The 60,368-nt window shown below is 49.8% G+C and overlaps 1 protein-coding gene across 1 annotated transcript; it reads right to left on the reverse strand.

Annotated features, from left to right (window-relative positions):
* Positions 1-4,379: 4,379 nt before the first annotated feature.
* Positions 4,380-59,910, reverse strand: Crispld2 (cysteine rich secretory protein LCCL domain containing 2). The gene is made up of 15 exons (XM_051201585.1): positions 59,871-59,910; positions 44,887-45,210; positions 41,625-41,743; positions 39,827-39,959; positions 39,358-39,473; positions 36,989-37,089; positions 32,215-32,343; positions 31,176-31,236; positions 28,349-28,415; positions 27,817-27,947; positions 26,741-26,784; positions 25,903-25,975; positions 23,659-23,734; positions 17,406-17,539; positions 4,380-6,879 (listed from the first exon to the last, which is right to left on the reverse strand). The coding sequence occupies exons 2-15, from the start codon at positions 45,133-45,135 to the stop codon at positions 6,825-6,827; spliced, it is 1,488 nt and encodes a 495-aa protein (XP_051057542.1). The 5' UTR covers positions 45,136-45,210; positions 59,871-59,910; the 3' UTR covers positions 4,380-6,824.
* Positions 59,911-60,368: the final 458 nt, after the last annotated feature.

Raw genomic sequence — 60,368 nt, forward strand, 5'->3', positions numbered from 1 at the left:
ATAGTCACCATTGCTTCTTTCTTGGAAAAATACAGATGAAGGGGTGGGGTGGGAGAATCCTGGGGGACCTGGGGCTCAGGACTGGGAGGCTATGTATGGTCTCTGGGACCATGGGGCTCCTGGAGACAAAGGCAAGGAGTGAAACACTATCACTCAGCTGGGCTGCCTGCTCAAGGACAAGTCCCTTGAGGAGCTCTGCCCCTCCCCTACTCATCAGAGTCTAAAATGACTGACTTTTCTGGGGGTGCCCTTTAGGGGTGAGGTGTGGTCATGCCTGAGCAGAAGCAGACTCAGGCTGGTCAGTTGACTGTGTTAAAGATTTTTGTCACTACTGGGACAAGGGTCATGTTGGTCTGGGTGTTGAGTGCTGTAAGGAGGTAGCTCCTGCTGTCTGAAGGGCCATCACTTGCCAAGCTTTTCCTGTCAATGTGCATGCAGTAAGGCTACTGGGAGGAGCATGATCAGCGAGCCCCACACCATCCTGTGCATGGTGATAGTCCCTGTGCTGCACTGCCCCAGAGGCCTCCACACGGAGTCTGTTCCTGTGTCCCAGAGGCTGCTGTTGTTGCTGACCTGTATTGATAACTGCTACATATCAGTGATCTTGGGCAACTTTACCAAAACTATCTTAGGTGTTTTCTTAGCCTCTGTTCTGTTGCTGAGAAGAGACACCATGACCATGCAACTTTTATAAAAGAAAACATTTAACTGGGGCTCATTCTCAGTTTAATAGAGTTAGTTCATTAACACCCTGGCAGGGGACATGATGGGGAACCCAGCAGGCATGGTGCTGGAGAAGTAGCTGAGAGCTACATCCAGACCCACAGGCAGAGGCAGAGAAAGACTAGGTCTAGCATGGGCTTCTGAAAGCCTACCCACAGTGACACACTTCCTTCAATAAGGCCACACCTCCTAATCCTTCTAATCCTTTCAAAGAGTTCCACTGGTGACTAAGCATTCAAATATATGAGCCTTAGAGGGCCAGAGTCATTCAAACCACCACAGATACCAATGAGACCAGCATCTACCTGACCCCTGGCCCCTGGATAGAGACCACATCCACTAAGTTTCCCTATCACAAATTCACCAGCCATCTTATGAAAACTCAAACCAGAGTGTCCAAACAGAGGACCCAGGCTCCAGGTATGGCTACCACACAGGAATTTTTTTAAAAAGTATTATTAATAGTTATTTATTTGACACAAGGTCTTACAATGTAAACCGACTGGCCTCAAACTCACAGCAATCTTCCTACCTCCTCTTCCCATGTGCTGGGACTAAACCCTCTGAGCCACTGAGGATTTCTTTTATACAACAACAATAACAAAATGTGAACTAAAATGACCTGCTTTTATAAAAAGGCCACTGTTCTGTAGCTGTGCCCCAATGCTCACCTCAGGAAAGAGATAAAAGAAGCTAAAACCCATAAGCGACAGTTTTCTAGGACCAGGATGCCCAGTCTCAAGCTTTCTGTGGTGGTTTGAAGAAAAACAGGCTCCCAAAGGGAAGGGCACTTTTAGAAGATGTGGTCTTGTTGGAGGAAGTATGTCACTGGTCACTGTGGAGGTGGGCTTTGAGTCTCAAAAAAAAAAAAAAAAAAAAAAAAAAAAAAAAAAGCAACCAGCCGTGCCCAATGAGACAGACTACTTCCTGTGGCCTGTGAGTCAAGATGTGGGGATCTGAGCTCCTCCAGCACCATGTCTGCCTGCATACCTCCATACTCTCAGCCATCATGCACCCCACCATGATGATAATGGACTAAATTTCTGAAACTGTAAGCTGATACCTCAATTAAATTTTTCCCTGTGTAAGAGTTGCTATGGTTGTGGTGTCTCTTCACAGCAATAGAAACCCTAACTGAGACACTTTCTCTATATAAAAGAATTATTTATTTGTTCGTTTTGTTTCAATTTTGCTTTTTTTGTGATAGGGTCTCATATTCTCCAGGCTGGGCTCAAACTTACTATATGACCCAGCCGGGCAGAACTAAGAGTTCCAGGCCAGCCTGAGCTACACAGCAAGTTGGAGGCCAGCCTAGGCTACAGAGTGTGTTACTGTCAAAATAAAAACAAACAAAAAACACCAAGAAATAGAGTTTCACATCTGGGATCTCTTAGCAAGTGAATAGAATGGATACCAACTGGGCCTCCAGTGTGACAAACAAGGACGCAGCGTCCCTTCCATAATGCCCCTGCCCAGCATCCACACCCTGTATCTTACTGTGACCTAACACTGGCAGTCTCTCAGTAGAGGCACATTTCTGCAAGCCATCTGCCAGCATTCTGTACCACATCAACAGCATCAATGGCAAAGCAAAGCACACTCCTCCAGATGTGAGGATGCCCAAGACATGTGAGCCACATGCAACTCCCTGCAGAGGCTCTTGGCATTCATGACACGGTGCTGACAAATGTGATGGAGCAGGGCAGAGAGGGAGAAGAGGAGTCACAGGGAGGACTTGGGCCCAGGCCCAGGCTCTTCTGGCTACTGCCTGTTCTCTGATAAGGACAGGGACTCATGGTGGTTCTGCACACTAGCTGTTCCTTTCCTATGCTTGGTGAATTGTCTTCCTGGAACACACACTCACTGAAAGCAGCCACTCACAGCAAAAAGACATCAGCACTTGTGTGTGACAGCTGTCATGTGCTCGGTGCCACTCATGTCAGCCTCATTGTACCCATAACCACACAGGACACTATTGTTGAGGCCTCTGAGTGGCATGACAACAGATGCTCAGAGAGGTACAGCTGCTTGACTAGTGTCCCACAGTGGTCACCAACTAATGTCAGACCTTCAAAGTGGGACATTTGATTCTCATTAACTGGTGCCTGAAGTAAGTCTTTCCAAGTATGTAGAGGTGACCTTCATGGCCCTGAGCCCTCCTCTGACCTCTGACCCCTTACTTTTGGTTCTAGGAACATGTGTGTGGCACATTTGTAAGGGGACATAAAAGCTGAGGACTGGGATGTAACCCAGAGGGAAAGTGTTATGTGGCATGCACAGAGTCCTGAGCTGATCACCAATACTGCAGACCAACCAACCAACCAGCCAACCAACTAGCCAATCAGCCAAACCCACCACACAACTAGCCAATCAGCCAACCAAACAACTAACCAACTAGCCAATCAGCCAAACCCACCACACACCAACCAACCAAGCAAGTTACCAACCAACCAATCAATTAACTAACCAACTAGTCAGTCATCCAAACCCACCAACCAACCAAGTTACAACCAACCAGATAATTAATCAACTAACCAATTAACCAGTCATCCAAACCCACCAACCATCAACTAAGTTACCAACCAACCAATCAACCAATTAACCAACCAAATAACTAACCAATCAATCCAGCAACCAAGTAACCAATCAACCAAACCCACCAAACAACCAAATAACCAAGCAATTAATCAGTGACTTACCAAACAACTAATCTAATTATGTACAAACAACAACAGACCCCTAAAGTAGGCTCACATCCCTCTCTTTACTAAGAAAGATGACACAGGTAGGGCAGGGTGGTCCTTCCACACCCTTCCTCTTATTTCTGACTCAGGTGATCTGGCCAGTGTCCTCTGATAGAGGGCAGAAGGTGAGAGGTAGCAGGCATCCTGGCCCCTAGCTGATCCTTCCAGCATCACCCCAGCTTTCTGATGCTATGTGTGTGGGTGTCTACAGCAGTAAACACAGTCTATATGTGACAGTTCTCAGCATGGGTGTCTAGGAAGAGTTCCAGGTGGTAGGGTCCCTGGATGAGAAGCCCACCCCCTCCAAGTTTGCAGCCCCAGAGCTCGTGCTGTGAAGAACAGGCCAGTTTGGGGTGCATTGCTTCCTATCCTAGATTCCTACGTCGGATTTCTAACCCCTGAAGTGGACATATCGGGATGTGGGGTCATGATGTGACTTATAGAAGTGAAGGAGATACCAGGTGGACACACAGAGGCCCTGCCATGAAAGGCACATCAAGAGGATGCAAACTATGGACAAAGGTATCTTGTGGGTAAGTAGGAAGCCAGCCCTACCCACACCTTGACTTTGGATGCCCACGCCCTCTTCTGTAATTAAAGCCACCCACCCAGTCTTCAGTCTTGTCATTATAGCTCTCACTGACATGTCCTTGACAAAAGACCCAGTGATCAACACTTGCTCAAAGTGCAATCTTGGAGCTTATGGGAAACACAGCATCCTGACTCCCATCTTTGCTTTGCATGCCAAAACCTACATTTTGTTAAGTCACTGGTCTCTTGACCATACTTCCCAGGAATGTGTCTGAGGTCTTCCACAATGCCATCTGGGCCTCACCAGCTGCTTAGGGCTTGTGGGAACAAGACAAATGAGTTTATAAATCATGTGTCTAGAAAAGATGCAGTACAGGGATGTGACAGAAATCAAATCAATTTTATTGAAACCATAGCAACAACCATTGTGGCCCTATTCACGCGAAGCACAAAAACTTACAATAAACTTTTGTACATAGGAAGTTGTAAAATATATCATTTTTCATAGAAAAAAGCACACAGTAAACTGCGGGCCAAGAGAGCCTACAGATCATTGAGAGTCAACACACCCCTCAGAACAGACCGGCACAACCTGGAAGCAAATGGAAACTATCACAGGGCAGAGTGGGGAATGCAGCTGGCATGGGTGTGGTCACTTTAAATTTGGAAGAACTGAAGAACACGGGTTGGGGGGGCAGAATAGCTGTGACATCAAGGTCTTGTCACTCAAAGTTTCATTTCCATTTTTTTCCTGAATAAAGGGGCTTCCAGTTTCAAACTATTGGTGAAGATGGGCGAGACCCCTATGCCTGGTGGAAGGGCCAGCTGGGTGCACTCAGGACCCCAGTGTAGGCTCACACAGCAAGTTCCCCTGGAGATAGGATTGTAACGAGTATTGGTTACTCATTCTAGAAACCCAGGAGGAGAGCAATTTTCCTTACCATCTCAACCCTGCCCCACAGGCTGAGTGGAGCCAGAGTCCCACAGTACTCCTTGCATCTGGAAGATTTTCAGGTGTTTGGTAGCAACCACGAGTCGCCCTCCACAGGCTGAGCAGCTGTCTGCTCTAACATCTGGGACGGAAGAGTTTATGCCTACAAAATGCCACACTCACACACATGAGGTGGAAAAAGTCCAGTGAAGGCTAGCTGGGGCTGGCTCAAGGTTGTGTGCTTTTTATAAACTCCCCAGAAGGGATGGATTTGGGGAAAGCTATCTCAGCACTCAGGAGGCCAGCCTGGGCTATGTGATGAGTCAAGGCCAAACTGAACTACAAAGTGAAACTCTGTCTCAAACAAATAAACATTTAACCCAACTAGTTCCACATGGCTCTCTAGGGGGAGGGTTTTGTTTAGACTCCCTTAGGGTTTAAAAAAAGAAAGCTATTTGTACTTTTATTCATGTGTATGTGTGTGGTACCTGTGGAGATCATTGATTGCTTGGAGTTACAGGTGGGTGTGAACAGCCTGTGAGTGAGAGGTGGGCATTGAACTCTGGTCTTCTGGAAGCCACAAGAGCCATTAACCACCAAGCCAACTCCCCAGCCTGTCCCCTTAGGGGTGATGTTTTGTTTTATTTTCTACTCCCCCCGCCCCCGTAGGAAATAGTTGGCTGGATCATGAAACCCCATTTGAGGCCAGCACTCACGGGCTATCTTCAACATCCCCAGGGCTGGGGTGGGATTTCACCTTCTCTAGAGTAAGCTGTTTACAAGAACATGTTTCATTTTACAGTGGGTTTGGGCCAGGTTCCTAAGTGATGGAAGCCAGGGCTCACCACACTCTTGGAGCCCAGGAACGCTGGCAGGAGTCGAGCTGCACCAATAGGAATAGGAGTCCTTCCTGTGTGTCCCGGCCCCTCTCCCTGGTGGCTGGTGTGTCATGGGTGGTTTTACAACCACAAGCCACGCCATTAACCTCCATGAGGAATGTGCCAGGAATCCATTCTTCCCACAGCTAGAAACTAGGTCACCCAAACGAAGGGGAAGGTGACATTGAGCTGTCACTCAAACAGCGGCAGTGAGACAGCCCTTGTTCTAAGGAGTGAGCAGACATCTAAGACCTGGAGCCTTGTGCAAAGAAAGCCCCAGAAGAGAACACCTAGACCAGCCTGGGGTGGGGTGGAAGCCACAGGAACATAGAATGGGGTGGAAGGCTCCTGATGCTCGGTCCTCCATGAGACCAAAGGTCATGTGAAAACAGGCCACACGGACAAGGACAAAGACAAGATAAATCTCTGGAGTGCTGCCAACTTTAAATAGACCAGCTCTGCTGGATACATAAGCATGTGACTGCCAAGAGGGCTGGGGACACAAGCAAGGACACTACCAGGGCAGAGCCCAAGTCTTGCCCTGGGCCTCTCCTTGCAGCCCATCTGTCTGACCAGCAAACATAGAACCTATTTCCCTGTTGGTAGGACTTACTGTGACTTTAGGGCTGTCATCCCTATTTGGACAAGAGTCCCATTCACAACACATCTCAAACCTGTATCCTCAAAGGTTTGAACGCCTCCCCCTCCACCCACCAAAGCAAACGTTGTAAGGAGTCCCTCAGTGAGCAGCTCCTGAGTGACCAGATGACAACCGCAGCCTGGCCAGTCTGGGCACTCATTGGTTGTCCACCCGAGACTCCATGGCATGCTACTCATGAGCTGATGATGCTGTGTGACCCTCGCCAAAGGCCACAAAGGGGCAGGGCATTCAATGACACTGAAAGAAAGATTCCTGACTCTCTGTAACACCACCCCACTCCCAAAGGACAAAGTACAGGTAAAAAGCAGGACCCCAAACCCAGTAGATGACATCCCCTTTTCCCCAGCTCTCCACATTCACTGTCTGACAGCGAAGATCCGGAAGGCGTTTCCATTCTGAGGAGCACTCAGGCTGCAAGAGAAGAAGGAGTGGGAGGTTACAAGAGCTGTGGGCAGGGGAATGGCTGCTAGGGCCAGTGCGATGAGGACAGAGCCCACAGAAGTCACACCCGGCTGGACAAGCCCACTAGTACTAACAGGAAACTGTGGTGTGAGTGCAGGCCGAGGCTTCGAAGGGACATTCTGACTCAGGGGTTTCTGGGCCTAGGGCCCTGGATCTGAGCATCCCCTCCTGCCCTGCCCATGGGATTTGCTGTCATCTATCTCAGATCAGATATCTTGCTGACAGATGATTTAAAGGATTGTATAAGAGTAACTCACATCAAATGCCACCCGAATCTGCTGTCCTGGGTCCACTATACTTTCCAAGGCAGGGCTATCATTACTATCTGTACATGCAGGTGAGAAACCCAGACAGCAAGGAATCAAGAGACCAACCAGAGTCGTGCAGTTAATCAAAGCCATGCTGTACTGATGGGAGTTAAGTTCTTCAGGGGTTTTTGTGTGTTTTATTGAGACAGGGTCTTATGCAACCTAGACTGATATCAAACTTATTATACAAATAAGGATGACCCTAAACTCTTGATCCTGCTGCCTCCCCCTCCCAAGTGTTATCACATCCAGATTATGCAATTCTGGGGAACCAGCACTGAACTCAGGGCTTTGTGCATGCTAGGCAAGCACTCTGCCATTGGACTGCAACCCTGACCCTCGACCAGATTTTAAAAACAGCTTTACAGCAACACATACTGTGAAATTCAGGCATGTTTTCTGACCACTATACCAGTGCTGTGGCATGTATGCATACGATGAATAAATGTTCACAAAGATCGCCCCACCCTCCCTTCCTTCCATGCTCCAACTCTTCTGCCTCTGTGGATTTGCCTGTTCTGGATAACAAACACTTTCTACCCACAGAGTCATATGCTTGGAAGGGAGGTTGCTGTTAAACGACATCTACCTTTTGAAAACCTCAAACCCAGCTTCTTCTAAAATGACCACTTTGTGCCTATGCCCATCCACAATGCACTGAGTATTTTGGAGGCTCCATAGCCACACTGACATCTGCTGTGGTCTTTGGCCATCTTATGGGTGGACCGGGACCGTGCCCTGAATCTGCTTCCCACTAGTGTATCAGGTGCTGAGTGGCTCTGCATGGCTCAGCAGCTGCCCCTGGAACACGGCTAGACAGATAGATCTCCAAGCACTGGCAATTCTTTTTAACATGGCGGTGGAGCTGGAACCCGAGGCCTTGTGCATGTTGGGCAAGTGCTTTGACACAGTTGCAGCCCTGCCCATCTTCCAGGTCCTCAAATGGATTATCTCAAAGTTGAGTTGTAAGAGTTTATGCACAGGCGTGCCTACGTGCAGACATACCCATGCTCACACACACAAACATGCACACTTGTGGTATGAAATCCTTTAGTACATATACAATTTACAAACTTTTTCTCTCATTCTGTAGCTAGCTGTCCTGCCTTCCTAACTCTAACTCTACCTCTCCTTCCCTCCCTTGAAGAGAAATTTTTCTTGTCACAGTGCAAACAGCGTACTCCTGTGAGGCCATTCTCTTTGGCAGCAAACAGCTAGGATGTTTTGTTTTCTGAGACAGGGTTTCTCTGAGTCAGGATAGCCCTGGCTGCTCTAGAAACTCTCTCTATGGACCAGGAGAGTTTACAGCTCAGAGGTCTGCTGGTCTCTGCCTCCAGAGTTCTGAGATTAAAGGTGTGCAGATCCTAGCCAGGCTTCTTGCTGGCTGTCAGGCAGCTTACTCTCTGAACGCGCACACACACTTGGTGTCTATTTTTCTTTCTTTGTTTTACGACTTCCTTGCTTTTATTTTATGTGTGTTCATGAGTGTTTATGTGTGCGGCCTGTACCCACAGTGCCCATGGAGGACAGGAGAGTCAGAACCTCTGTAGCTGGAGTTACAGACAGTCGTGAGCCACTCAACTGGGTGCTGGGAACCAAGCACAGTCTTCTTCAAGAGCAGTGAGTGCTCTTAGCCACCTAACCATCTCCCCACTCCCCTTCTCTTCATTGCCTTAATGATGTCACTTAAGATGGGAAAGTTTAAAATCGCTAATTCATCAGTTCTTCACAGCTGTACTTTTGGTGTTGTATTTAAGAAAGCAATACCTAGTTCATAATCACACACGCTCTTTCTGAGAGCTTTTCAAGTTTTAGGCCTTCCATCCATTTGAGTCTGTTTTCATACATGGTAGGAGACCTGGCCCAATTTCACAATTTTGCCTGTCAATTTTTAGCTAAGTGGCCCTCTTTTTACAGCAAAATTAAAATGGAAAATAAAGGCCAGGGAGGTGATTCAGTGGGTGAAAGTCCTGACTGCCAAGCCCGATGATGGCCTGAGTGTGATCTCTGAGACCTTCTGAACACACACACACACACACACACACACACACCACACATACAACACACACATACAACAGAGAGAAAGAGAGAGAGAGAGAGAGAGAGAGAGAGAGAGAGAGAGAACACTATTTAATGGACAAGCAGAGTCCTAGCTATTGTGTGGAACACCCTGTACACAGCTATGCACTGTAAAGGAGGGAAACCCTTCCTTTTCAGCCCTCCTGCTCTACAGTGAGCTCTGCTTCCCTAAGTTCATACCCCACCCACTACTTTCTACACAGACATTTCATATTCTCATGTTTGTACACACACACACACACACACTGATCCAAATCTTGCTTTCTTCACTTAATAACATAACTCAAAATTTTATTTTTATTTGTTTTTGGAGATGGGTTCTGGCTATGTAGCCCAGGTTGGCCTCAAACTTGTGGCAATCCTCCTGCCTCAGGTACCCGTGTACTGGGATTACAAGCATGGGCTACCATACCTTGTTAGAATGTTCTTAGCCTGTTTTCTCAGCTGCAGAGTATTCTGACAGGTTTAAGTTGTATTTATCTGGGACTCTACAAATGAAGACTGAGTTCTTTTTAGTCATTTTATTGGCAGACAAGGCCATCACTGTCGAGGTTGCATGCATCCACTTGTGAGTCCTGAAACCCCTGGGAATGGAATCACTGGATCAAAGTATGGATGTGAGCCAAATGTGGCGGCACATGCCTATAACCTAGAACTCGGGAGGCTGAGGCAAAAGGATCATGGATTCTGGGGTAGCATGAGCAACAGAGCAAGATTCTGTCTCCAAAGGGTAAAGCAGGCATGAGTGCTGGGGTCATGGCAATATAGTTAGTGACATAGTGCTTACTTAGCACGTACAAGGCTTAGGCTCCGCCATCAGCACTACAAATAATCACAACAACAATAATAATAAAAGCATGGGTGCATCTGAGATCTTGATAGCTGCCAAAATGTTTCTCATAAACATTGCACTAATTGATACCTCCTGGAGGAGGCGTGCAGGGTGGCCCAGTTAACCTTTAAGGTTCCATTCTCAGTGGGGAAGGGTGTCCACAGTTGCAGCATACACACTGCAGATTAAGAAAATGCCTGAGCGTGATCTAAACAGCCCAGCCGTGATTTATCAATGCCATTTCCTGTAGGGTCTCTGCCGGGAGCAGGAGATCCCAGATTGGACCATACTCCTAGACCTGACAGCTGGCCAGGCCCTGGGCGGTCCACCAGGGAGCTACAGTCCTGTGGGAACAGCTGCTTGGAATTCCTGCTTGTTTTTCTGCCTTCCCCGTGGCAGCCTCATGCTCTTGGCTACCCCAGGGCTGAACCCTGGAAAAACGTATCAGATAGGCATGTTCAGTGACATGGTGCTGCATAGAGGTGTGAGACCAGGACATGGTGGGATGCTCCCTGGGGTTGCCAAGGCCAAGCTGAGAGAGACAAGCAGCTGCCCAGGGCCAGGTTTACCCAGCAGCTGGGCTGGTTTCTGTAAAGTGCCTTCTGCTCCTTGGATTTCAGGCTGAAGAGCTCCCAGGGCTCTGTCCACTGAGTAGTAGCTAGGAGAACCGCCCACTGCCACGTGCTCCCTGTCTGCCACACATGTGGACAAGCCACGTGGGGGAAAGAACAAGGGAGCTGGAAAAGGTTCTGGTAGGATGCTGATGCTGGCACGCTCAACCCTGTCAAGAGAGCCCTGAGGCTGCCAACCAGGCTGGAGCACCCGGCATCTTGCCTGGAGCTACAGGAGCACTTCAGAGTACTCTGCCCAGCTTGCAACAAGGAGCCAGCGGAGGGGTCCATGTGAATGCTGGCCCCCTCCACTCTCTCCCTGAAGCCATGACACTCATTAAGCAGGTCAGTCGCCTGCCTGCTGTGTATGTCCGAGGAAGGTGTGTAGAGAGTGATAAGTCAGAATCTTTCCCCAGCCCTGCCTTTCCCAACCTGGCCCTCAGATGCTCTTTATGGGTCAACTCATGACCCCCACATATGTCTGGGACAGTATAAAGTACTTTCAGGTTGTTTCTCTGAAATTGGCGTGGGGGGTCTCCCTCAATTGTTCTCTACCTTTTTTTTTGGAGGGGGGGCCTTTTTTTTCTTGTTTTGGTTTAGCTAAACAAGGTTTCTCTGTGTAGCTCTCACTGTCCTAAAACTTGCTCTGTAGACCAGGACTTGGATTCCCAGACATCCTCCTGCCTCTGCCTCCCCAGTGCTGGGATTAGAGGTGTGAACCACCACTCCCAGGTCCACCCTACTTTTTGAGATAGCGTCTCTCACTGAAGCTGGAGTTAGCCCTTTTGGCTGGGCGAGGTATCCAGCATCTGTCATCTGTCCCTGCTCCCTTTATAACATGACCACCACACCCAGCTTTATGTGAGCTCTGGGGATCTGAACTCAGTCCCTCATGCTTTCACACTTTAGCTGCCTAGCTGCTTCTCAGTCCTGGGGATTACTGCTTTCATAAAAATCAAATACAGCCAGGTGGCGGTGGCACACACCTTTAATCTCAACACTTGGGAGGTAGAGGCAGATGGATTTCTGTGAGTTCAAGGCCAGCCTAAGTTACAGATCATTTCCATGACAGCCAGAGCTACACAGAGAAATCCTATCTCAAAAAAAAAAAGAAAGAAAGAAAAGTCAAATATAAAGAATTTGATAAAAGGCACCAAAGATCTCTCAGCTAGTTCTAAATGACTTGCTAGACTCGACAGGTCATCTATCATTCAACTACTGTTTACTGTGGACCTAGTACATGCCAGGATCTGGGTTCAGTATGTTGCTGGTGGGGGTGGTAACAAAACAGATGGATGCTGCCCTTCAAGGAGCCTCCACCAGACAAACATGTACAAGGAAATTCCACAGAGGGATGACTTAGGAAAGAAACAAGCAGACTGGAGTTGGGGAAGGGCAACGTCAGGAGGGGGAAGGGTGCCCCCCAGGGAGACACACTTGTCTTCAGATCTGAATGGCAGGAAGGATCAGCCACAGGCACACAGGGAGATGAGAAGCTTCAGGGCCTGAAGACAGCAAGTGCAAAGGCCCTGGGGTAGAAATGGCCTCCACATGTTCCAGAAACAGAAAAGACCATGAGGGGGAAGTGTGGTGGTGGGGGGTGCTGCAGGTGGAGCAGGTGCTTCTGGGCACCTGCGGGGGGGGGGGGACTCTGTTCCCAGAAGAGCAGGAAGCCATTGGCGGGAAGGGCTCCACAGGCAGTGAGAGCAGACATAAGAAGGTGGCTGTGGCTGGATTACCCGAGGGACCTGTTGGGAGCATGTGCAATTGCACAAAGTCGTTCCTCCTCTGCTTAGTGTGGTAAGAACGAGGAAGGAAACAGCGGGATATGAGGCCATCCATGCTGGTAAATAAACAGCTATCCGTCCGCAGCGTGAGTGCCCTGTGCCACCCAGAAGGCAGTATGGTGACACACACCCATGGTGTGCTGGGCCATGCTGCCTGTATGGTGCCCTCTCGTGGCAGCATACCCTTTCAATCCTAGCACTGGGGAGGCAGAGGCAGGCAGATTTCTGCATGAGGCCACAGTGAGTTCTAGGTCAGTCAGGGCTACACAGTGAGACCCTGTCTAAAACATAAAAAAAAAAAAAAAAAAAAATATTTTCACTACTAGAGCACAGGAGATGGATACACGGATAATAGAGCTAGCCATGTGAGCCTGCTAACCTGTGTTTTATCCCTGGGACCCAAGTAAGAAGCCAATGTGCCAGAACTCATCTGTAACCACAGCACTCCTGCAGCTGTTAGACAGAAGGTAGAGACAGAGGAATTCTGGAAGCTCACAGGTCAGCTAATATGGAGTATGCTACTCAGCAGAAACAAGTGAGACCCTGGATCAACAAGGTAAAAGGAGAGAACTGAGTCCCTACATTTATCCTCTGAACACACACACACACACACACACCATACCACAACACACACTACACCACACACTTGCACACACACACACACACACTTGCACACACACAAACACACACACTCACTGTTTTTACTACCTCTTAAAAATTTCTTGGAGGCCCCCATGGAAGGCCAGGGCACAGCTGCTCTGTGGCACTGCAGAGATACTGGGAATCAGGCCTTCCTCAGGGCAGGCAGGGCAGCCCAGAACAGCTTCCTTTTGAGAGGAAAAGCTCTTGCTGGAACCTTCCAGTAGAGCCTGGAGTAAGAGAGGGAATAGCTGGTTCTGGAGCAGCATGACCTTTGTCTCTACAGGTTGGCGGCTAGCCCTGGGGAGTCAGAAAATCCTGGGACACAGAGGGGTCCATGACTCTGGCCATGGAAAAGTGTGGTTGTGCTCCTATTGCTAAGAGATACTGAAGTTGAGCATGGTAATACAGGCCTGTGTTCCCAGCTACTTTCGAGGTTGTGGCTGGAGGATCCTTGGTTCAAACCCTATCTGGGCTTCAGAGCGTGTTCAAGTTCAGCCTGTGAAACTTGGTGAGACCCTATCTCAAAATAAAATGCAAAAGAGACTGGTTGGAGATGAGGATCCATAATAAGAGTGCTGGCCTAGGATGGTGAGACCCTAGGTTCAATCCCAGTATAATAAGGAAGGGAGGGAAAAGGGGGTGGGAGAGAAAGCCATTGCTAGCTCTAGGCACATATATGCAGCTCTCCCCTGACAGACATGTGTGTCCAGCCCTGCTTTGCTACCAGAGTGTGCACTTGGGAGGCTGAGGCAAGAGGATCACAAGCTCAAGACTAGCCTGAGCTACATAGTGAATTTCTGCCTCAGGGGCCAGATTGTGTGTGTGTGTGGGGGGGGCAAAACAACTGAAGCAGACCCAGTCTCAGCCCCCATTTGTATCCCTTTCTCTGAGCCTCAGTTTCCACGTTTGCAAATCCAGATTTGCCCAATACTCACTCGTGAGGGACATTATAAACACTGGGCTTCAAATCAAATGCAAGCAAACATCTCTCTTCTTTATTTTTTACTGTGGCTACTAGGGTGACTGGGGTCCTGTGTGGCTCACATTATGTGTCTGCTGGCCCTTAGGATGGAGATTTTTATCTCTACTATCCATGCCTGTCCTCAGTCCCCAGGTCAGTGCTCAGAGTCGCTCATACTGTTGACTGAACAATTCCACAGCCAGATGAAAACGTGCCTGAATACCCCATTCTGCCCACGGTTTACTGTTCAAAACTGACTGGGAACTCATCTGTCACCCTGGTCAAAGAAGAGTGCTGGGCTGACAGGCATCTATCTGGGTGTCTGCTCTCTCTAAGGATGTGGCTTAGCCAGCCTAGGCCCCAAGTCTGAGAGAACAAGCTGTCCTGGAGAATCTCACTTCTACACACCCACCTTTCACAACTTCCAGGAAGCCTTCTCCGACACACCATTGTGAAATCAAAGCTGTCACACCAGCCAGTGTGAGCAGCACCCCATGCCACTCAGGATTTGAAATGACATTTGCCAAGCTAGGAGTGGGTGGCAAGGACCTATATAACCCCAGTACTTGGGAAGTAGGGGACAGGAAGATTCGAAATTCAAGGTCACCCTCATCTACACAGTGAGTGGGAGGCCAGCCTGGTTTCCATGAGATCCTATCTCAGATAAACAAAATAAAAATAACAGGGAGACTGAGATGGCTCAGCAGGTAAAGGCGCTTACGGCCAAGCCTGACAGGAATTCCATCCCTGGGACCCACGTGGTGGAGACTCTTGCAAGTCGCCCCCTGACCTCCACATGCTGCTGTGGTATATGTGAGTGTACACACATGCAGTAAACATAAAAATAAATAAATATTATTTTAATTAGACGTAAAATACTATTTGGAAAACACTGGCCATAGAATGTTCTATGTTTTAATGACTGTTAGGACTATCTGTGACCCCTCCAGGGTCTCAACAGCCACTGGGAACAGAGCCACCCTCTGGCTCTGAAACTGGTTCCTGCAGTTCACTGGGTTGAGTTATATAGAGAGTCTCCCCAGCCACGCCACTTCATATATCAAAGATGGCTGAGGCCCTTTAGATACGAGAGAGAGCCAGAGCAACCACACTCAAAGACAGTGTCTTTGCTGGAACCTCATTGCTCCGGGTCTCACTTCTATCTGTCCCTACCAGGTGGCCAGGCCTGCACCACAGGACATAGGTTCAGCTTCATGCTCCTGGCTGGATCCAGTGTCTGGGAATGTGAGGGCTTCCCATGTGAAGGAGGCCACATGGGTGAGTAGGGTCTAAAAAGCCCACTGGTAGCCAGGAGTTGGTGCCCATGCCTTTAATCCCAGCACTCAGGAGGCAGAGGCAGGCAGATCTCTTTGAAGTTGAGGCCAGCCTGGCCTACAGAGCAAGTTCCAGGACAGCCAGGGCTACACAGAGAAACTCTGTCTCAAAAAGACAAAGCTAACAAAAAAGAGCTCACTGGTATCAGGAGGAGGGACATGTGTAAGGGCTTTATGCCCCTCTGAGAGCCAATTCAGGTGGGTGTTTCCTGAACTAGAGCCACCTGGCCCTCTGAAAAGGGCTTGGAACAGACTGGAGAGTCATGAGAGTAGCCAGGGCCACTGGACCCCATTATCCACTTACTAGGGCCACCTTACTGTAGCTTTTGATTCCCAACCAGAACTTTCTCTCCTGGGAGGAAGGAGCCTCATTAGGCTTAGGAAGCTCCTGAGAGTCACAGGATTCATGAGGCCCCTCCCACAGCCTGGCAGAGAGACAGGCCTGGGACTTGTAGAAACACAAGAAGCAACTAACTGTCCACAGCCTCACAAGACGATGACTGCTCACATTGCTGTGGCCTCCAAAATCATGAGAAAGAAAGGCCATGGCAGCCAGAGTGTACTAGTATGAGCCAGGCCCTCAACTCTATCTGCCCCAGGGAGGGCTCTTTACAGTCGCTCCCACCTTGTAGGCCAAGACTGGGGTCAGGCAAGGCATTCTCTGAAGTTAGTGTCCTAAAGAGGAAACCACGGGAGAAATGGGTCTTCTCAATTCACTTCCACAGAATAGGGTCACACGAATAAAAAACATGGGACAGAGGCTGTTTTGGAGAATGTTCTAGAAAGCCATACGAAAGATCAGAGGTCAGTAGGTGATCTGAGAGTACACCTGGGGTATGTGCCAATGTCCCTCAAGAAGGATACTCATTGCTGTGGCTCAGGCCTCAAAGTGAAAACAGCCATATACCTCAGGGGTAAAATGCCCAGAGCCATGTGCACCCAACACTGGCCTATATTGCAGCCAACAGACACATCAGGGGCAGGAAGTCCGGCCTGTGATTGCATAAGAGAAAACCCAGAACTGTCAGCATGACCCTCACTTCCTGCCCATCACCACCAGGCCCTGTCTCAATGACTCTTGTCATCAATCCTATGAGGTCAGGGAAGCTGGCAGAACTACCAAACAGATGCATCTTCAGGGAGGAACAGGTGTCACAATCACTTGGTCCTGTTCTGCTTGCCTCACAGAGATAAAAAAAATAAAACAAACAAAAAACCAAAAACAAATAAACAAAAAACACTTAGCAAGACCAGCCTCCATGCTGAGGTGACAGGCCAGCCTCCAAGCTAAGGTGACAATCCAGCCTCCAGGCTGAGGACACAGCAGCCTTCAGGATTAGGTGACAGGCCAGCCTCCAGGCTAAGGACATACCAGCCTTCAGGATTAGGTGACAGGCCAGCCTACAGGCTTACATGATAGTCATCCAAAGCACAGGCAGGTGCCGGGTTCAGACAGTGCTGGAGATCATGACTGTCTGCATTCATATACAGCTTTCAGGACTGTTGGGAAATGAGACTCTGGTCCCCTATGTCTTATGGACTAAATACACGTATACACTCACTCACACACACACACACACACACACACACACACACAGGCCTACATACACATGCACATATACACACAGACACATATGCACATACAATGCACACATGAGGAGAAAGCTAGAAGCCTACACACCAAAACTAATGTACCGCAGTTCTCCCAGGTGACGGACAGCAGATGGATGCTGTGCTTTGGATATATATAAACTCTCTACACTTTCCACAAAGTATACATCAGAAATAGAAAAAGGAAACTTATTGGAAAACAAAAGGATCAAAAGAGAGAGAATCCCAGTCTCAACCTGGACACAGTGGTGACAAAGAACAAACCAGCTTCCCAAAGTAAGGCGCTGCCAGGCCCAAGGGCCACCCCTACCTTTCTGACTGCACCCCATTCCTGAGCGAGCCCACGTAATTCTTCTTCTTGTCCACTGGCATCACATCTGCATAGCCACCATTCTCATCACTGATGACACCGGCATGCACAGCTGCCTTGCAAATGCTGGAAGTCTGCAAGGACAGGAGGCTGGGGTTAGTGCCAGTACCCAGGTACCTGTTAGCTCTGATCACACTGACTCCAGGAAACAGCCCATTACCACCTTGGCTCCTGACTGCCCTCAGAGAACTGCCATTGTCACTCATCCACAAATCCTACTCTCATTCCACACACAGCTTTCTGAGTAGTCACTCTGCCTGACCCTGCAGGGTTTAGCAGGGACCAAGCAAAGACTCTGCCTCCACGGAGTCAAGGTGGCAAATAGGCAAATACACAAGCAAGGTTAACGATGAGGGAAATAAAATTAGATCATGAGAGGCGTCTGGCTGGAAGAGGCTGCTTTAGAGCAGCAGTGGGCAAACCAGTGACAGAGAAGTTCCAGTCACAGCCGTGTGGCTATCTGTAAGCAGAGTGTTCTGGGAAGAGAGGGCAGACTGTGCAAAGGTCCTGAGGCAGGAGTGAACAGATCATGTCCCAGGAGGAGAAAGGAGGCTAGGATGTCTGGGATACAGTGAGCCAGGTGGGCAGTGTGGACACAGATGGGCACTATCAGATGCCTAGTACGCACTAGGACTCAGGCTGGTGTGGGGTGTTTTGTTTTCTAGGCCTCAGGTTACTTGGGCCTGGGTGATGAGGCTCCAAGTGACTCATTAGGGTCTTAGCACACTAGATAGAAGATGGGCAGGACACATCCATTTACTTTCACCCAGAGACAGGACCATCCAGGGTGGTCCCAGACAAGGTCCATTTATGGCCAAGAACTGCCGAGTCACCTCCCCGGCCATGTTCATAGTGCTTTCTTCAGGTCGTGGCAGCCTTGTCTAGCGGAACTGCACCGCTAGACTATGGTTTCCGTCTTTGCTGTACCATGGGACCAACTGCTGTCCTGTTATGAAGATGATACTCAGCATCTCAACCTCCTTCCTAGAGGTCTCAGCTGCACACAGTGGGGCTGAGCCATCTCCTGCCCAGTCTGAGCACATGCTAGCCCTGAGTGAATTTCAGTCCTGGCTGAGGCCTGTGATTCCATTTGATCTAATGAGGTTGGAGGTAACCATTCTTCCCACTTCTCAGGCCAGCGAGCTGGACACACAGGGTCAGTCACTTGCCAAAGCCACTTGAGAACCGTCGACGCCAACTGAAGTCACCAGAGATGACCACAACCTAATCCTCAGACCTGTGAATGGCAGAAGGGGCTTTGCAGATGGGATTAAGTTAAGGATGTTGGGGTGGGAGATTACCTGGCTTATCCCAGTAGCCCAGTGATATCACAGAGTCCTGTAACAGGGAGGGGCTCAGAGCTGGAGCATGTAAGACACTTCTGGCATTGCTGACTTTGAATAGGTCAGGAGCCAAGGCATGTGGGGTGGCCTGGAGAGACTAGTAGAGGCCAGGGCACTGGCTCTGTTGGTTGTTCTCTTGCCAGAATGAAGGATGGAGTCAGCAACACACCCCACAGTCTCCAGAGGTATGTGAATGGAGGGTCACATCTGTGGCCTCCCAGAACTATGACCCAGGTACTCTTTGGAGATCCTTCTTCAGGCTGGTTGATGTCCATCCTCCAAAACCATGACACTCAAGAGTCGCTGATGCTTAAGAAGGTATGTGGCTATTTCCTCCAGGTTGAATTGATCGTAGCCATCTTCAGTGAGAGCAGCTGTGATCATTACGTGAGACCCTTGAATGATCTGACCTGTGGACATTCCCGAGTGAAGGGAAGGGGGCTCCCAGGATCCCTAGAGACCTCCTGCTGCTTGAGGTTATTCAGAAGATACAGAGTTGACTGGGTGGGGTCTCTTCCTGTATAATCAAGAGTCACCTAGGGGTCTTCACTGTATGGCTGCTAAACATCACCTCTGTGACCTCCTGGTGGTCTGTGAGTCACCCACAGGGCCACAAGTAACCCAAATAAATTCAATGGTTCACCAGGCTGAATCTGGATGGCATTCTTTCTTTGGTCTATAGGTGCCTCCATTTTTGAGAATTAACATCACAAGGTTTCCTCAGGAAAAGCTACCTCCCCCCCTCCCCAATGATCAGGTAGATCTGCTGTCAAAAGCTGAAGAGTCCAGGAGCCGCTCAAACACTCCCACACCCAAAACTCAAGAAACCAATGCCCTGGTCTTTAACACTGTGGGGACACATCTAGTCTTCTTCACTCAACAAATGGTGCAAACAGCATGGTTAGCCCCAAGTGCTCCTGGAAAGAAATCTGTGAGGCCAGGTAGAATCTGGTGATTGACAGGGTCTGGTTCCAATCCTGAGCACCACAGGACAGCTAATCATCCTGTCTTCATGGAGAAGCAATTTTATTTTCTTCCCCTGAAGAAGAATCCACAACTTCCAATTCCCAAAGAAGTTTGTGCTTTGAAAGGTTAAGAGGCCACAGAACACATCTGTCTCCAAGGGGGCACTGGTAACATTAAGTCATCATTCAGTTTCAGAATCCCCAGAAACTACTTCTCAGGGCACATTATACAAGCAGAACACAAATCACTTATTGTGCCGACTGGCAACTGGCCAGTCACTATGTCTGTCCCTCAGTGATGCTCATCCTGTCTAGGGACTGCCATTCCAGAAGCAAGGTATCAGCTTCTGCTGGGGCGAATGCCAGGAAAGGCCTCCTAGTATCCCCAAGTCCCCTGGGGTTGCACACTCACCCCAAGGGAGGTGCATATTCTCCAGAGGTCAAAAGGTTATGGCTGTAGCCTGAGGGACAGCCCTTCTTCACCCCCTCCCTGGAGGATTTCCAGAAACCATGACGCCCACATTTCCTGGATGAAACATTCATGCATGGCAGGCTGTCCACACTTCTCATGCCTGGGGATGCTCACATCTCCGACTAGCAGTAGACTGATACGTTCTTCATCCCTCCTTCTGCCCACATCCTTCCTTCCCTTGCCTCTCCTGCCACATGTAGGGTGTGTTCACTATCTGCTCATGATGGTTCAACATTAATTCATGTCCATTTCATAACAACCTCTGTGAGCCTAGAGACTCATCAGCCAGCCCTGGTAGTCAGTAGCTGTAGGACACAGGGTGGCCTATACCCCCTGCTCACTGTGCAGTGGGACCAGCACGGGTGACACTGAAGCTGTGCCTAGCCTGCCACTTACTTTGACTTCATGAGCCCCCAAGGAAATGACCATTATCAATCCCTCTCAGCAGATGGGAGATGGAGGGCCAGGCGCAAAACAACCTACCCACAGTCAGTCAGGAAGGACAGCAGATCCCACAGAGAGGGACTGTAAAGAACAAAGGCTTCTGTGTTCCTCAAAGCAAGGTTCAGGACTGCACATGATCTGGGGCATAATAGCTGCCATAGGCAAAGGCCAGCAACTGCCCAGCCCAGTGTCACCATCACCAGGACCCCAAACCCCCAAGGACTGTCCTTGACCACCAAGGACCTTCAGCAGCAAGCCACAACCACCAGCAGCCATGCTCCCCTGGGAAGGTGTTCAAACACAGGTTCTGCAGCTCTACTCAGGTCCACTGGGTCAGGACAGCTGAGGAAAGGATGGGAGGCATCTAAACGCTGCTCCTCTCTGGGATCCTGAAGCCCACACATTGGGAGTTTGTTTGTGCAGTAAATGAGGCCAGAAGGATGGATAAAGGAAACTGAGGCTCAGTGGGGAAAGACATCCACATGGGTAACTCCCCTGACTGGGGCCAGCTCGGGCCTCCTGACCTCGGATCTGCTGTCTGAGCCACGCCCGGACAATCCTGCCTGCAGCTCGCCACAAAGGGAGCTGCCGCCAGGACAGGCACTCTGCGAAAGGCTGTATCCGTGGCACTCAGAGGCCCTTCAAAGGTCTGGAGACTACACTCCCAAAATAAATCTCTTAGCTAAACAGACATTTTCCAAGAGGCAGCATCATTTCCCAGAATACAAAGTGACCTAGAAACACAGGCCAGCAGAGCCTGGGGATGGAGGCACACTCTGCCTCCTGCCTCCTGCCTGCAGCCCTCTCTCTATCTTTACTCCTCCACACCCCGTGTCCTCCTTTCTCCTTCCTTACTACCTTCTTTCTAAAGGGGCTTTAGCATCGATGCCTGCATAATCTTTTTGTTGTTCAATACTGAGCCATTACTGCATGCCAAACCCAGACAGAAGCCCGTCTGCTTCCAAGGCTCAAAGCCTAAGTGGACACACTCATTAAAGGCGTCCTTCACATACGTGCCTGCTCCTGTTGGTGGAGGTACAGGTAAGTAGAAAGAGGGCAAAGTAAGGGAAAAGGGAGAGTGCAAACCCATCTCACTTTACCATGTGATCACTGAGCAACTTAGGTCAGGCTGTTCTGAGCCTTATGTTTCCCCCTTTGCAAAATGATAAGGATCCCCGAACAAGGTATTAAAAAAAAAAAAACCCACTTAAAACACAGCAGGTCCTGCATAAAAAGTATTGCAGCATTGCTATCACACAGCCCCGTGTGGAGGAGAGGAAGGAGAAGAGTGAAGGCTCTTGCTTTGGATTTCTAACCTTTTTTTTTTTTTTTGCTTTATGTATTTAGTTGCTATGATATTTGGCGCATACAGATTTGATTTTCATATCTTCATAAAATGCATCTCTTGTTCTTACATGAAGAACTGTTTTGTTCCATTTAGTGCATTTAAATTAGAATTTTATTTTATCAGCTAATAGCCTGGCAACTTTTTAAATGTATCTGTCTGGTTGGAATAGTTTTATTCATTCTCTTATTTTGAAAACATTTTAAAATCACAATCTCTGGCTTATTTTGTTTTGTTCTCTCTCTCTCTCGTTTCTTTTCTTTTAGTTCTGGGGATGGAACTCAGAGCTTCATATTAGGTGAACTATAACAATCAGTGCATGCATGATATTTTACTTCTTCATAAAAACTCTAACTTTTAGAACTTAATCTCAGTTAAACAGCTTTCCAGAATGTTTTTCTTGGGTTTTTTTTTGGGGGGGAGGGGGTTGACCATAAAGAAAAAAAAAAAGACAAGGAAAAAAGCTTAGTCATGAAGGCTACTCTGGCCTTATGGAACCAAGTGACGTCACAGTTACAGGAATCTGGGACAATTGAAGGCAGATGGAGCAAAGATGGTGGTGGTGAGAAGAGAGGACCATTGACAGGATAGGGAAAGTGTGAGCCATGCATTAGCTGGAGACAAGTGGTGTGACCAGCTGGCAGGTTTTAGAGCTAGAAGATGCCCTGGCTGGAACAAGTCTGGTTGGTTCTGGGATTTCCACTCACAAAGAGGAAAAGAACTCCTCAGAGGGATTGCACAGCCTGTGGACAGCTGGAGTGGGGGGGGGGGGACTGAACCTTCTGGGTCACTGTGTCCCTAAGCCCTGGACACCAGAGAGAACAGGCTGAGCTCTGAAAATCAACAAAGGAAAACTGAGCCTTCACATCTGAGTTGGGAGGGAAGACGAGACGGGGGCTGACGAGTGTTGCAGGGTGTACATTTGTTTTGTTTCGTCTTTCCCATGTGCTTATAGCTAAGAGCCTGCAAGGTGAAACAAAACAGTGAGTAGACTAACTAACACCTGTCAAGAGAAGAGAGAGAAATAGGACGGTGACTGCACTGGCTAGTTTGGTGTCAACTTGACACAAGCTAGAGTCATCTGGGCAGAGGGACTCTCAACTGAGAAAATGCCTCCATCAGATTGGCCTGTGGGCAAGTCTAGAGGGTGTTTTCTTAATTAATGATGGATGTGGGAGGGCACAGGTAGTCCTGAGCAAACCATGAGGAGCAAGCCAGTAAGCGGCAGTCTCCCAGCTTCTGCCTCCAGATACCTGCCCTGACTTCCATCCGTGACACAGTACGACCTGAGAGCTGTACGCTGAAATAAACCCTCTCCTTCCCAAGTTGCTTTTGGCAGTAATAAAAACCCTACATGTGGCAATGACTACATATGCGATAAAGTGAAGCCTGTGAAACACAAAGGCCTTCAAACCATTAAAGACCTTCTAGGTAAGAGGAGACTTGCTAGAGCTTCCATTCACAAAGACAGAAAGAAGGAAGTCGGCCCATCTATGAATGGAACACTGGGGCCCTGGCTGCAGGAAGTGTAACCAGAGGCCATGACATGGGATCTCAGGTCATGGCTTCCACACCTTTGGACTGGGTTTCTGAGGTAATCACAGAGGAAGCTGGCCCTACTCACATCAGTGTAGATGTTGGTTCCAAACACAGGGGCCCAATAGGATGGCTCTTCTCCACAGCGTGCAGGACACTGGACCCTGGAAACGAGAAGCAACTGTAGGAAGAGGGGGACAGCAGGAGACAGCGTCCTGGACTCACTCCTTGTCTGAGCTTTCAGATTCATATTCTTTAAATGAGGAAACAAAACTATCATAACATCTTGTTCTTTGTCTTCATTACATTTTTATTTGGTGTGTGTGTGTGTGTGTGTGTGTGTGTGTGTGTGTGTGTGTGTGTATGAACTCAAACATGCCATAGTATATGTGTAGAGGTAAGAGGACACTCTGCAGGAGTCTGTTCTTATACTACATGGGTCCTGGGGATTGAACTCAAGTTGTTAGGCTTGGCAACAAGTACCTTCACCCACTGAATCATCTTGCTAGTATCCAGCTTGCTCTTTAAAAAAGACAACACAGAAGCCTGGGCATCAAAGCTCAGGGGTGGATCATTTCCTCAAACATGCAGGGCCCAGGATCAAGCCCAGCACTGACAGGAGGAAGGAGACAATTGTCCCCAGGGTGTCCCCAGGGTGGTCACGGCAAACAATCCTTGTTTTTAACCATGCACATAGAACTTTAAAATCCCATAGAAAAAGTCACAGAGAAACAAAGCAGAGGAATAAGGCCCCAGGAAAGGCATGTTGGGCTGTGGGATTGCGCCTTCCTTCCCTGGGTGTTGGTGGGGTGTGCTGTGGGTGCAGAACATAAATTGTTGTCAATAGAGTTTTTAAGGCCACTTCCCTATGTGAGGAGGAAGGGTGGAGGGCCCTCACCTCAGTGACTCAGAATATTCCAAGAAGGACACAGATAACTTGAGGCAAGAAGGGTTAGATTACCATGGCACTGGTGGCCTCAGCCCAACTGATGGCCCCAGGGATGAAGAAGGTTCCTCAGACTGGAAATGGGTGGGCCCAGGTGGCTGGCAAGCCCCATGCCAGGAAGAAAAGCATTAGCTTTGCCTAAGAAAAGGTCTTTTGTGTCTGTCTGGAACAGTTTACCAGAAGCTGAGCCCAGGGACTATGAAGCCAAGATGGCGGCTGAAAGCCACCTGGCCCAGAGACAGGCAGGATGCTTAGCAGAAAGGAAGCCAATCATCCTGGTTGAGGCAGCTCCTGAAGAGGAAGGAAAGGACCAGGCAGGAAAAGTGTGGTGTGTGTGTGTGTGTGTGTGTGTGTGTGTGTGTGTGTGTGTGTGTGTGTGTGTGTTCATATGATATATGTGTATGGAATGTGATGTGGTGTGTGTTTGTGGTATAGTGTGTGTATATTATGTGCTGTGTATGTGTGTATGGGTATGGGGTATGTGTTATGTATGTGTGTTTGTGGTATGGTATGTGTAGTATATGGTGTGTGTGTGGGGGGCTAGTTTTAAAAAAAACAGTTTGAGAATCTAAGAACCCCCAAAACTGCTCCAGGTGTTGTCAGGTCAGGAAGTTGCACGGACATGTGGACCATGGACAGGGCTCTCTTTGTGTTTCCTGCCCTTTCCTTCTGTCTCTCTGTAACACTCAAGAAATCCACACTAAATTGCTGTGATGTTTCCTTGGCCACTCAAGCCAGAGTTGTCTCCCTAACAGCATCTTCGTAGACTTTTCCCTGTGCAGACCAGGGGGCTCTACCCTTTGTTCCTTCCAGAATCCAGTCTCCAGGCCCCAGTGCTCCGAGAACAGCATATCACCCTGCACTATAGGAGGCTGCTAACTCAGGGTGCTGGACCCACACCACACTACAGCTCCAGTGGGGCTGAGTGCTGCTCTGGCTGGAGGTCAGATTCTCTTTGCTGTATTTTCTGACAGGGGAGCAACTTGTAACAAGCAGGCACCCTTGGACCCTGCTGAGTCTAGGAGGGGACACATTTCTATGTCTCCTTCCAAAGGGCTTTAGAGAATGGGTCCCCAGGACAAGGAGAGTCCTCTCTGATGAGTCATGGCTCCGCTGGACACAGTGGCTATTCTGTTCACCAAAGTTGGGAAGTGCCCATGCTGAAAGCTCTGGGTCTGTGGGGCCCCTTGTAGTTAATGATCTTACCTGCCTCCCATGAGGAGTAGAAACACTTGGGTGGGAGTTAGATAACTCCAGCTTAGATAACAGACAACCTCTGAGTACAGCCCAGCACAGAGCCTCCTATGCTTGCCTGGCATGGACAGAGCCATACCCAGGTAGGCCTGCAGGAAGACACCTGTGGAGAGAGGCCTCAGTCCCTCTTACCTTGGACAGTGGGTGGCCGGCTTCTCAAAGGGACAGAGCTGTGCGACTGTGGTGTAGCAATCCACACTCCTCTCTGAGAACAGGAGACAAAGTGTCAGGTCACAGCTCACAGATCAGCAGAGCGGAGACAGCCCCACAGCCCAGTGTGTCTGCACGTGCGTACATCTCCCCTGGTCTCTCAAAACCTGCCCCCCCCTACCATCTTTGGCCATCCCAGGTGTGATTCTATGTCTACACATGGGGAAGCTGAGTGATCTTAGTGGCCACAATGGCTCAATCACTAGCTCCTGCCTCGGTTTCTCACCTCCCTGGCATCTCTCCCTTCCAGGATGGTGACTATGCCCATCGAGGCCTTTAAACAGCAGACCTGACACTGACCCTGTCCATTCAGAAGGCAGCCAAGCCCCTGAGTCTGTGTTCAGTTACAACCAAGTTCAAATCTAGATTTGCTTAGAAACCAGTGAGAGAGTGAGTGGTGGTAGAGGCAGAGGCAGGCGAGTCTCTGAATTCCACGCCAGCCTGGTCTACAGAGTGAGTGCCAAGACAGCCAGGGCCACACAGAGAAACCCTGTCTCAGAAATCCAAAAAAAAGAAAGAAAAAAAGAAGAGAGAGAGAGAGAGAGAGAGAGAGAGAGAGAGAGAGAGAGAGAGGAGAGAGAGAGGAGGGGGGAGGAAGGAAGGAAGGAAAAAAACCAAAACCAGAGACATGGCCTCTCCTGATAGCCTTTCTTGGGAACAATAGCCTCGGGCTGAGATGATAACTACAAAGGAAGGAATTCCTGGGAAATCCCAGACACTCTGTGTGTCACTCTACTGCCTCGGGGCCTCGCTTGCTTACCTTTCACTTTTGACACCACGAAGGAGCTAGAAGGCTTGTATTTGCTAGAAAGGAAAACACAGTCAGTGCATACTGGGTCCTTCTAACAGTCCGTGTGCTTCACACTGCCCTGCCTGAAACATGGTAACCAGAAAAGCTTAGACTATTCTAGGACTGCATAAACTTTTGTCACCGGTGACCTGGGGAAGCCTCCAGAACCCCTCCCCCCTTTGGGGGGGTTCAAGAAAGGGTTTCCTGTGTGGCCCCAGCTGTTTTGTCATTATCTCTGTAGACCAGGCTGGCCTCTAACACACAGAGATTCTCCTGCCTCTGCCTCCTGAGTGCTGGGATCAAAAGGGCTCAACACCACTGCCAGGCCAGAAACCTTTCTTAGAATAATACATTTCTCTTTTGGTTTCTTGATAAATGTCCCAGCAGGGTTGGAACTCACTGTAGTGTGGGCTAGCCTCAGATTCATGGTGGTCCTGCTTCAGACAGAATAAAGGGTTTTAAATGCATATGATGAAGCAGGGCCAGGAATCAGAAGGCTAGAAGAAGTAAGATCCAGAACATAACCAGGTGAGCCAACCCTCGGAGACCTCTGACTGGATCAGCTGGTGGCCCACGGGAGTTAGGCAGCTGTGCCACGCGGGTTGTCTTTTGTTTTCCTGTTTCCTTAGATGCTTTTCAGAGTCTCAATAATATGTGGGGTGGGGGGATGTATGCTTGGGGGTGGACATGCAAGTGTGTGCATATGTGTGTGAAGGCCACGGGCACCATCCACCTTTTGGGGGCATGGAGGAGGAGACAGGACCTCTCGCCAGGAGTTCAGCAGGTAGGCTAGGCTGCCCCTGAGCTCTGGGGATCCTCCTGTCTCTGCCTCCCCAGTGCCAGGATTACAAATACATGCCCCCACACACAGCTCAAACTCAGGTCCTTGTATTTGCATGGCAATAAGTTTACCAGATGAGCCATCTTCCCAGCCCTGGAAACTGCTTCCACAATAAGAAAACAGTCAGGACTCCCCCCACACACACACCCCTGGTACACACACACACACACACACACACACACACACACACACACACACCAGGTACCTCAGGGACTCCACGCCATTCTTTTTAGATTTGACAAAGAAGGGTACCATCCCATTTCTGGTGACATCCACCAGGCCACCTCGATCATCAATGACACCATAGTGGACAGCAGCCCGGCATATGCTGGAAGACTACAGAGCACAAAAGAGACCACAAATGTACAGAGTTCCTCTCCCAGAACCATCTGAGTCACTTGTCCCTGGCCAACCAAAAGCCAAAACGTTGGACCAAAACATACCCCACCTAGCCCTTCACTGCCATCCTTAGCCCCACCTTTGTTCCTGGATAGCTTAAGAGGTCATCCTAGCTGTTTAAGCCCTTTTAGTGAAGCATTGTTGACCCCAGTCCCAAAGTGACATATTCAGTCCTGGTTCCCAGAAGTGGCTTCAACACTAGTCCATGTGGGTCAGTCCATTCCAATGCTCCAGGCTGAGCCAGGATAGAACACACCCATCTCTATGAATCTCATTTTCTTTAAGCTACCTGGTGGAGTCTCCCATGTGCTGGGCACAGAAACACTGGTCATACTCACACTTTCATAAAAGAGAGATCCAAAAACCTTCGCCTTGTTGTTCAAACAGCCTGCTGGGCATTGGTACCTGATGGGTAAATAAAGCAAAGCTCATTGGTGAAATCACCCAGTGACATTGCCATGTTTCCTCACTAGCTTTCTTACTGAATTCAGAAATGTCACCAATGGACCCCGCTGCTGTGAACAATTATGTGTGTGTACATGTGGGTGTGGGTGCCTGCAGATGTCAGAAGAGCTGGTTAGGTTACTTGGAGAGGAAGTTAAAGGTGTTTGTAAGCTATCAGTTAAGTACTAGGATTCAAACCCTGGTCTCCATGTAGAGCAACCCACTGCTGAGTCATCTCTCTAGCCCATTTGTTTTGAGACTGAGTCTTACTTTTGTGGCCCAGGCTGGCTTGGAACTCATTATATAGTTTCAGACTGCCCTCAAATATGTGACGATCCTTCTGCCTTTGCTCCTCAGTGTTAGTATGACAGGTGTACACTATCCTGTGTGTGTGTGTGTGTGTGTGTGTGTGTGTACATATGTGGTACATGAGAATGGTAGCCAAAAGTCAGTGTTGCATATCTTCCTTGATCGCTCTCCACCTTAGTTTTTGAGACAAGTTTCTCTTTAAACCTGGGCCTCACCATTTAGATAGGCAGACTAGCTGGTAAATCCTTGGGATCCCCCGTCTGTACTTCCTCCCTCCAGCCCTGGGATTACAGACCCACACCCAGCTTTTTCATGGAAGCTAAAACCCTGGTTCTCACACTTGCACAAGCCTTCACCTGTGTTGAGCTGTCTCCAGAGCCCAAGGTTTGTTGCTGCTTAATGAGGTTAACAGAACAATGAGGCCCCTGTTTACCACAGACCAAAAACTAGCCTGTAGGATAGCCTTCAAGTTCATGTCCACAGACCCTCCAACTTCCCCTTGTAAACATGTATAAGCCCTGTAAAAAGCCAGCAAGTTCTCAGGGTGGTGGTGCTGCACACCTTTGATTTCAGCACTGGGGAGGCAGGGACAGGGGGATCTCTGTGAGTTTGAAGCCAGCCTGGTCTACAGAGTGAGTTCCAGGACAGGCTCCAAAACAATACAGAGAAACCCTGTCTCAAAAAACAAAAACAAAACAAAACAAAACAAAAAACAAAAACAAGCAACAACTAAGTCAGCAACTTATCCAACTGCACACCAAATGTACTGAGACTTATAAAGGAGTAGACAGATGGCAGCAGGTGACAGAGACACAGCCAAATGTAACTTATTGTCACCATATGTCAGTTTGTTACATAGCTACTAAGAAAACCCCAAGGGTCTGAGGAATACTGGTGGGCTTTCAAGGATGACCAGTGAATGTATGAGCACGACTGGCCTCAGCTACATGGATAAAGAAGGGGGAGCAAAATGAGGGGGTTTGGGATGCTTGGGGGTTTCTTTTTCTTTCTTTTTTTTTTTTCTTGTCTTTATGGATTGTTGTTTTCTGAATTATATAATGAATTAAAACACCTTTTAAAGTGGGCCCTGGGGGTTGTGGGGAAGCTTAGGGAATGTTACTTCTACAGTGAGGCTGGGCTGCCATTGTTTGTGGTACCCCAGCTGACTACAGGCCTCTGGGGCCTCTGTAGACAGACCTTCAGCATCTTCCTGCCCAGGGAATGCCATCTCACCTGCTGAGCTTAGTGCTCTCATGAGAAGTGTACCTGCTCCCTACCCAGTTTACCCAGTACAGACGGCAAATGCTGCCTTGGGGGTGTGGTCATTCTACCACATCTGTCCTCTGTCACTAACTCAGTGTTTTCCTCCTACAGGACAGTACTGCAGAGGCTTCCATGGCACACCAATGGATGTGCCCCTGGGACAGCCACATCCTGGCTACTGCTTCATATCACTCCTTGTGTGAGTGAAGGACTCTCACAGAATGGACTCCCCCAGGCCCATTGGGTCATAGGGAGAGTCACCTTCTTCCAGCAGGTGCTTCAAATGGCTCCTCTCAGCTCTTGGCAGACTCAAAGAGGCCTTAAGTGACATCCTCTCAACACTCAGCTAGTTGAGGCTAACACCCCTCAGGGAATAGATCTCATGCTCTATCTACAGAGGGCATCCTGCTACCCTTAGAGACTGTAGCTGCTGGCTAAACCTCAGGGAGCTTGAAGCCAGCCCCAAGGGCAAGATTCACACAAGGGGTCAACCACAAACTGAAGTGACCACTGGTTTGCCACCAGGGTTAAGATATATCGGCAACAATGAGAGATTTCCTGTCTATTACTCCCATAATGCACTTCATGGGGGACCCACATCCCACAGGGTGTAGCCATCTCTGGACCAGAGACAAAGCACTTGGCAGTAATGTGTGCCGAGCAGGATTATTTTAGGATACACTGGTTATTTTAGGATACTATCCACGGTTTTGGTTGTCCCTACTGACATTTGAAGAGATCAAGGTCTTGGAGATTGTCCAAAATTCCCTAATATACATGGTATCCCACCTCAATGTCTCATGTCCCTTGGAGTGACAGTTGAGAAACTCTGATGACATGTGACAGAGGTAGATCATTCCTCAGCCAATCTGTGCTCAATCTGAGGTGGTGGTCAGGTGTGACAGTGGGTGTCATGGTTAGGGGAAGGGACAGAGGAGTGTCATGGTCAGTCTAATTAGTACATGGTACAGTCTGTTGTACATTGTGCTAACAGTACCAGCGCCATTGACCCACTCATGTTCCCAAGCGGCTCAGAGTAGGAAGCAAGCAGATCATGTGACTGACGTGTGTCTCAAGAGGATCGGGAAGGCAGCTAGCCCAGCCCAGCCCAGCCCAGCCCAGCCCAGCCCAGCCCAGCTGGGCCCTCACCTGTTACATGTGGATCCCTTGCATTTATCCTTCATCTTGGTGTCACAGCGAACCACTTGGGCTAGGAGAGATATGGGGGTGGGACTATGAGTCCAGAAGGGTGGGTTAGAAGACCCCTTTCCCATTCCAAGAGACATTATGGAATGTTCTGGAATCCATACCATAGCTAGAGCAAGAGCTGTACCTCCAGGCTATGGGCTTCTGTGGGAGGCTTGAACAGCAGAAATAGACTTTATTTCTATTTCCTTTTTTTTCCTTGTCATTTTTTTAGCTATTTTATTAATTTATTTTTTTATATTCCAATCCCGGTTCCCCCTCCCTCCTCCCACTACGTCCACTCTCCCTCCTCCCATCTGCTCCCCAGGAGAGGGTAAGGCCTCCAGGGAAGTCCACTAAATCTGTCCCATCATCTTTTTCTTGTCATTTAAAAACAGGTTTTCACGATTAGCCCAAGCTAGCATCAAACTTGAAGTCTTCCTGCCTCAGCCTCCATCACTATGCCCAGCTCCAGAGCCAGTTGTGACATTATACAAGTTATTTTCCACTGAGACCCAACTACTACCCTTAATCAAGTTCTTATGAGCATTAAATAAAAACCATGTGACCATGAAGGCCGCCTAATATACACTCAGTCCCCATAGCCCAACCTTGCTCTGAGAAGGTAAGGCTTACAAAGGGGTGGGACATACAGGGGGCATGGCTTGTGGTGGGTGTGGAAGCTGAAGGATGAAGGGTTCAAGGTCATCCTTAGCGACACAACAAGTTCAAGAGCAGCCTGGGCTCCATGAGACTGACTTCAAATGAGCAAACACAACATCCTGCCTGGAGGAACGTGCCGTCCCAGCAGCCTCCTGTCAGGCTTGCTTCCATGACTTACAAGCATCATTTTCAAATGAGAATTGAGGTTGCACCCCAACCAGCTCTGCCCGACCCTCTCCCTGGTGCCAGGAAGCCAGCTCCCATTCTCTGCCAGCCCCTAGCAAAGGTGGTGGTGTGGGGGGGAGGCAGGTGTCCCCTGAGGCTGGGGACATCAACTCACTCATGAAATTGATGGCTGGGGTCTTCTTGGGCTTCGAGGGTCTGACCACCCTGGGCTGAACCTCGGGAGCAGGGGGCGATTCCACCTCATTATTCTCATCCACCTCCGGTTTCTGACTGTAGGGTTCCTCTAACAGGGGGCGAGGGGAGAAAACATGCTGGATTCAACAAAAATGTTCTTTGGTTTTGCTTTGTTGTTAGGGCTGGATTTTACTGTGTAGACCAGACTGGCCTCAAACTCATAGAGATTCGCTTGCCTCTGCCTCCCACATGCTAGGATTAAAGGTTTGTGACATCCGAGCCATCTCTAAAATGCTCTTTGGAAAAAGCATCCTGCAGACTAAGCTCTGAGATTTGGCTTCACAAAGGGTCGTTTCAACTAGAGAGAGGAGGTTCCATGCTGGGGAGAGGCCTGCCCTGGTGGAATTCTACCAGTCCTGAGAGCATGGAAGGTCAGCTCATTCCCATGTTTACTTTGGACCTCAGAGAAGTAGCCCTGGGTGGGGCTGAGCGCAGCACGCACACCTGGATGGCAGAATGGTCATTTGTCCCTCCTCCTCTTCCATACACTCATCTGCCCCTGTCCCTAACCTTAGCCTCAAAACGGCAACTTTCTCCGAGGTCCCTCTGATCTCACTCGTCACGCTTCTACCCCTAGTGTCAGGGACCACTCACCTGGCTGAAGCCATGGCTCAGCAATGGAGAGTCACTGCGTTAATACTGGACCTGGCTAAACATAGTGGCTCATGCCTGTAATCTCAGCACGCAGGAGGCTAAAGCAGGAGGATTGCTTCAAGTTCAAGGCCGGCCTGGCTATAAAGTGAGTAACATGACAATCTAGTCCACATCGTGAGATGCCCTAGCTGGCTTTCTATTGATGTGCTCAATACCATGACCAAACATAACTCGGGGAGGAGAGGATTTGTTTGGCTTACAGATTACAGTTCAGTGAGGGAAGCCAAGAGAGAACCTGGAGGCAGGGGCTGATGCTGCTTACTATCTTGCTCTGTATGGCTTGCTCAGCCTGCTTTCTTATACAACTCAAGACCACCTGTTGAGGGTGGTATCACTCACAGTAGGCTGGGCCCTCCCACATCAATCACTAATCAAGAAAATGCCCCTTACAGGCATGCCTCCTGGCCTGGCTGACAGGCATTTTCTCAGTAGAGGCACCCTATTCCCAGATGATACTAGCTTATATCAAGTTGACAAAACAAACAAACAAACAAAAACCTAACCAGTACACTCTGTGCTAAGAGGGCAGGACAGATCTGCAACCTTTACATTAGGGCTGAGGCAGGAGAATTGTGAGCTCAGGGCAGTCTGGACTGCATAATGAGATCCTGTCTCAAAAGGCATTAGACCTGGTACATGGAACTATTGAAAGTCCCAGCTCCTCCTTTAAAAGATTATAGCTTGCCCAGTGTCAATCTTTTTCCACCTCAGGGCATCATATTCCATCCTTCATCACCCTGCCTCCTCCCCTACACTGCCCTCAGCCCCACCCTGTTTCAAATCACTTCACTTCATGCCTCTGAGCATCAGGTCACTAACCTCCCTTCTTATTCAGAAGGACAATAGAAGTGGGACTACCAGGACACCAAACTCTGATCTCCAGCCAAAGCAGAGCCTGAGGGCGGGTTGGCCCTCCTGTGCCACCTTACCCCCAGGCGGCCCCACCAAGGACCACAGTTCTCCACAAATGTCTGTATGGCAGAGCCAGGCAGGAAGCATCTTCCATGCACCTCAAAGGAGAAGGTACAGAAACTCCCTGGAGTCCAATAAACCCACTGAACACACCTCCCTCACTGCCCCTTCAAAGCTCCACCCACCCACCTTAACCTTGCTCATTAGCACTCCCATAGGGCGGGGCGGGGGTGGGGGGGTAGGGGATGAGTCCTCCTTCTCCCAGGCTGGCAGTTTCCTTCATGAGAAAATATTACGTCCCGTGCAGAGTTGGACTATCAGTGGACCAAGACTATTTCAAGGAGGAAAAACAAAGCACCCATCGGCCTCTCTGACTCCACAGAGACCCATCATCCCCAAGGGCAACTGTCTCTCCTAGAGTGATGTCCCCTGCCACCATGACAGGTATCCACTGGGCAGTGAATGGGGGCCGATTCATTCCAGACTAGCCTTGGCCTGAGAGGAGAAGAGACAGGATAGCAGATGTGAAAAGGCATGCGTATGGTTGGCTGTTTTTTCATGTTTGTTACCAGGAGCCCCAGCTTCATAGCCCAACATACCTCTCAATACCCCACACACAGGAGAAGTTTGACAAAATCCCAAGTGAACAAGCAACTCAAACCCCTGAGAGCCAAGGGAAAAGGATGAGCACCAGCAAGGTCTGAGGTCCCCAAGGCTGGAATTCCCAAAGCACAGTAGCACCTACTCTGGGCTGAACTCCACAGAGCCCCTGGGCTACACAGGCAGCCCCAACACCTGTCCCATCAATGCAGCCATTCAGAATCCACTGCTGACAGCCAGGCTGTCTGAGAGTGAGCTAGGTTTCTTCCATTGGCTTTAGGATCTGATGACTCAAAAGGCCAGCTTTACTAGAGAAATCTAGTTTGGGAGGGTCTGAGATAGCACACTCTTTCAAAGCAAGGGCAGGCAGTCCTAGTCTCCAGACCCACACATGAAAATGGAAAGCTGAAAGTCATGTACCCAATCCCCTCTGTGAGATGCCATAGGGATGTGTGACCCAAAAGGACTTAGGTACATCCTAGTAACTATCCCTGTATAGACCAGGCTCTGTTCAATCCCAGGATATTCAACACACAGTCTGCTCCAAGCCAGGGTTCTCAGGGCCTAGGGCATTGCCACCCCACAGGTCCCCCTAGCTCTGTGACTGTGACATGTAAGCACTCAGGCCCTGCCCCCAATCCTCATCTTTCTGCCATAAGAGACATGGCAATCACTTCACATATTAGGAAACTGAGGCTCAGAGGGGCAAGGGGATGTAAAAAGAGCCCCATCTAGGCTCACAAAGCTGGGATGTAGCTGGACAGGGAGTTGGGTACCTCCCCAGCCTGTTATCCCCAACAGGGAGGTACCGGATAAAATGAAACTTCTATCCTTATCCTTAAATCCTTGTGTCCCCATTATAGGTCATGGCCTTAAGGGTGCCATGGCACACCCTAATTTAGTGGCTTATGTAGATAAGCTGAGCTAGGGGAGGTTTTCTGCATGGTTAGCTAAGAAAACGACAATGTCTGCCAAGCAAAGTTGGGTGTTTTCCACCACAAATAAATGAATAAGCACATGGGCACCGTGGGATGGGTAAGCTCGTGTCTGGGGCCTCTGTGTGCTCTGACTCTTTGAAAGAGCCCTCTGTGGAGGTGAGGGTCTGTTTATTCACCAGCATGCAGGGCACACCTGTCCAGTGCCCTGAGTACACCAGCAGCTGTAATAACTGGGTAACCAAGTTCCAGAGAAGTTTTGGAATCGTAAGAACATGGTGACAGGTGCATGTCTGTCTGATGTCTAGATTCCCTGAAGATGGGGACATCAGACTTGTCTCCAGGCAAGAGCTGTCATAGTTACTTGGCATAAGGCAGTTCATGGGACAGACTGTAGGCAGGGCCATACTCCCTACTTCTGTCCCATCCCTCTAGTAGCATCCTTCACATCCGCTAGCTGGAGTGGCAAAGAGCGTGGCCTTCTGTGAACTAAGACTTTTGCTATTCCACACCCCAGGGCCCCACAGACTGACGCCGTGTCCATCTTAGGAACAGTACAGGCAAGAGGGTCACTGCTGCATACCCACCCTCCCCTGCAGCAGAGCCTGCCCACTCCGTACCCTGTTAGCCCCGGGCCAGCCGTTGGTGTCACACAGAACATAAATCTCAGCCACAGACATCTGCTGAGCTGGGGACACACCCCCACACCACCTCCACTTCTGAGACACAACTTCTGAGAGCCAGAACTATTCCAGAATGCTGAGACAATGTTAAGTGTGAGAACGTGTGGTGTTTACCGTGAGAGGAAAATGGATGCTTTCTAGGAAACAGTCACAGGCAGAAAGCAGCCTGTCCCCCAGGCAACCTAAGCAGCAGTCACTCTCAAGAGGATAAAGGACAAGGGCACAAGTGCACGTGGCTGATTGGGTGAAACTCAAACTGCTTGCTTTGAGTTTCATGTTAATCACCCGAATGGCTGTGAGTTCAAGGCCAGCCTGATGAGTTCCAAGATAGCCAGGGCTACACAAGAAACCCTGTCTTGAAAAACAAACAACAAACAAACAAAAAACCCTAAAAAAACAAAAACTTGATTTTGTGTGTGTGTGTGTGTGTGTGTGTGTAGGTTTTGTTTTGGAGAGATCCCAGGAGGCAAAATAGAGTATTGCTATGTTGTCTAGGCTGATCTCAAATTTTTGGCAACCCTCTTGCCTCAGCTACCCAATTGCTTGGATGATAGGTGTGAGCCACCACCTCTGACTTACAACCCTCTGTCTTAAGTAGACATGCTTAAAAAAAAAAAAAAAAAAAAAAGTTAGGAGGGAGTCTGGGCTATGTTCCCTGGGGCCAGACCACAGAGCCACCTGGGGAAGAGGGTTTATCTCAGGACAGCAGGGTCTGTAAGGGATATCTCAGGACAGCGGAGTCTGTAGGTGGCAAGGGCCAAGTGCAGAGAGCAGAGGGGCACAGAACTAAAGGGTGGCAGGGTGGCTACGGGGTGGGTCTGGACCTGACTTCATTTCCATTTCAGCCTTCAACACCTGTGACTCAGAGGACTGGAAGCCACGCCAGGGCTGGGGCCCTCACACCACCTACCTCGGTAGCATAGGTTGTTCCTGCAGCCACCTCCATAGCTGGGTGGGCACTCAGAGCAGGGACGGCCATTCTTGTAGGGGGCCTCACCAATCCAGTTTCCCCTGGAGACAGACCAGAAACACCATGAACCACGTCCTTTAAGCCCAGGGCCCCACTAGGGAACATCAAACAGAGTCCCTGATGCTGAGAGGACACCGTCCTGGTCCAGGAAAAGAAGCCTCCCCCTCCAGTTCCAGCCAGCCAGGGGGCTCTGGGCACAATGAAGAGACTGTCACTGAGCATTGCATGAGGAATGGCTCCAATGGTGACATATACAGCCCCAGACCCATCTGAGCAACCTCAAACAGTGGCCCCTACCATGAGCCGTGGCTCATTAATCATACAGTAGCTAGCCACCAGGATAACACTTGGGCAAGGCTCTTAATAGTGTCTATGAAGCAAAGAGGCCCACCAAGATGGTCGTTGGTCACTTTCTAGGGAGGCAAGGCTCCTGTCAGAGCCACTGAGAGACCCCATAGACTCCTCTATGCAACCTGTGGCCCACGACAATAGCCAAAGAGTGATGACATCACTGAGCCATGGAGGGAGGTGGCCCATACTGGGGGAGGAGCCTCACCTCCTCTTCAGCCACTGTCACAGTGTAACCCCCACAGACCCACCTGGTCAGTCAGGGCAGCCTCGGGACATTGGTGTGGACCCCGCAGTTCTAACCTTGCAAGTATTTTGGCTGGGGACACACAGTGGGGGACACTGAGATGAACCTCAGTGGGACATCAGGCATGGACTGAAATTCCCCCTACTGTTCGTGGAAGAGCTTGATAGTTTCCTCAGAAAACTGAGGCGCCTCAGGGGTTTGTCCTGCTCCCCAAAACCATTTCTCCTCAGCATACTGGATCCTGTTTCCTCAATGATAGATAGCTCTGCTATCTCTCATGGCCAAGTGGGCACACAGCAGGAAGATGGGCGCCTGCAAGCCGGGTGAGACCACCCCAGCACCAATGCCCCCAGGCCTTCATGCTAGATGTCTACCCTCCCAAACAGGACTTGACGAAGTATCTGCCATTAGGCCCTAGCCTCCTTCAGTGGCCACTACAGGTCCTAGGCTGGTTAAGTGGAAGACTGTGACAATATGGTGCCTTTACCAAGAAAGGGGAGAGAACAATGCCAGGGATGGGAATTGTTTTGTTTCTGTTAAAAAAAAATCTTTTTACATTTATTTATTTAGTGTGTTTGTGTGTATGCATGTGAGAGTTAGTTCTCTCCTTCTACTATATGGGTCCTGCGGATCAAACTCAGGTCATCAGGCTTGGAAGCAAGCCCCTTAACCTGCTGAGCCATCTCACCAGCCCCAAGAGTTATGCTTTTGATCAGAGCTGCCAGCATTTTTTAAACATAAAGGTTTAATCCAAGGTGTCCCTCACTTTACACCTTCAGCTGTGCTAAGAGTTGCCCTGGGGACCATAACCTGCAGGAATGTGGCTGCTCAGCTGCTGCCCCATAGCCCCAAAGCCATGCTCCATGGTTTCTCCAGCCTTTCCCCTCCTAACCCCACAGCTCCCCACCCCCACCTCACTCCACCTCCTCTGGCCTGTGTTATTCCTCTAGTAAATACGCATGTCTGGGAGCCCACCACAGTGCCTTTGCCCGTGCAGGGATGACGGCCAGCATCATTGTTCAAACCACAGGCTGCAAAGGGGTAAGTGACTCTGCTCTGCACATATCTGTGCAGTGAGCCATTGGGTGAGTGACCGCACTGTGACAGAGATGCTGAGGAGAGAACTGGCATGGCCTCTTCAGGAAGGGAAGTAGAAGCTGACACAAACCAGCCAGCCTGGTGGGAGGGCGTGTCTCCTTAGACTCCATCCGTGGCTCCAGTGCAGAGAAAACAGCACTATTCACCCCCCCCCCCTTTATCTTTCACTCTCTCTTGCCCAGCCTCTCTCTCCACTCTGTCTCTCCTCCTACCAGACTACAGCTACTCCAAGTGGCCCTGGGAGATGACTCATAAAACCAGTTGGAGCAATTGTGGTCCCCCTTGTCTATGATTGATCTAATTCTGGTCAAGGACATTTTGTGGAGAAATGCCAAAGGAGACAACCCATTCCTACATTCCTACTATGTGAAGTAGAATCGTAGGGGAAGACACAGTGCTGGAATTCCGCAGCCATTTGGGGCCATGAGGACCTACCTTAAAAAGGGCCCAAGTGTTTGCTGACTCTCTGAGCCATTTGCTCATCTAGAAGCAATTTTAGACCAATTTTAGCTAGCCCCACCACCACCACCCCTGCAGCTGCTGCTGCCACCGCCGCCGCCGCTGGCAAACAAGTGCATCCCAGCCACTTTGTACAACCAAGACAATGCAGTCTTACTTTGGAGAATAATTGCAGACAAGATACACAGCATTCTCCCAAATGTCTCCCCAGACGTTCATGCTCTGACAGGTGTGTACAGCACAGCCAATCTTGTTGGTGGTGGCCCAGACCATCTGAAAAGACATCACTGTGTTACTACAGCTCAGGGGCAGGGTGCCCCAGGGCAACAGCGGTATGTGGGGTACCAGAGAAGAGACACCCACTGTGGGAGTGCACATGCCTTTTAGAAACAAGCTATAAGCACACGATGGTGGAAAACCTCAGCCATGTAAATTGCCATAAAGGTTTCCAGGGCATACTCCAGGTTTCTCATCCGTGAATTCATCCATAGCAAGTAGCAGGACACAACCAGTGTGCTTCGAGAAGCACTGAGTTAGAGCAAAGGCCTCATTTGCATTCACATTTGCAAACACACTCCCCAGGTCTGGGGCCCAGGCTGAGTGGAGTTCAGCAGCACCTGAATTACCTGTGTGTAGTGGGTGCACATGGTCCCTGAGCAGCGCTCTGGGCACCATGGGTTGCACTCGTGGGGGTAGGGGTAGGTGTAGTCCTTCACCTCGTCGTACCAGGACTGCACATGGAACCCAGGAGAGCGGTACCTAGAGGGCAGAAGTGGTGGGTGGTCCACAGATAGGGACCCAGGCTCCCAACCCTGCTAGCACCTGCCTGAATCTACCCTATCTTGGGCGGCCTCCAAGGCACCTGTGTGTGCAGGGGGGATTTACATTTGTTGGCTTAATTATGTGTTCATTTCCATGCACAGCAGGTGAAATACATGCAACTCAGGAACCCAAGATTTCAGACACACTGCAGCCAAGACCACCTTGATGAAAGATGTGCGTGCAGAGCAGGTGAGGGGCTGCAGGCCTGTCCTCTCAGCTACTGAGGAGGTTAAGGTAGGAGGATGTCAAGTTCAAAGCCAGCCTGAGCTACAGAGTGAGTTCGTGGAAGAACTTGAGTCAAAAAGTGAGAAGAGGGGCGGGGTGTGACTCAGCAACAGTGATTACATGTGGGAGGCTCCCGAGAGAAGGGGAGGGAAGGAGAAAAAGAGAAAAAAGAAGGAGGGAAGAAGGGGGAGGGAGGAAAGGATGGGATGAGGAAAAAAGGGAAGGAGAAAGGGAAAGAAAGAGGAAGGAGGAAGGGAGGGAGGGAGGGAGGAAGAGAGGACAGAAACAGGGCTGGTCAGGACCAAGCAGGGGGACTTTGCAAGGAGACAGAGAGGAGGAGGGTAGGCATGCATATAGGTTCACTTGAAGCTGATGCAAAGGCCAGGAGACATAAAGCAGATGAAGAATGACACACAGCTAGGACACTGTGGTGAAGCCATTGATCTGGGGCCACTGCCCCAGGCTGGCCTTGAACTCAAGATTCTTCTGCCTCCTCTTCCTGAGCACTGGGATTCCAGGTGTGAGCCACTATGCAGTCACTGTTCTGTTTTGTTTCAATCAGGAAGAATAATAATAACTCATCTGTGAACCCACAGTCCCTTGGTCACCAGCAAGTATAAACAGGGTGGTTCTTAGAGAATGACCATTTGTGACAGCATTGTGGTCAGCCAAGCAGTTTGAGGTCTTGTAACAATTACTGCCCAAGCCAAGCACCAGCAGCTGCGGTCAGCAAGTCCCCAGGACATGGCCTCCCACCCTGGTCAGCCCCTTGGAGGCATATGCCATAAAGAGCTAGGGTAGAAGGGAGCCTGCCTGTCACTCCTAGGAACACTATACCATGCCAGTATGCCTTAGGGGAGGAAACCTACCCATCAAGGAGGCACGGTCTGAGCGTCTGACCCCATCACTGCCCCAGGGCCCCTGGAGGGATGACTGGAGGGCCTTGGAACAGAGCCAAGCTCCAAGCCAAAGCCATGGGGACAGAAAGGCTGCATGTGGGTCTCGTCAGATGGACAAGCCATTCTTGCACGAGAAAACAGCACAAATCTAGAGGGAAGCAAGCTGATAGAAGGAAAGGGTACCATGCAGGGTGGCAGTCTGGGCTGCAGTTGGAATTTTGAAAAACCACGTTGCTATCTGGCCAAGCAGTAGGCCATAAACAAAGAGCTGAACCTGTCAGAGCTGCAGGTTAAGTGCTTTGTTTATGGTGCTGGGGACAGAACCCAGAGCCTAGAACCTTCCAGGCAAGTATTCTACCACACCACATCTTGACAACACACAGGAACTCCAAGCTCTCTGTGCCAGCCACCCTGCAACAGCCGGATCCCGCTCAAGTGGGGGGGGGGATGCTGCAGCTCAGGTGCCGGCTACGCTTACCTGCCCCAGTGCACGGCCAGGTTCTGCCCGTTGGACACCAAGAGGCTGGCAGGCCCATGCTCCCACAGGCACTCCTGTGCCCATGCTGCTGCAGACTTCTCTAGTTCCTCATCCCAAGTCTGCAGGGGAGAGAGACAGCATAGATGTCAGGAGGGCCAGGCAGAAACCCCAGCCCCAGGGCTGTCAGAGCTCTTGGGCCTCTAACAGAAGCTTGTGAGTCCAGCTTATCTTGGTCTCAGTGAGTGTGAAACAGGAGAGGGAATGCAATCAGACACATACAGGACAGGTGAGAGCCCTGATCACCCTCGGGCCATCCTCAGGAGCTGAGAGCCTACCCACACCCTCAGTGCTAGCCCTGGATACATCCTAGTCTCTCCTTGCCTTCCTGCCACAGTCCTGGAGAGTGCCCATCTTATTTCATTTTACAGAACAGATCCGAGGCTGTGAGTAGCCAGGCCATTGGGTCACAGTCAAATACACAGCTAGTCTAGAGCCAGGCTCTGGCTGTAGGTCTGTGGGACCCATTGAGGATACCGGACTCTCCAGGAGCACTATGACATGTTGGGGGGGGAAAATCAGAAATCCAAACACCACACAGCTCCTCAGAGTCACCCCACTTGCTTCCGTTTTAGGGAACAAGACATGTGGGGTGGTGAGGTTTCACCATTCTGTTCCCTCACACCCTTCCCTGCATACAAGTCCACTCTTCCTACTCCTACTTGTGACCACCTCAGTCTTTAGCTTTGGCCACCGCCTTGAGTCCTGTATTGGCCTTTTGGGTTCCCTCCACCTCCTGCTCTCCTCTGCTTGTCACAATATTACCTCAGCCTCTAGAAGCCTGCTGGTGGGGGGTAGGGGTGTTCCTCTGGTCAGCAGCCCCGTGAGGACGAGTTCTTCCTCTGTACACACATACAGCACAGGTGCAATAACTCCACAGAAACCCCAGTTAGCTAAGCCTCTAGGCATACAGAAGGCTGAAAGGTAGAGAAGGGGCCTGGTCTCCCACACTCTCACGTTTACCATACCTCTCTGAGCAGCATGTATGTCAAGGGCCAGGCCCTTCCAGATCATCCTCTCTGAGTCTAGTTCCCCATCTGCAGATTGAGGTTAATACTTCCTGTTCTCCCAGGTTCCCACCAAGGTCCCTCAGGGCTCCACGCTCGCACCTCCAACCCAGTCCTCCATGGCATCTCTGATGGGATGACACACACCCCAGCCACCTGCCCAGGGAGGGCTGCTAGGGCATGGTCCCCCAACAGAAGCTGCCTCTGTCTTGACAAGGAGGTATGAGGGCATTGAAGCTACCATCTACAACAAGGCCTCTCTGAGAAATCGCTGGAGGCCCCATCCATGTGTGAGCTGCACCGGCCACCCTGGGGCTCAGTGTCTGAAAGTTTAAAAGCTACTGAGTAGAGGGTCTAGGCCGGTGGGCAGCAAGTGACCTTGTGGACTATGACCAACCTTTCCCCATCCTCACCCCTACCCCAATTCTGGAAAACCAGCCAAGGGGAATGTTTCTACCTAGGAACTTGGGGACAAATGAGCTCTTCACCTGGCTACCCCAACAGCTTGTAGCAAGAGTTCAGGAGGGATGACTTCTGTCATCCTTGGCAAAGGCCAGGCATCACACAGATCAGATGCAAAAGCACCCAGGACCCAGAATGCCTTTTTATGTTTCTATCCCCACCCCACCCCCAAAAGCACACAGCCACCCCATGGGCTGACATCTTGGAAGAGTGCCCAGCTTTCCTAAGGAAAAAGATGGGGGTTCATACTGTATCCCCCAAAGGTGGCCTTGCTCATGGCCCACATAGCTGGCCACTCATTCCAGACCTTGAGACCATGAAGGACCCATTAGTATCAGAGTAGTCTCTGGAAGAAAATCAGTGGCTGCTTGGTGGAGGAAGTGGGGTTGTGATCTGGGGGACAAGGACAGAAACAGGGCTGAACAGGGAGAGAAGCAAGGCCTTGACTCCACTGAAGGAAAGAGAGAAATGAGGCAGAAAATGTGAGGTAGGAGTGTAGCTCAGTGGGTAGACTGTGGTACTCAGTGGGTAGACTGTGGTACTCAGTGGGTAGAGTGTGGTGCTCAGTGGGTAGACTGTGGTACTCAGTGGGTAGAGTGTGGTACTCAGTGGGTAGACTGTGGTACTCAGTGGGTAGACTGTGGTACTCAGTGGGTAGAGTGTGGTGCTCAGTGGGTAGACTGTGGTACTCAGTGGGTAGAGTGTGGTACTCAGTGGGTAGACTGTGGTACTCAGTGGGTAGAGTATAGTAAGTAACTCAGGGGGTAGAGTGTGGTGCTCAGTGGGTAGAGTGTGGTACTCAGTGGGTAGAGTGTGGTACTCAGTGGGTAGAGTGTGGTACTCAGTGGGTAGACTGTGGTACTCAGTGGGTAGAGTGTGGTACTCAGTGGGTAGAGTGTGGTACTCAGTGGGTAGACTGTGGTACTCAGTGGGTAGAGTGTGGTACTCAGTGGGTAGACTGTGGTACTCAGTGGGTAGAGTATAGTAAGTAACTCAGGGGGTAGAGTGTGGTGCTCAGTGGGTAGAGTGTGGTACTCAGTGGGTAGAGTGTGGTACTCAGTGGGTAGACTGTGGTACTCAGTGGGTAGAGTGTGGTACTCAGTGGGTAGAGTGTGGTACTCAGTGGGTAGACTGTGGTACTCAGTGGGTAGAGTGTGGTACTCAATGGGTAGACTGTGGTACTCAGTGGGTAGACTGTGGTACTCAGTGGGTAGAGTATAGTAAGTAACTCAGGGGGTAGACTATGGTAGCTCAGTGGGTAGACTGTGGTACTCAGTGGGTAGAGTGTGGTACTCAGTGGGTAGACTGTGGTACTCAGTGGGTAGACTGTGGTACTCAGTGGGTAGAGTATAGTAAGTAACTCAGGGGGTAGACTATGGTAGCTCAGGGGGTAGAATGCTTGCCCAGCATAGACGAAACCCTGGGCTCCATCCCAGCACTGCATAAACTGGGCGTGCTGATGAGCACCTGCAATCCTAGCACAAGAGATAGAGGAGAAGATCAGAAGTTCAAGGTCATCATGACTACATGGCAAGTTTGGAGCCAGCCCAAGCAGTCAGAAAGACAGCCATGTGCACCAGTAACATCAACACTTAAGAGGCTGGTGCCTCAATCAGAAGTTGAATCATCCTCAACTACATAGTATGTTCAGGATGGCCTAGCTATAGGAGACCTCTCAAAAAGTCCTAAGATAGTGTGCCAGCCCTTGCTGGCCCTCACCCCTGTGGGCTGCTCACCATGTACTCCATGTTGGAGGCAGAGGGATACACCTGGCCTCGAAGCTTGTTGTGCAGCATAAGGATTTCCTCGCGATCCGACCAGGGGATGGCCCTGCGCACCCGTGAGTGCGGTGAGTGTGGCTCTGCCTGCTGGTACTTGCTCAGCAGCTTCTCCAGGCTTGTGGTGTTAGGGAGGAGAAATGCCTGTGCTCCGCAAACCAGCAGAGCCAGCCCCACTGGGACCATACTACATAGAAGACAGCTCATGGCCCCAAACCTGCAGCCACAGCTAAGGGGAAAGGGCAACCTGGGCTCCTGAGGCAAGGCTGGTCACCGAAGGTTCTGGAAAGAAAAGAGGAAGCAGGATACAGCAAGTTAGACCTAAGTCAGCTATGCCCAACATCACCAAACCAGCATAGGAAGGGCTCTGTGCCTTTAGCCAGTCTCCCCTAGTTTTTGCTCATGCAGAACTGTGTGTGTACCTGTCACATGGACTTGGGACTGTCAGGGGGCAGGGTAAACAGAGGAGGGGAAGAGATGAAAGATGAACCAGAGTTCTAGAGAGATCTGCTGTCCCAGGAGGCAGGACAGGCACAGTGTCCTGAGAAAGCCACAATTCTCACCCCCCACCCTGGTACCCTCTAGGGTCCCAGCTAAGCCTGTGAGACCAAAACCACGACGACCGACTGACAGAGAGGCAGGGATCATCTGCTCTCTAGATGCCAGAGTCAAGCCCTGCCCTGCTCCAAGGGAGGAGCCTCAGGGCCAGAGCCCAGGGGGTCATGGAATGCCCACTGTGTACAAGGGCCCAGCCAGAAAGCACACCAAGAATGTAGAACATTCAGAGGGTCTAAACTCTATCAGATCGATTACACCACTATATAGGTACATCTCCAGCTGCACAGAGTCAGTCAAAGGGACACACCAAAACATGTCATTGCTTGTCCACCCTGGGATCATGGCAATGCCCCACCTGTGTTACTTTGTGCTTGAGTAGCATGAAGGGTAGGGCCAAAAGGCCCAAAGCATCAATTGTCATGTGACACTACTGTGATCAACCAGATGAAAACCTAGGCCTAACTAAAGTAGACACAATCAAAGTGCAATCAGTAGTGGGAATGGTAATTGATTGATGATGAAAAGGGAAAACGGGATGGAAAATTATACAGCAGGTAAAAGGAGCCAATAGGGTTATGCTTTGATCTTAATAAATATAGCATGGTGATAAGTTTAAAAACAACTGGTAGAAGATGGTACAAATAATGCTATGTGTATGTCTGAAATGTGAGTTTGGGCTGCAGCTCAGTGGGACCACCAGGATGCCTTGCATTTTTAAATATGGAAAAAGATTAACAGACAGAGATGAACACACACATGAACACACACGTACACATGTATACACACACATACAGACACAAACACACATACAAATATACATATACATACATACACACATATACACACAAAGACATATACACATAACACATGTACACTTGTACACACGAGTACAGATCCAAATGCAAAATATACACATCATGTTATAAATAAGCATTTTTTTTAATTGCTTATTTGTGGTGGCATACACCTTTAATCCCAGAATTTGGGAGGCAGAGGCAGGTGGATCTCTGTGAGTTTGAGGCCAGCCTGATCTGCATAGTGAGCTCTAGGACAGCCAGGACTGTTATACAGAGAAACCCTGTCTTGAAAAAACAAAATGAAATAAAGAGATCAGACACAAACACAAGCAGAGGGACAAGCAAGGGAGAACACAGGGAGCTAGTGCCACCTGCAAGCTAGGGGAGGCCTCGGGAGGAACCAGCCCCACCCACAGCTCCATCTTTGTCTCCTGGTTAACATGTGACCTGTGGGGCCAGGCCACAGCAGAGCAACTACACACCAGGCAATACAGGAGCAAGAAGAGCTGTGTCTCATGTGTTGCTGGGCTATAGCTGTAAGGAGCAAGAGGAAGGGAGGAAGACAAGAGCCTGAGGGACCTGGTGCCTGCTGTCAAAGCAGTAAGCCACAAGTATGGGGCACAGGGACATGTCCAACATCCCAGCCTGTGAGGACCATTCCCCATTCACTGCCCAAGCAGCTGCATCAAAACTAGGGTCAGGGCCAGATACGGCAGCACATTCCTGGATTCTAAGACCAGAAGATCACAAGGTCAAGGCCAGCCTATGTGTTAAGTTAGAGGCCAGCCTACACAACTTGGCAAGATCTTATGTCTTATCTTATTAAAAGGGGTTGGAGAAATGGCTCACTAGTTAAGAACACTTGCTGCTCTTGCAGAAGATGCAAGCTCGATTCTAGCACCGATATGCTCACTTACACTCAATTATAAACTCCAGCTCCAGGTGATCTGATGCCCTCTTCTGACCTCCAAGGACACAGGCATGTTCAGGGTACACAAACATATGCAAAGGCAAAACACTCATATACATAAGCAAATCTATTTTCATTAAAAAATTTGAAAGGGTTAGAATGCATGGGACCAAGCTCATTCATTGGCACTGCATTTGTGTGTCTGCCTTTTCTACTATTTTAATTTGTGTGTGATATGTGTTTGCCATGGGGTGCACAAGAAGATTCCATGGCAACTTGCTGGAATCGATGTGGGTCCCAGGAGTCAAACGTAGGTCATCAGGCTTGGAGGCAAGCACCTTTAACCACTTACTAAGTCACCTAACTGGCCCAAAAACCTTTTGTGAAGGAGGCATACATGCTGTCAAGGATGTCCAGAGCTTAGCAATGACTGAACTGATCCTGACAGAGGCATAGCAGCTTCTAGAAGGGGCCCTGCACTTTTCTAGTTTCCATCTGAGCACCTGGCTACCATGGCTCTCCATTACAAAGAGCTGTGGTCCAATGGTTCCATTCTACAAATGGGACAGAGCTTGAGTTAAGATGACTGCCCAACATTGGATAGCCAGAGACAGGAGCTAGGGCTAGAGAGGTGTTTGCTGTTTCATGACACTGTCTAGAAGGACTTCCCTTTGACTGGAGAATACCAGTGTACCCCACTAAAGGACACCCAAAAGCATAGCATCAAGACCTGGCTCTGGGGTTCTGGCACTCTGTCCTGCCTCCTGGGAAGGGTGCTGGGTGAGGATTCTGTAGGTGAAGACTCCCTAATGTGTCATCCCAGAGCAATGAACAAATCCTCTGGGACACTCATCCAGGACCCCTCCTTGGCAAACATACACAGTACCATCTGTGCTGTGTCCTTGACACACTGTGTGAGCTGTCCTCTCCAGCTGCAGCCACATCCTCATTTTCCTTAACCTTTCAGCTGGTCACAGTGGGGAACTGGGCCCCAGCTCCCCCAGTTTCTGGGATAAGGCCCACATTCCTGGCCTATTCTCTCTCATTTGATTCTCCTTGGCCTCACCAAATTCAATACCCTTGCTTCTTTTCTTTTCTGCATATGGTGTGCATGGGTAAATATGCATGTCCCTACATGTTTGCATGTACGCCTACAGGTGTGCACATGCATTTGCGAAGGTTGATGTTGATCACCTTGTCTACAGAGACAGATTCTCCCATTGTTTTGTCTAGTCATTTCAGCCAGCTTGCTCCTGGTGTTCCGCCTCTATCTCCTGCATGCTGGTATTACAGGTGGCTGCCACACCTCCACACCCACCCGAGTTTTATAGCAGTTCTAGCAATCTGAACCCTGGTCCTAACACTTGCACAGGGATTTGGTTACACACTGAGCCATCCCTCTGACTCTCAACACCATTCCTAGAGGAGCCTCCCCCTACCAACCTCTGAACCTCTGACACTCCATCACTCACCAACTTGGACTGCCCCCCCCCCATGGGCTGCAGGGCCACACAGCCAAGAGGGTCTGTGCAAGACGGTGTTCTCTTTTGCTCGAGTTACAGACCAGAACTCAGGAGACCCCAGGTAGCTAAAGTATCTAGCTCCAACAAGAACAAGGCAAGAGGGGTACAGGAAGTTTGGGAAATGCTCTTGGATCCCAGGGTCAATGGTGAGATTCAGATTGTGAAATTGACTCTGCCAGTGTGCCTACATTCCTAGAGCTGTGGCACGCACTGGGGCAGGACTGTGGACAGGTCTGCAGCCCCATTTTACAGCAGACAATGCTGAGTCCTGTATGCAATAAAAGTCTTGGGAGTCTGGGTGGCCAGTTGGAGGGAGAACAAAGACTGGAAACCCAGCTTCCTGAAGGCTTGACGACAATGCAGCTGCCATCATACTAGTCTTCCAGTGACCCCACCAGTCCCAGATGGCACTTGATGCCATTTAGAGGTCTAAAAGCTGTTTTGTTGAAAAGCTAGCAAAGCCCCAGTGCAGGGAAGATTGTTGCATCATGTGGCCCAGCTGCTCTGTGTTTGGGGAAGCCTGCCAAGAAGATGTCAGAACTAAGACACCAGCTGCCGCGGCGCAGCCTCTGCACATGCTGTTCCTACAGCCCAGCCCCTGACCCCAGAGTGCCCGCTGCCAAACCCGCCAGTGAACCTCTGCTCACTATGGGCTCCCCTTCCTGGAAAGCCTTGTGGGAATTAATCACTCCGCAGACCTGTCAGCCTACTCACCACCAAGTCCCAGAGTCTGTCTGACACAACTCTGCTCAATAAATATTTATGGAATGAATGGGGAGGGGCACGGCTCCACTGTTCTGAATCAGGGGAGCCATATAAGGACTGTGGTCCTTGGTGGCCTCTGTTGGCTGCATCTTGGGCTTTCAGGGAAACTGAACCTGGGTTCGATCCCTGATATTGCCCCCTCACCAGCTGTGTGGCCTCAGACAGAGCATTCAGCTTCTCTGGGATGCATCGACATATATGGAGAGGTACTCTAAGCCCCAAAGATCTGGCTGATAGAAATATTGAGTTAGTCCTAGTGGAAATGGCAATACAACAGGCTTTCAGAGACTCGGACTAGGGCTCTTGGAGCTAAGAGGACGACAGGTCTCCCTGCAACTGTTACTTCAAAGTCTCACCTTTGCCTTAGCCAAATAGACCTTAAAATACTGTTAGACGTCTCACACTCGGGAGGAATGAAGCCTCGGGCCACTTGACTCAGGTGTAATCTCAGGATGGCCTTTAGCCGGGGCTACTGGATTTCTGGGGAAGAAGTTCCCAGGACATCAGGTCAGAGGGTCAGTGTCAACCTCTGGCTAGAAACCACCCAGACAACTGTGCATGGATAGGAAGCTTGTCATCCTTCTGAGGGCCTCTGTGTCACAGGCCTGTCTATCTTGGAGCTAGCCCCCAGTACTGGGTCTGCACTATGCACCTCTCCTGCTGGCTGCCCACAATGAGCTTCTTATGTGTTGGACACTCAAGCAAATAGCCTGTTCTGCAGCACTCACCCATCCCATTGGTGTACACGTCTCACTGTGGCCAGTTTCAAGCCACCAACCCATGTAAGTCTAAAGACAGTGTCTGTAGGAAAAGCCACTGTAATTGCCCCCTGGCCATCCGCCACCTCAGGGCACAGTCAGAGCCAGACGCAGTTCCAAAGGTCTCAGCCATAACACCCTGCTGCCTTTGGTTCAAATGTGACTTCCTTTATCCAGTCTGTATGAACTAGCCTTAATGGAGGTTCTGTTTTGTGGTTTGTGACCTATCAGAAAATTGAGCTCTCAGTCTCCACAAGCTGATGTGCTAGCCCTGGCACACCAAAGACTAGTGAGTCCACATCCACAGCAATGAGCTGGCCAAGGCGTGTCAAGTGGGGATGGCCCAGCAGTGTACGCTGCCTTCATTCCTGGAATCTCATGTGTCATCATCTCCACAATGGAAGGGTCTAATTTTATGAGCCCATTTCACGGAGGAGGAAACTAAAGACAGTAAACAAGAATAGTAAACAGCCTGGCCACAGTCATAGAGAGAGGCCTGAGGGACAGGGTCAATTTACTCCTTACACTTCAGCCTCCCATCTGTCCATCTCACCCAGGTAGCAACTGCTCCACTGCCCCACATTGGTGCGATGCCCCAGCCTGGAGCCCTATTCACTGGATGGCCACTGACCCCACACAGCCAGCGTCTCTGGCTCTGCTCCTCCTCAAATCTAACAAAGAGAGCACTTACATCTGAGTAAGAAGCCAAGGATGGATCAGAGTCATACCCACAAACCACCCAGAAATCCCGGGAATGAAGTGTGGCTGGGAGGAGGGACACCCTCACCCCACTTCCAAGCAGCTATCCCAGAGCTGAGCAGGGAACATCCCGTTACAGATGCCTGGGTAAGAAGCAGACAGCAGGCTTTAGCATCTCCCCTCCTCACTGGGTCCTGTCTGCTTTTTGACAGGATCAAGGTCAGACCCAAGGGAGGTGACAGGCTGGCTCAAACCCTGCTGGCCACCCCACACCACCCAAGCTCCCCATACCTAGGTGCAAGCCACCAGAGTACTCTCCCTCACAGCATCTTGTGTCCTCAGTGCCCCCAGAGACACAGTCCTTAGGGAATTTGTGGGACAAATTCATAATAAACACAATATGCTAAGCCAATTTGATGGGGGGGGGTGTGCAGTGCTGGGAATCAAGTTCAAGGCCTCCCTCATGGTAGTCAAGCACTCTACCACTGAGCTACATCTCTGGCCTTCTTTTCACTTTTTATTTTGAATGACGATCTCAATAAGATGCCTAGGCTGGTCTTGAACTTGTGATCTTCTTATCTCAGTCTTGGATTCAAGGCCTAAAATATTATGCTAGACTAATTCGGGACATAACTAATACTAAATCAACAAACACTTAAGCCACTTTGTACTAAAACCAAGCATGTTTTGTGCAGGCCAACGTAATATTTTTAAGCCAAATTAAGTGCCTAGATAATAAATTAGTGTATTCTTAAAATAACCCATGCATAAGTCCTAAGCCTGACTTCCTTCTGTTGATGTGTGAAGGAAGGTTTCTCTGGCAACACTTCACATCAAACTCTGGATTAAGAAAGAGAGCCCTCCACCTCAATGGAAAAGGAAAGGACTGGCGCCAGAGTCATGAGCAGCGTGAGAAAAATGGCTGAGTCAGGCCTGAGTTCAAACCCTACTCTCTGACAGAGCTGAGGGCTACCCAGAGGGTCATCACCTTTCCACACCTCTGGTTCCTCAGGGCTATGGCAAGGCTGGACCGGGATGGGTGCAAAGGCCACATGAATCAATGCGTGTCTGGCCAGCACCCACCGCATCTCTTTCTGTGTTCCTTTCTGGTGAATCTTGAACCCCGTGTGGCCTTTACTCTGAGACACAGGCTGTAACCTGGACTATTCACACAACTGCACTGCAATGCCTCAGGAAGGTGGAACAGCTTCAGCAAAGCAGAGAAAGGACCTGAACACAGAGTTACCTCTGAAGGGCTCCACAGACTCCAGGAAGTCCTGGGACCCTGCCCAGGAAGGGAGTTAAAATGTAGCTAACACTGGCACTGGGAGCTAGGCTAGAAAAGGCACTGAAGAGCTGCAGAAGTGGCCCCTATAGCTGGGATGGATGAAGGATGAAGGATGAAGGCATAGAGGCAATGCCACCTGCACGTACCAAAGTCATAGGCAGCAAGGGCCAGGCAGCCAGCTTTGAAGGCCACTATGAGGAGTCCTGCCTTCTGCCTAATGCTCAGGGGAGCCTCTGCAGGAAGTTAAGTGCTGGGTGAGGTCTGGCTTAACTCTGAAAGCCTGTCCATGTGCAGTGGACCAGCAGTGCCTCACCTTTGCGTGTGGTACAAAGCCAACCAGACTCTGAGGATTAACACACACAGTTCCTTTATGTGAAGTTCAAACCCAGCCTGCACCATTAGAAGTCTGGAAATGGTTACCCTAGGGGTGGGGGTGACGGGAGGGCCTGAGAGACCTCCATTGGCTTGTCTGGGCTCTGTAGCCTCATCTGGGAGGAGATTTACCTAACAGCAGATGAGTGATGGTCCATCGTCTCTTAGATGTTGAGCTTCAATGAAAGCTGGGTTTAAGTCTGAAATTGCTCAGACTGTTTGAAGGGTAAATTATAAGAGGCATGAATGGCCACTCGAAAACCGCACAGAAGAAAATTGCACCCACCCCTGTCTGGCCCCTCAAGAATCTCAGGCCCTGACAGCCCTGAAAAGTAAACGGAGAGGAAGGAGTCCAGATAAGGGCCAACCAGGCAGCATAGAACCTCACCCAGACAGGGCTGGGTTCATCTCCTAGCTGGCAGGGCACTTTGTCCCACACTGCCAAGGTCCTGATGAAAATATCTCTTGGTGCTAGCCAGGCTGCCAAGGTCCTGGAAATAAATAGTGTGTTCAGCCATGCAGGAGACAGCCAGGATGTGTGGGAGCTGTGTGTGTGTGAGTGTGTATGTGTGTGTGTGTGTGTGTGGTGATAATGCTACTTGTTGCAAATATGCCTGGAGAGAGAGAGAGAGAGAGAGAGACAGAGAGAGAGAGAGAGTGTGTGTGTGTGTGTGTGTGTGTGTTGATGCCCTTCAGGGTCATATATATTATTTGTTTATTTACATTTTTGAAATAGAGTTTCTCACTGGCCTATGACTTGCAGATTCAGCTAGGCTAGAAGGCCAGTAAGCCACAGCGCTGGGATCCCAGGCACATGCCACACCCAGGTCTTCGGGCTTGTACAGCAAACCCTTTGCCAACTGAACTGTCTCCACAGCCTTGCAGCTGGAGTGGCTCTTGGTTGGTGCAGGATTGACTCCAGAGCAGGTAAGTAGACCTGGTACTCAGAGCCATTGCACACACTCTGGAGTGATGCCAATATCCTTGGGACACTTGCTGGGGCTCCAGAGCATCTGGAATCAGCCTTGGGCATGGAGCAACACCAGGCAATGCATGGAGCACCACAGGCAGGGGCATGCTTCCCAAGAAAGGTTTGGGCTTTGGCTTATTGGTTGCTACTAAACCAGGCCTCCCATGTGCTATATGGCTAAGGGGAACCCCAGCCCCAAACACCCTCTTCCTTGGCTTGGGGTTACAGGAATGTTTCAGCATCCAAGCTCCTCCAGAGGCAGGAAAATTAGCAGATTCAAAGCCATCCTGAGCTACATAGCAATACCTGTTTCAAAGACGAGAACAGATTGTCAGCCTCACTCCTGGTTCATTTCTGGGATGAGACCTGGTCACCTATGTTTCTATTGCAGTCACAAGGGTTGCTGCTGGTCTGGAGATCCCATAGGGAATCACTGTTCTAAAGAGTCCACCTGTCCCCTCCTTCCCTACCTTTGGTTTTGTTCTATTATTTGCTTGGGACAGGATCTTCACATAGCCCAGGCTAGCCTCAAACACATTATGTAGTTGAGGATGACCTTAAAGTTCCTGATCCTCCTACCTCCATCTTTAGCACTAGGATTAGAGGTGTGTGTCACCATGCCCTATTTATGGGGTGCTGGGAATGGAGCCCAAAGCTCCAGGCATTCTAGGCAAGTGCTCTACTAACTGAGTACACCTTCCCCTACCTTAACTCAACATTTCCCAGACCCCAACACTTCCAGAGTTTGGTGCATCTTCCTTTCTACTTTCCTGCCCAATCCTAGAATGTTCTTCATATTTCATGTAGGAAGGATTGCTTTGAGCGTTTCAAGAAATTTACATCTTCAAGTCATTTTCTACTCCTTACACTCATGAAGAATGATGAATTCTGCTAGGAAGAGTCATTGGGAACAAAATCAGACCAGAGCAAACATACACTGGCCACAGGTCATCTGGGTACAGCACAGGCCAGAGGTCAGTTGTAGAGTGCTTGCTCTTTGTTGGCAAAGGAGGTCAAGGCATGACATGGTGTGATGTACAGAGGGTACTTTTACTACCCTTTCCTGTAAGCACAGAGCTCCAGAAAACCCCATGAGTAGTCCTCATAGTCCCAGAGTTCCTGGAGTACCCTTACTTTGGCAACACAGCTTATTCTAGAAAAAAAAGCTATATCCCAGGACAAATGCCTCCATTTCCTTCATGACTTGCTCCTACATAGTGGTTGCTTAGTTGCACAACCCATGATGGCTACCTGCTCTCTTAAAACCCTGCTACCCTGAGCTGACTCTCTACCCTGGCCATTCCCACCCCAGGCCTGTGGACCCGTGCAGAGCTCTGCCTGGTGCAGTCAGTGACTCCCCTCAGCCCACTTTCTCTTTTCCCTGCAGCTGAAACATGTTCTCTTTGGTCTGGTGTCCTGGCCCACTCCACGAAGGGTCAGAAGACACAGGCTCGATGCCAGCTCCAAGTCCTCGAGAGCAAGTGGAACTCTTCCTGACCAAAAGAATTTTGGGACAGGGTTAGCTTTGAGATCTCTGGCCTACAAGCAAAATGGAAGCATGGCTGCTTTTTCATCTGGAATGTCACCATTCAGCATCAAAACATGCCACATTCCAGAAACTGGATTGAAAATGTTGGCTTTCATAGTTTTTAAGGTTTTTTATTTTTTATGATGGTCCAGAAGTTGCAAAATCCCTCATTAGGCCTTTCCCCCCAATTTTGTGGGTTTTTCCTAAGCTGACGCAGCACTGGAGGCCAAGCAACTCTCCCTCTGGCTGGATCATCATGTCCCCATGGCCTGGAAAGGGGGGTGTCTGCCCGAAAATACCACAGTTGCAATCTGGGGGTGGGGAGCAGAGCAGGGCTCCCCCAGGGCAATGTCTCAGACAGGACTCTCAGTGGGTTGCTGTGACTCAGGACCAAGACGTCAGCCCTGCCACAAAACTTCAGGCCACAGTGTCTGTCTGTACCCACCACGGAAGAGCTCACTGCCATGGGTAAGAGCAGCCAAGCTTATGATGCTTCCTCAGGGAGGATGAAGGAGTCAGCTTTTTCACCGTTAGACATCCAAGGACCACATGACCTGCTGTCCCCTCTGCATACGTAGCCACAGAACCATATGCACAGTGTTCCCAAAATACTAAGCAGGGCATTTATAGAAGTATGAGAAGAAAAATGTGCTCTACAGAGGATAGGATCTACAACTCAGAGGTAGAGCAGGTACCTGCCTAAAATCCCTCAGTGAGGGGCTGGGGTGTGGCTCACTCACAGAGCACTGGCCTTGCATGCCTTATTCCCTCCCCAGACAAAAATGATCCATGGTGGTGGTACACTTATAATCCAAGCAATGAGAGGATTGACCATCCTGGACTACATCATGAGTTCCAGCCAGTCATGGCTACACAGTGAGACCCATCTAAAAACCAAAAAGAAAGAAAATTCCATAGAGAAACCGTCACTTTACACACTGAAAAAGGAAATAGCAGCTAAACCAGGTGTGATGGTACATGGCTTTAATCTCAGCACTTGGGCGGCAGGCAGTCTCTGAGTTCAAGACCAGCCTGGTCTACAGAGCACATTTCAGGTCAACCAAAGCTGCATTGTAAATCACTGTCTCAAAAAATGCAGTAAAAATACTCAAAAATATGCTACCAAATGGATGGATCTTGCAAACACCCAGGCACAAAGACCACACGCTGCAGGGTTCTACCTGTGAGAAATGTCCACAATGAGAGAATGTCCAAAGACACCATGAGATGAGCAGTGATAGTGCTAGAAGAGAAGCCTGAGGCACAACTGCTTGTAGACACAGGAAGTTGAGAATGTTCTGGAATTAGATTATTTCATTGGCCATACAACAGTGCCAATATACTAAATGCCCTCAGCTGTGCACTTTAAGATGGTAAGTTTTTGGAAGGCAGTTTAGAAAGAGCACTTGCTGATCTTGCTGAGGATTCAGGTTTGGTTCCCAGAACCTTTATTGGATGATTCACAAGCATCCATAACACCAGTTCTGGGGGATCTGATGCCTATCTGCCCCCCTTGGGAGATACAGTCATGTGCACAAACCCACACGCAGACAAACATACATATAAAAATGAGTAAATAAGGGGATAGAGGGGTGGCTTAGTGGTTAAGAGCGTTGGCGGTTCTTCCAGAGGACCTGGGTACAATTCCCAGCACCCACACGGCAGCTCACAGCTGTCTGTAACTCCAGTTCCAGGGGATCTGCACATAAAATAAAGTTAAATAAATTCTAAAAAGAAAAATAACCTAAATAAGTATTTTTAAAATTTAGTACATTGTGGGGCAATGAGCTGACTCCATGGGTAAAGGTGCTTGTGCCAAGCCGGAAAACCTAAATTTAATCTCTTCCTTGGAACTACAATAATAAAAGGAAATATGGAGTCTATAAGCTGCCCTCTGACTTCTACACATGCACCATAGCACATACATACTACATACATGCACACATACATACTCAACAAATAAATATGATTTTTAAATTAAAAAAATGTGATAAATTTTATGTTTGTGTATTGTATACTTTTTCAAGAAAACAAACAGAACATTGAAAACCCTGGACTCAGTACCTAGTCATGTGATTGCCCTTGTCTGCTCTGGAGCAGGATGCTCTGTAGGGGACGTTATAAAGTGTCCTCACTCCCTAGCTGAAGGAACTCTGCAATAAGTGAAATGCGGTTACCCTTCCTGAAGAGCCATCAAGCCATCAACCGTCTTGACTGACGCTCTGCACATCTGGGACTCATCAAATGCAATGAGTTTTTAAAAAAAAAAAAATTTAAGCTTCCAGTTCCCAGAGTAGCAGACACAGAGGCACCTCCCCTATGCACAAATTACACTAGTGACAGAAAAGAGACTCACGCCAGCTCCCACAAGGCCAAGGTCAGCACCAGGGTCCTGCCTGTAGATACTCCCAGTGTAGTCCATGAAAGAAGGATGAGAGCTTTGAAGGGCCTCACAATCCCCTTAGTCCACCTAGGTCTTCCCTTTGCTCCTGCAGATCAACCCTGCCCTTCTGCAGCAGAGCAGCCAGGATCTGGGAGCATCACTGATTCAGGTCACCGGGCAAGTATTCCAGCGTACTGACCACACCCTGGTAAAGAGCCCTGTCAGTGCGGCCCCTTCTTGCCCTACCCCCACCCCACCTACCTGGGGTCAGGCACCTGGAGATGCTAAAAGCACTGTATGGCATGAGAGAAGCACTGTGGCACACTGTGCTGTGACAGTCACATTTGTCACTTGGTAAAGCACTTTCCTCTGAACTTTGCAGGTTGGGGTGGGGGGAGGTGCAACTAGAGGCACAGAACTCCCTGGGTCCAGCTGATTCATGCTCTGCACATGTGTGAGCTTTAAGCATCAGTCAGTGGAGCATGCCCACCCACAGGCAGTCTGAGGTATTGCTCAAGGAAGTCCAGGACATAGCAGGTCACAGATGTCCCAGGGAAGTGTCAGATGCCAACCTTATCGTAACTGTTGTACTGCCATTCCCTCTAAGATTCAGAACTTCCCTCTTCATTTCTCCTGTCTTTTCTAGCTGTAGTCTACCCCCCCCCCCCCGTGAAGGTCAGGTGGAGAAGAAAGGCAGCAATGGACAGAGAGTTGTCTTTTAAAAGGCAGGACCTAGCCGGGGATTGGTGGCACAAGCCTTTAGTCCCAGCACTCGGGAGGCAGAGGCAGGCGGATCTCTGTGAGTTCCAGGCCAGCCTGGTCTACAAAGCGAGTTCCAGGACTGGCTCCAAAACAATACAGAGAAATCCTGTCTCAAAAAAAAAAAAAAAAAAACAAGCAAACAAACAAAAAAGGGCAGAACCTATAAATCATGCATGTTCACATCTAGACCCAGGCCCCCCTAAGATGGTAATATCACAAGCCACACTCCACCTCCATCCTGGGGCAGGACTCTGAGCTATCATGAACCCAGGTCCCCTGGCACAGTCCCCAGCATAGGTAATAAAGCTTCACACCTGTCACTCCTCCCGGTGTGGGAGATGGTGGCAGAAGCAGAATGTCAGATACATGCTACACGTCTCTAGCACATCCCTCCCTTATGTTGGACAGGGGGAATGGTCTAGCCTTGTTCTACAGAGCTGTCAGACTCCAGACCTGTGTGGAGTGCAGATCATCCAGAAAGTAGGCCTACCCTACTTCACCAGAACAGGGAGTCCAAGGCTAACAGTGAACATTCAGAACCCACTCTTGACTCCAGGAGAGCCAGACATCCAGACAACCTCTCACACAGTCTTAGTCACCCTAGCAACCCACCTTTCCCTGGAAAGATGGCCAGTTCAAATTGGACTGCAGCAGCAGGCATCTGGTGCTGAGTCTGTATACATGCCATAAGGAGCTGGCCTTGGCTTTCCTCATCCGGGGTAGCCAACCTCCTAAGCTCCTGGGGCCAGCTCTTCTGAGAGGAGAAGTTGTTATTTAAGATGCCCACTCTAGCCAAAAACAAAAACAAAACAAAACAAAAACAAAAAACAAAAAACAAAAAACACCCTGGAATATGTTCCCTAAGATATTCTCTAGAATAGCTGTCTGTAATCACGATACTCGGGAAACTGAAACAGGAGGATTCATTCGATTTGGAGGCCAGCCTGCACTATCCCTGTACACATCCACGTGAGGCATTGGAAGCAGTCAGAAGTGGGTTCCAGTTTTGTCTCTACTGGGACAGCTCATATTACCTCCCTGGCCCCTCCATACTTTTAACTGAAATAGGAGGAGGAAACCTCCTCACTGACAGCCTATTGCTAATGAAACTGTAAAACTGTAAAGGGGCGTGGCTCCGTAATTTGGGACAAGAGGAACTTGCCCCTGTGATCACCTGGACCCTATCCACACAGGCTGAAACACCCCTTTAACAAAACCATGCCATCAACGTTCCAGCTATCAACGCCCACCGACAACACACTATCTCACCAAATGGTTGGCAAATAGTACTGGGAGAGAGCAAAAGAGCGCGAAGCTGCCTGCAGCCAGGCTGGGGAATCCCGGCACTTCAGCTTCCTAACTGTGAGTCAGTCCCAGCCCAAGGCTTCGTGGCTGAGCTTCAGCTTCTTCATCTGAAAAGGGCTTTGTAGGAGAAGCTCGTTAGAGCGCCAGCACGCAGCCCTGAAGCACCGCATCTGCCCTAGTCAGTGAAAAGGCGTCGCAAAAGACAGAAAGATGGTACATCTCAGCTAAGGCAGGGGAATGACTGAGAGTTCAAGGACAGCCTGGGCTCGTGGACAGATACTTTCTCATACAAACAAAAGAAGTGTGGGACCAAGTCCCTCTCACCTGCGCGGAACCCTGGCCTCAACGTGGGCAGAGCTGGGCGAGCAGATTGTGGAGCTGGGACCCTGCGGATGCTGGGCGCTGCGAGTGGGTCTCCAGGACTCTGCGCGCTGCCCCAAGTACTCGCTTGGTACTGCTTGGGCCACGCCCCCAAGCCCACAGGCAGCGCGGATTGGGCTGCCCCCGCCGGCCCCGCCCCTCCCTGCTGCCTTCGGGCGGGAGGAAGCGCTGAGGACCACAGTGTTCAAGGAGCGTGCGGCCCCTAGCCGTGACCATAAAAGTCGTTTTCATTGAGTGCTTTGGGTGCTCAGCGGGCTGGGCACTTTCGGCCAGGCGGTGGCCCACGGACCCCACCCGGCTCTGCACTCAAGTGGAGGATGGGACAGACCACCGAGTAGCGCGTGCAGAACCTGAGTGTGCGTATTTTTCTGCCACTGCCGGTTCTCAGGCTAGGAGATAGAAATACAGGATCTCCGTGTTCCCAGCATTTCACTTCATGTG

Source organism: Phodopus roborovskii, unplaced genomic scaffold (assembly GCF_943737965.1).
Source record: "Phodopus roborovskii unplaced genomic scaffold, PHOROB, whole genome shotgun sequence".
NCBI classification, from domain to species: Eukaryota; Metazoa; Chordata; class Mammalia; order Rodentia; family Cricetidae; genus Phodopus; species Phodopus roborovskii.

Bases quoted from the DNA above. Each gene is read 5' to 3' on its own strand.
- Crispld2 (XM_051201585.1), bottom strand. From the start codon at position 45,135: ATGAGCTGTCTTCTATGTAGTATGGTCCCAGTGGGGCTGGCTCTGCTG. The intron at 41,744-44,886 runs GTGAGCAGCCCA...TCTCCCCTGCAG, and splicing joins CCTCCAACATGGAGTACATG to ACTTGGGATGAGGAACTAGA. The intron at 23,735-25,902 runs GTAAGAGGGACT...TCTCGTTTCCAG, and splicing joins CCGGCCACCCACTGTCCAAG to GGTCCAGTGTCCTGCACGCT.